The sequence below is a fragment of the Papaver somniferum genome, chromosome 1, assembly GCF_003573695.1.
Source record: "Papaver somniferum cultivar HN1 chromosome 1, ASM357369v1, whole genome shotgun sequence".
NCBI lineage: Eukaryota > Viridiplantae > Streptophyta > Magnoliopsida > Ranunculales > Papaveraceae > Papaver > Papaver somniferum.
In genome coordinates, this window is record NC_039358.1 from 240,238,282 (window position 1) to 240,290,605 (window position 52,324).

The 52,324-nt window shown below is 37.2% G+C and overlaps 3 protein-coding genes and 1 long non-coding RNA gene across 4 annotated transcripts; 2 read left to right on the forward strand and 2 right to left on the reverse strand.

The window, feature by feature from the left end:
* Positions 1–5,219: 5,219 nt before the first annotated feature.
* Positions 5,220–6,513, forward strand: LOC113321428 (tropinone reductase homolog At5g06060-like). Its single transcript, XM_026569334.1, has 3 exons — positions 5,220–5,531; positions 5,803–6,019; positions 6,114–6,513. Exons 1-3 carry the CDS (start codon positions 5,235–5,237, stop codon positions 6,407–6,409), a joined length of 810 nt encoding a protein of 269 aa, XP_026425119.1. The 5' UTR covers positions 5,220–5,234; the 3' UTR covers positions 6,410–6,513.
* Positions 6,514–6,517: 4 nt separating this feature from the next.
* On the reverse strand, positions 6,518–9,703 carry LOC113321418 (peptidyl-prolyl cis-trans isomerase FKBP20-2, chloroplastic). Its single transcript, XM_026569322.1, has 7 exons — positions 9,547–9,703; positions 9,359–9,464; positions 8,996–9,222; positions 8,288–8,397; positions 8,046–8,154; positions 7,857–7,933; positions 6,518–6,789 (listed from the first exon to the last, which is right to left on the reverse strand). The coding sequence occupies exons 1-7, from the start codon at positions 9,605–9,607 to the stop codon at positions 6,667–6,669; spliced, it is 813 nt and encodes a 270-aa protein (XP_026425107.1). The 5' UTR covers positions 9,608–9,703; the 3' UTR covers positions 6,518–6,666.
* A 21,182-nt stretch (positions 9,704–30,885) lies between these two features.
* Positions 30,886–32,593, reverse strand: LOC113339346. The gene is made up of 2 exons (XM_026584636.1): positions 31,421–32,593; positions 30,886–31,118 (listed from the first exon to the last, which is right to left on the reverse strand). Exon 1 carries the CDS (start codon positions 32,511–32,513, stop codon positions 31,437–31,439), a length of 1,077 nt encoding a protein of 358 aa, XP_026440421.1. The 5' UTR covers positions 32,514–32,593; the 3' UTR covers positions 30,886–31,118; positions 31,421–31,436.
* Positions 32,594–36,338: 3,745 nt separating this feature from the next.
* On the forward strand, positions 36,339–36,863 carry LOC113339354. Its single transcript, XR_003355048.1, has 3 exons — positions 36,339–36,355; positions 36,604–36,695; positions 36,797–36,863. It is a non-coding gene; the product is annotated as an uncharacterized LOC113339354 (long non-coding RNA).
* Positions 36,864–52,324: the final 15,461 nt, after the last annotated feature.

Below are 52,324 nucleotides of genomic sequence, written 5' to 3' on the forward strand. Positions count from 1 at the left end.
AAAGAATTACATACACATTAGAGTTTCCCAATCACTCCAAATTAGACTAGGATCAACATACTTGAAAGTATCTTTATCGCAAGACCATAAAACTACCAACTGCTTAACCAAGTCAATACTTTCTTGTACACATTTATGACGACCTCCAAAGATCCTGCCATTCCTTTCCTTCCAAAAAACCCAACAAATCACATAGATTGCACTGAAAAATGTTGATGGACCAACCCCATGCTCATATGTAGAAACAACTGTAAATAGTTAAAGATAATAATTTTAACTTAATAATGGATAAGTAGTATTACCTTAACTAGTTGGAAGCCTAATAAGCTAAGCTCCAACATCATACTATTACATTAATTGAACAGGATGCGGTACTAGTCTACCAGCGAGCCTCATGGATAGCCTAGCCAAGAAAGCCGAAGCGGATGGGGCCGAGATTGTGTCACAAGGGGGTAAACTAACACTGCTTTCCATGTTAAAGATTTTTTTTTTTTAGGTTATGGGAGTTACCTACATTGTAAATAGTTAAAGATGGGGAACCGCACAGTAAAAATTTGAAAACCTCATTGTGTTTCATCAACTTGAATTATCTAAGTGAAACTAAGCTCCATTTCCATATTATCGATTCCGGCTAACCCGAGCGAGTATTCAAATATCCATCTTACATACAGTCGTGAAGGTAATTCTCAGTTCGTAGTGGATTTTTTTCTTAAGCTAAATCCATAAGGAGAATTAATTAGAGTATGTCAATAGGAGTTGCATCTTGTAAATAGAGTATCTCATGCCTAGGAATTTTTTTGGAAACAATACCGTTCTCGATCGAGTTGGGTGAAACGAAGCTCTCAACATAATTCAGCGGTACGCTGTATCGCATATCATAATGATCCCTGGATTTTTAAGACTCTGAACTTATCATTCTTGGTATCATATAACCATGTGCCATAACCAGCATCGATTACAAGCCCACCATTTGGATATTACGCTGCTGAATTTAGATTATACACGTAGCTTACCAATATTAATTAACTAACATTAGAATGCTCAAGTTGTGAAAAGGGTTAAGTGACAAAATGCCCCAAAATGGATTCCATGGTTGTGAAAATGCCCCGGACGTTAGGCAAAAAATCAAAATGTCCCAAAATCTTATCAAAATGTCCCAATCCATTAGTTTAACCGTTAAAGAGAGTTAAATGGTCAAATTCCCACACATGTAACTCCCACGTGTGAAACATTTACATTTCTATCCTTCAGAACTGGATTGAACCAGTGTACTCCACGTGGCATTTTGATCCAACGGCTATGCTATGAAATTTGAGTCAAATGACTATCACGTGAGAGTGTATTTTTATTAACTCTAAAAGTCTTTTTCAGAAATGACCACCGTGTCCTAAATGGTTAGATTGCGACACGTGTCATGTGATTAAAAATGGACGGCCACATATCCAAGCCATTTACATTCCATTTTTCAATCAACATAATGCTAACAATTTAGAAATTTCAAATGAAATTAGAAAGAGATAACAAACCACTGCATTCTTACCAAAAAAAAAAAAACAAAAAAACAACACTACATAATTTTAATTGCTAAACTTTCTGCACTTACATAAGCAATGATTGTTTAAAACACCATCAGTACTTCAAACATAGAGTGATTAAGATGTCCGCCTACTGAAATTTTGAATTAGGCTTTCTAACCCTTTTAGATGATGGTTTGGCTAGAAATATTCACTGTTCCATTATAAGTCTGGAGATGGATGTGTCACCTTCCTTTCAGCACCAACATCAACCGCAGTAAAGGAGGATGGTGCAGTTGTCTTACCCTTTTTCTGCGTTCCAAACAACTTCGACTATCTACCTCTACTCCCAACCTGAACTTGTGGCATTGCTGGTGCTACATTTCAGCGTGCAAGAGGGGACTTCCCAACTGACACTGGACTGTTCCCCTTGCTGGAGTTGATCCGATCTTGAACGTGTATGGATGTCTGCGAACCACTATGTGTTGGTGATTCTAGTACTTGCACAGTTGTTATACGAAGTCGATGAAGTCTTGGCCTTATTTGGCCCAGCGTAAATATAAATACAGATACAAACACACTAGTCTCATATCAATTGGATAAATCAATTTTGTTAATCACCAACATTTAATCTTATAATGCACACCACCCACAAAAGATGGCAGAATGAATACTTAAAAGAACTAACTATCAATGCTAAATTTAGTATGCACAGAAGACGAGAACAACAATGACACATCGTGAATCTATAAAATTCAGATGACCCAATATATACTACCGCGCCACCATAAAATTGAGAATCCACTAATTTGATCCAAACAAATTCAGAATTGTTTTTGACAGCAACCGAACAAATATTTAATCAAGCCTGCAAGTGTTTGGACTATACCAAGCTAACCATCCGCAGAAATAGAAGGCAACTAAAAAGATTAGTCTAACATACCATAAAACGAACTGCAATAAGATTCTAAACAAGTTTATGCTCTGCAGTAGCGTGCAAAAAATCCTAGAATGATAAACGTATCCATTTCTATTCTATGTTGTTCATACTATGAGAATAAATATACATTATATATCAACGACACAAGGTAATTTGTTTAGGGAGATCCAGAATCAGGTGTGGATCGAGTCCATGTATACTCTTGAATATATAACAACTTAACAATCTTTAATCTTTGACCACATAGTAAAAAAATGCAACCATTAACTAATATGCAATCTTGAATAGGTAACATTATTGCTCAAACAGTAGAAGTATATCGGCTCTGCTACATAGCTGATTAGGAATCTGATGATAAAGTGCATGATGGCTCGTTAAAATTCAGTTGTACACAAAGTTGTTTAAATTTCGGCCAACCATCTAGATAAAAGCTTTGCAAAACGTTATAAAGGTTTGTCAGCTAATATATATTCAACGGTTTCAAATTATAATCCCTAATTTCGTTTCTTTCAAACCCTAATTAGAGTTCTTAAACCCCTAATTTTGTTTCCCTGAAACCCTGATTAGTTTCCCTGAAACCCTAATTACAACTCTGAAACATACCCCTTCATTTCAAGTCTATGAATCCCTAAGTTCGTAAATCGCAGATACTAGTATCACAAGGTTGGATTTCGAAAATCATAAATCGTAAATCAAATTTGGGTTCAAAGTAGAAATTACATGTTCTTCACTATGTTAAGAACTTAACAAATGCGACTTTTATCTTCTCCGTCTCATCTATCTTCATTGTTCTTCTCCCTCTCTCGATCTCTCTCTATCTCTTTCTCTATCTCAATCGGTCTGTTTTTTTTTCGATTTTATTTTCTGTGGCTCAAACACGACCAAAGCTGAAGATAACCCATGAAGCACTCGTGCGAACCCACACGCGTGGTGCAGACGTCAGTCATAGTCCACGTGTCAGTCACAGTCCACATGTTAATAGTTGACCAGTCAAAATATTTTTGTCGAAGGGCAAAAGAGACAATTCATAATACAGTTGACCAGTCAAAATTAGTCAAAATGCCCCATTTTTGCTATTATAGGTAAAAGTAACGGAATGAGGCTTTTGATCTTTTGCCTAACGTTCGGAGCATTTTCACAACCATGTGGTCCATTTTAGGGCATTTTACCAATTAACCCTTGTGAAAATTGATAGAGATGAGGACATACTTCCATTGCTCCGTTTAAACTTGGAACAGTAATAACAAATAACTATATATTTATTTAGTACTAACCCTAAAATTCAATAGGCCAGACGTCACGTCGCTTATTTTTGTCTGTGTTTTATTGCTTTAATTTTCTCCAACGTTCCAAGTTATGGACTACTTAAATCAGTATCAATATCCATTGTAATTAAGCTCGATAATTCGTTTTTTTTTTTTTTGCATGTGGTAAAAACTTTCACAAAAAAGTGAATTTATAACTTGTAATTTCGTAATATTTGAGGTGAAATGCATAATTGTGTGGTACTATATGGCATGAATAATTGTTTTTCTACGAAAGTAAGTAAACTAAAGAAGACATGAAAATACAAAAATGCAAATTTGATGTTCCACCAACATTTGTATTTCAAATTTTTTGTAAAAGCAGAAACAACCAATCTGCTTTCGTTTCACTATATAACCTTGCAACAAAAACACAACAACTGAGAAAATTGTGGAAGAGATAGTTATGACTTTATGATTATGAGTTGAATTATTGGGAGTTGAGACCATTTTCTTTCTTTTCAGCATAAATAATAGGACTGTTTTGTACATTTTCCTAAATAATAGCTAAGGTAAAACAATTGTTTGGTTACTATACGGCAGGAAATCGGTTTTTTCTATATTAAGAAAACATGAAATAACTTGTGTCTACACGCAAATGCAAATCCAATGTTTCACCAACATTTGTATTTCCAAAAATTTCTAGAAAGTTTTCTCTATAAACTATCATGAGTTTCTCTAAACAGCGAGAAAAGAAATAGACAAGCTGCTTTGATTGCAACAAAAACAACTGCCATAAATGTGAAAAGGAACTAAGCAATTTTTTTCTTGTTACATTGGGGCTTAAAGGATCGTCCATTCTCAAGTGCATGCGCACGAGATCAGAGTAAAACGCTAATATGGTTGTCCTTTCACAAGTTTGTATACTGAGCAACTCCACATCAAAACCTCGAACTGCTTGGCACTAGACAATGTTGATGGATCAACCTGATGTTCATTTGCAGAAGAGTGGTCAATTTCTTCTCAAATGAAGTTACGAGCTACAATTAAGAAATAGCTATTGGAAGATGGAGCTTAAGCAATTCCAAGCATCCACAGCAAAAGAACATTAAAAAAACAAATGAGTAGCAGTTTCACAATGGTTATATCTATGACATATTAGGCCATCATTGGCCGCATGGGAGGGTAGGGAAAATTTTAGGGGGAAAATCGATGAAAAAGTTGTAATTAGATCTTGAAAATTTAGTGATTGTTTTATCAGGAAAGAAAAATGGCCAAGTGATTAAAATATACAACCAGCCTGGTTAGATGGGATATGTTGTCCAACCAACAAATCGAAAGTGAAGTTAGTCCTGTGACTGACTAGTGATATACGTACACTTTTAACTTCTTCACATACCAAACGGTCAACTATCTTCAATTTTGTAAGCTTCACTAAGCGACTTTTTAATAGGTGATAATCAAATTGTATATAAACTCAGTGAGAATCAACGCAATGCAAATCTAACAGAGTTGCAGAGACAGTATACTGTAAACATGGATGATACACGAAGTAGTGATCGAAGTCTTAGATGGTCTCTTAAGGGAAAGACTGCCCTTGTCACCGGTGCAACCAAAGGGATTGGACACGCTATAGTGGAGGAGTTGGCTGGATTTGGTGCAGCTGTTCATATAACTGCTCGAAATGAAAATGATATCCAGCAGTGCTTGAAAAATTGGAGAGAAAAAGGTTACACAGTAACTGGTTCAGTTAGTGATGCCACGGTTCAAGCCGATAGAGAGAAGTTAATCAAGACTATTTCATCTGTTTTTGGGGACAAACTCAACATCCTTGTAAGTGTCTACAACTTCTTTTGTTGGCTAACCAAATATTTGAAACTACAACTGCATACTGATAGGGGAGAAATGGCAAATAGGGGTAATTGTCCTCATTTCCAAATTAGATCCTAAAACTAGTAGTGTACATTCACAAAAATCCCCAAAGTTTCCTAATTTTTATTCATTGTTTGTCTAATATTTTTTTTATTTTTTTTTGCCCCTGCTACCTTTAATCTTTGCTCAGTACCACTACTTAACTGATGAGACAGTCTATGTACTGGAATAGGTTAACAATGTTGGAGGAGCTGTGTACAAAGATACCGTGGATTATACAGATGAGGATCACGCAAAAGTTATGGCTACTAACTTCGAGTCTGGATACTATTTATCGAAACTAGCACACCCTCTCTTAAAAGCCTCTGGTTCAGGAAACGTTGTCTTCATTACATCTGTTAGTGGCATTGTTGCTGCACCGAAGGTGTCCAATTATGCGGCATGTAATGGTATATTTGAATTTTGATTTTTCAGATTTATATTTGAAGTTCTAATTGTGCGGCATGTAATGTTAAAAGATACTTCGTATTCTATTTGAATCAGGAGCTATTCATCAAATCACAAAGAACTTTTCTTGTGAATGGGCGAAAGATAAGATTCGGGTCAATAGTGTAGCACCATGGTTTATTAGAACCGGGCTTGCAGAACATAATCTGCTAGTAGAAAGGGTTGAAGGCTATATCATAGCTAGAACTCCTATGAGGCGTCTTGGGAACCCAAATGAGGTTTCATCTCTTGTGGCATTCTTAAGCCTCCCTAGTGCTTCATACATCACTGGGCAAGTCATTTGTGTCGATGGTGGATTTACAGTAAATGGTTTCTTTCCGACACAAGATTGATTAGAGCTTCCTGAATATTGCTTGTGATTTTCATCTCGGAGGGGATTTTGATGTAATTTTTATGATTTTGAATTTATGCACTCTTTTATGTGGAGCGAGATGTATTTGTTGCGTGAAGATGCGTCTTCTTCTGTCTTGAATTCCTTACAGAAGAGCCATAACAGAATAGCCGGTTCTTTACATTTCACTACAAAATTGTGAAAAAGAACTAAGCAAATTGATTTCTATTACATGAGGGCGAAAACGATGGTCTGTTCTCATTTGCACACGAGATCGGAGTAAAACGCTAATATCGTTCTCCTTTCACAAGTTTGTATACTGAGCAATTCCACATCAAAAACCTCGAACTGCTTGGCACTGAAAAATGTTGACGGACCAACCTGATGTTCATATGCAGAAACAAGTGTAAGCAGTTAAGATTCAAATTAGGAAGCATTTACAGCTTCAATAGGATGAATTATGCAAGATTATGTGTTGAAGTTGATACAGAATTACAGATTGCACTTTTCCAGCTGAGATTCCTTACAGAATTCACAATGAAAAGTTTGTGGTCCCATGGAAACCACCTCATGCTCACAATGTAAGAGTTTTGGTCACCCTAGTGGTAAGTGCAAACTTGCACCTAAGACTAGAACCATTTGGATACCAAAGAAAATCCCTAGTATCCCAGTAGATACTGCAGCTGCTGGAGTAAGGGAAGAGAATCAACTATCCAGCAAGGGACAATTTGTGAGCAACTAATAGGAGAGGCTGCTACCAGCAAATCAACACCCACTATTGTAGAAGGAATCGAAAGTGCTGAAGGGAATAGTGTTTTGGAGATGGTTTCTAATCCATCTGATGGAAAATGGTTAAACCCAAAGAAGAAGAAGAAATCTAGAAAAAAAAGGAGACAGGACATTTCAGAAGCCTACAGAATTATTGAATCCTTATAGCATTCTTGACTCTGAACTACCTTTTGCCAACGTAGAAAGGAAGAACCGTGGTGGAACAAATTGATGCCGACAAAGGTATGAACTCTTCAGGAGAAGAAATGAGTAAGGGGAATGCTTGGATTCTCAAGACTAGAGAACAAAGCTTAGTAAAACAAGTGCAAATGACTGCCTTGTTGTGAGTCTCTTACTCAGGTACAGATGATCAATTGAAAATCATGTACAAAGATTTGGAGGAGAAAGATGAGAAACCTCAGAAAACTGAAAAGGAGAGAGAGATAGAAAGATTAGTTTGGAAAGGAGATGCAAGCTCTGAAAAATGGGCAGGGGACATAGATCCGCAGGGAAGAAGAAATAGTTCGATCTTTTAGGAAGAGATGGAAGTTTCCTTGTTTGTTTTTTCTATTAGAGTTTGGCAGTCTTATACTCTTGGCTCCTTGTTTCCATCTAATACAATTAGCCTTTCAAGTCTAAACAAGAAAGAAAAAAAAGGAAGAGAAGGAGATGACACTCACCGGAGGTCCAAGATCTGGAGGAATGATTACTCTTCTTTTCCCTCCAGGTCTCATGTCCCTAATTCCTTGCTCAAATCCTACAGTAATACGTATATTAGTATAGCTACTGATGTAATGAAAAAGAACGGAAACAATGCACAGATAAAGGAACATGAGCAACGATTTTCGAGTCTAAGTCTAGGCTTTTACCTGGAACCAATGCGTTGGTGCCAACACGAATTTTGGCTGGAGCTCCCTGTAAATAGGTACTATCAATACGGCGACCTGATTCGTTATAACCAATATAGTGAAAAGTCACCTGCCACCAAAAAATGTATCTTCGTCAGTTAAAGGGTGATGAGTCTATTTTCGCGCTTGCAAAAGAGCGATAAAAATATACAGAATTATTTCCCAAAATATGAATGAAGCTTCCAAGACAATGAAAGAAAAACCTGCTGACCCTCCTGTGGGCAATCACCTTGACCAACTTTGATGTCCGAGTATATTAGTCCATTATCACACTTTACATAATTGTCTGATGTAACTACCTTAACCTCAAAACCTGTATTTTAATTCAAACAACTCAATGTCAAATTGTTTGGTTTGTAGCTCTGAAAGTTGTACCGTGTAAATATGAGCAAGTTCAAAGCAATTACCCAATTACTGATCTCAACATCACAATTTCTAAGAAAATTGCCGAGGATTAAACCAGGAACCCAATACTTTGTTTTACCATTACTATGGCACAGAACTTCCAGAGTCATAATGATATTACTAAGTTGAACTCAGCACATCAAATTCTTATAACTTGGGCAAAGGAGATTTTCGAGTGATAAATACGGACTCTTTATCAGTTGCAAAATTCCAAGTCTATAATGGCAGAATAGTTCCAAGTTCAAACAATAATATGGGTGTGACTTGAATCTCTCCTAATCCCCATAACATGGAATCAACTATACTAAGTTAAGCGACACAATGCTAGAATTGTGTCATCTAATCCTTGAGCTCATTTAATGACAGATGTAAAGGATAAAGGAACATAATGATAGTAAACAAGCTTATAGGATGGAGCTTTCAGGAAGTTGTCACAAATGTATGCTTGACAATTGCATATTGATATTTCTTATAACAAAAACAGCAAAGAAGGAACAAAAGAATACCTTCTCTAACAAAATTTGGGAAGTCTTCAGGGGCATTGTTTCCTGCTTGAACCCTTTTATTTTGTTCGAGCAGGCGGTTTTCATCATACGGGCTCTTACTCTTTGTCTTGGCAAAAACAGATGAATTGCTAGAAAGCAAACTTAATGACAAAGAAGAAAAGAACAATACAAAACCCCTCCTCTTCAAATTCTCTTCATAACACTCTTCTTCTTGTTGTTTACATAGACTGTTTTCAGAAAAACAAACAGAAATTCATTGAGACATTTCAACAAACACGCAATCATCAAAATAAAATAAAAAATGAAAAAAAGGGGTTGTTAAACTCAAAATTACAACCCAAACCATTACAATTGAACCTTTACCTTTCATCATTGATCAAGTTATGATTACTTGAAGAACAAAAAATCTGCAATTGCTTCTTTTGGAAACATAGAGTTCCAATTTTTATTGGATATGACAGAGTTTTACCTGCAACAAAAAAAAAAAAAAACTACAGATTCAGTTCAGAGTACTAAAATTGTGTGTCTGAATGAGAGTGGGAGAGATTTACATTGAAATGAAGACCAAGGTACAGAAGAATAAGAAGAAGAGGAGGTAAGGGGTAGCTGCATGGTGCTTGGGTTTTGTGAATTCTCAAGCTTCTTCTAGCATTTGGATTGCAGCCTTTTCTCCCAAGATGGATGGGATTTTGGTTTTGGATAGGGGGTTAAAGAGAGACAGAGTAAAGAACGCTCTTTACCAGAAGGGTAACCAATAAAAACAGCCCACGTTTACATCATAAAATAGATTTTTGTATAGCTAAATTATTTACCGCGGTAAAAAATCAAGTGTGTAACCCTAGAAGGATCTGAGCTATTGATTTGAAAATTTGGGGTCACATGCCAAGTCGTGCCTCAGGCTGGCTCTCCGGTAGAAAAATTTTGGTTTTTTGTCCGAGGCATTACTAAGATGCCTCAGGAGTTAATAGCAAATTTGTGTAATTAGGTCCTTTCCCAGCGCACTATATGAGGTATTGGAGTAAACTGGAGAAGCAATTTAGTTAGGATACCTGCCGAAGACAAAGTAAGGTAGCACGTCAAATGATATCAAATAATTTCTCTTAACTTCAATCATTAAGATGTTTATCGAGTTACAGACAGACATACAAGGTTTAAGGGATTATGTCATGATAATTTCCTTACGTTTTATATATTCAACTTTTAGTAAATTGGTGGGCATTTGATGTAACGGGCTTCCTTGATTAAAAACAACAAGTAGAAAATGTTACACGTCCTTCTGCCTTTTATGGTATTCCTATTTGCATTCGGTCTTCTGTTTGTATCCTCATCAGCTATGTTGCCTTTAATATCCGCCTTCCATTAATTGAAATCAAATCTCACAAGCCACATGTAAAGATTATTTTTACTTTTGCGATACATGATATTGGTCCAGGGTTGATTCCAAATGGATCTAAAAGAACCGTTTTTTTAGGGACTACTCAAAATTGGTGGGGAATTACTTTCCATTTTTTGGGTGGATATTAGAAGTAATAATTAGTTACCACTTATTTAAGTTTTTTTTAATACAAAACTTGTCCTTAGTAATTAAATTAATGTAATGATTAGTGAGATTAAATTAATAAGTTGATTTTTTCCAAAAGAAGAATTATTGAGAGGGAGAAGAAGAAGATGAAGATGAGCATTTTGGAAGAAAAAAGTTAAGATCTTTTTCTTTCAGAGGCACAACAAGAGTATGATGTTTTGGGTACTCACGGATACTTCAAATTTAGTTAATGGTGCTTGAATTGGCCAAAACGTTCCAAAAAATGAACAATTTACAAATTGATTTCGGTTTGGTTAAAAAAGTTCGGCTACGACATCTGAAGATCAGGTATTCGGCTAATATTTCTGAAAACACAGGTAGTCGAATTCAGCTTTAATTGAGTTTTTTCTTTCAGAGAAAAGTTCGGTTAGGAGAAGAAAATTGCGACGTAACCGAATTAGGAGTTCGTCTAGGAATAAATATTGCGACGTAACCGAACTCAATATGCAGTGTTTTCAGAGCAAATTTCGAATAGGAGAAAAAATTGCAATGTAACCGAACTTTTTGTGGCGTAACCGAACTTTTTACGACGTAACCGAACTATAAGTTCGGCTTGGACATTTTTTTTTCGACGTAACCGAATTTTTCTCTAAAAACAAAAACCTCCATTAAAGTTGAGTTCGGCTAGTTCGTCAAAATTTTTCACATAATTTCTAGCCGAACTTCTCTCTGTATTTCCATTTTCAACTCATTTTGATGATTACTTCTCATTTTTTCAACGGAAAACGAAAGAAAAGCATGGGTTTGTTATAATTTTGATTTCGATTTTGTTTTGTTAATGATTTAAATTAAGCTATATATAGAGGTGGCGGTGGTGGTGATTTGAGGTGGTCGTTGGTGGTGGTGGTCGGTGATGGAAGGTGGTGGTTGGTGGTGGTGGGCGGCGGTGGTGATGGTAGGAGGTGGTTATATATATATATGTGTGGTGGTGATGGGAGGAGGTTAATATATATATAGATGAAGGGTAGGTTAGTCATTTCCAAACTTTAGGATACCCTTATAAGTATAAGATAGACATTCCTGTCACAAAGTAGTCCTCCATCATTTTTGAGTAATCCCCAAAAAACGGTTCATCTAGAAGACTAGAACCACCTAGACTGCCGTTAGATTGGCCCAGCCTAATCCCCGTGAGATATTTCAAAACACGCCCGGTGGACCTCATCTTCCTATTCATAGGACGAGGGAATTATCATCGCGTCAAGTGCAGTTGGGGATTTGAAGTCCCGGATACATACTTGTAGGCGAGATGTTCAGCATCTGACTAGTAAAAGTATAAATTAGGCCATGCCAGCACAGCCCAGCACATCACCTTTAACATTTGAGCACAGACGAGCACAATACATGACCCAGCACGGCACAACCCAGCATGTTAGTTTCGTGGATTGTATTGGCGTACCCCAATCGACACTGTGACACAACACGCTGCACGAATAAGCACGTGACATAACAAAAAACATCATGTTAAGAAAGCATGTCATAATATGCATAAAAAGCTACGATATACATCATATTTTGTATATATTTCACTAGATAGTATTTATTCTTCCCAATCTTTGTCAAATAGACTTATTTTTACTTTGAAGAACACTAAATAAATGTACTCAACCCAGCGTAGCACGAAACATTTATTTTTTCAACACATCACAATAAAACACGTCATATAGCACAGCAGCACGACACTCCTTAATCTCCGATACATCACTTCACAATATGGCACACGACACGGGGCTTCGTGGGTTGGGTTGGGACGGCACGTTTTACACCTCTTTTTGCAGGCGATATATTTTTCTATTATTAATTGGTAATTTTGAAATTTTCAAGTTTTCAATCTAATTAAGATGAAAAATTATTTCTAAAGAATTTATCGACACTTTGTTTAGGCAAGAATGCTTGATGAATTCTGAAAAGAAACAACATTAAGAACTTCTCCAATGGTGTTGTGTGTGTTTCCTAGGTGGAATCACAAACAAGACATCCTTATTCCAATGTTAACTTAAATTTAGGGGAAAAAAAGAATGCATTTCCAACGGTGTTAGTTGTGGACTTTTTCTAATTAAACGTAAATTTTATTTTTCGTAATTTTAAGATTTTATTAGAACTAAAAGTGGTTATTTAATGTATTGAAATTAATTTTAGTTAAGTAAAAGCTTACTAGGATAGCTAGACATTGTCAAGGTGAATGTCTAAAACTTGCCATTTAACAAAAATTAAGCCATGTCATCTTTACATTGATTTAAGAAATTGGGTTGGAGAAGAATTTTAGGGAAAATTAATGTGTATCCTATGTGGACTTAAACATTTATCATCACGTACATTCCATTGGAGAAGCTCTAAACTACATATCACATGACTTTTTAGCCACATCCCATGACATTTAATTTGGGACCCACCACTCTCCAAAAAAAAAAGTTCATTTTTCTTCTATTTTAGTGTATATTTTGGGGAGTTTTAGTATTATTTGCTAAGCGGTTTGTTTAAAACCATCATAGTTTTTGTTGTGTATTTGGAACTCCTATGACCATCAAGAGATTGATGAATCTTAATATCTTATGTGGTTAATCTAACTACCTGTAGTGTGACCAACCTTGATAATTGAACGTGTATGCATTCCATGTTCGTTTATACATGTCTTTACCATGTTTTACGAAAATTTTCTTCATTGGAAAGTGGAAATAAACATTACATGAACCATCATCTATTTTCTGTATCCTATATGGAGTCTATAAATTCTAAAATCACTCGTTACAAAATATATCCCACTACCTTTTGTGTTTGCTTATACTTAAAAGCTTAAAGCATGTTATGAATAAGTATATTCAACATCATAAAACTTTAAGATCATCAAATTTGAGAAAAATGAAAGCATGCTTCCAATAGATACAACAGCGTGCTTTATTTTAAGATCGAATAACATATGTCATTCAAAGCTCTTGTGTGATTGGGAGGCATTGGAGTGAACTGAAGAAAAGGTATATTTCTTTCTTTTCCTAACTTTGTTGTTAAATCTTTTTCATACTAATCAAGCTTAACTAAATTGTTGTTATTTTCCTTGATTTAAAATGGTCAGGGAACGGTAGCTTCTTGCACCTAGCCTATCCAGCTATAAACCATCAGATTTAACAAAGATGTGGCCGGCTTTGTGGATGGAGCGTTAGCAGGATTCTTGGATGTATTTACCAAAACTGCTTCTAACCAGGGTGACAACAATACATCATATAAGTCCTTGCACCATTCGTTGTGTAACTGATATTCCTTCTTTTTTAATTTTGTTGCTGCTAATATATTCTTAGATTTACCCATTTGTGTCTCATATTTAACTAAACTGTGTGATAAACAAGGTTATACGAAGAAAAAAGTATCTCGGGAAATGTGGACTCTTTTTATCTAACGGGATTATAAAATTCAAAAATTTCGCCTTTGTAATAGGGCCGGAAGGAGCACTTACTTGTTCTAATTTTGTTGTTATTTGTCTTGATTAATTTATCATGTCAGGGAATTAACTCTTAAATGCCATGTAGCTTGACGAGAAAATACTGCAGAATTATTAAAGATATATGGTATTGGCATACCAAAAAAGAAAAAAATACGTCTGCATATGGAGATAATAATCCGAAAATGCTATATAACCGGCCATTTAATAGCTACTTGACGGACAGATGCTCCAATAACCTTCTCTTTTTCTCTCTCTCTTCTTTCACCCTTTTCAAGAGTCTAGAGAAAACCCATCATCTTCTTCCTTTGCTCGGATCTATTTTTTTTTGGGATTAGATCTGAACAAAGATTGTTTGTTTTTAAAAGTTATTTAGTTATTTTGAATAAATTTCTTCGCTATTAGAGCGATTCTTTTCTTCGCAATTAGGGCGATTATTCTCTTCGCTATTAGGGAAATTTTATCTGCACTTTTGATAGTGTTTCATTCTATAGATTTATTCGTGATTTGGGTTGTTGGATACAAGTACATCGGCGATTTGACGGAGGCAAGATCAAATTATTCTTCAACAGAATAATAAATCTAGGGTTTCTGGGCTTCTCGCTACACATGAGTTTTTGGACAAATCACTCCTCTCTCATAAAAGTATCTCTTTTTATTTGTCTTCTCGCTACGCATGTTTCATTCACAGACTCACTGTAATCACCTGATTCAATGGAAGGTTAAACGAAATATTTCTTTAAGAATACAATAAATGCAAATTTCTTCCAAATCTATTTGTCTTCTCTTTGATTGCGTGGTTAGGTGAATAATAGCTAATTTCTGCCACTTCAACTGCCATATCAGATCAGCTGTTCCCAGCTGTTCACCTAGCACGACTGACAATAATCTCCATTTTCTAAAAGAAAAACAAACAAAAAGAGAGTCGGTGTCTAAAAAACAACAAAAAGAAAATGTAAGTCCTAGCTGAATTGAATGTAATCGTCCTTAATTTGAGGCTTATAGGAATTATTTGAGGCCTATCATTTTTTTCACCCACCTACACTAAAGGAATAAGGGTGTGTAAACGAGGTAAATGTACTAAGTTACCCTCACTATTTAATTTAATCTTAATCCCTATCCTTGTAGATTTAAAAGTATTCAAATCCTTTCAAAATTAAAACCCATTCAAATTATTTCCCTCAAAAACTAAAATAAAAATTTAATTTCATCAGTCGATTCTAACTACATCGATCGTTTTAAAGGAAATTTCATATCTTTAAAAAAATAAAAATAATAATAATCAAACTAAACATCGTTGATTGCCACCCATTACCCTTAGTTATATTTGTGATTGATTTCTTCATTCAAAATTGAAAATTACAAACAATATTGGGATTTTGTGCTTGACTAAAATCGGTTGACGTCCATATCCATATTGACTGATTTCTGTAATAGTCGGTCTATGTTCATAACCACACTAACTGATTATTCTGTTTGTGTTTTCTGGTTGAAGAACATTTAACCAGAATTGGTTGATGTTCATGCCCACATCACCCGGTACTAGTATGGAAGAAATACCAAGTTCTCTGTATGTTTTTTTCACTAGATACGAACTATGTGATTGTTCACACACCGATTGTATAGCCTTTGATTTCGTATAAAGACCCGATTATGGTTAAACCATTTTTTTCAGTTACTACTCGATTGTAGAATTAGTATGATATCATAGTCATTGTAAAGCCGAGTGATGTACACTCGATTTCAGTTCGAATATAAATTTTTTACGGGAGATGAAAACAATTTTATACCCGAATTGATAATGTATGAGTATGATTTTAAACCCAATTTGAAAACAAGTATGATTTTATTCTCGAACTGAAAATGAGTATGTCTTGAATATGATTTCGTACTTGATTTGAAATGAGTACGAATGTGTTTCATATTTTTCAACACCAGCAGATAATTGGTTGATATGAAGGTTCATATCGATCGATTCTGGGTAAAAAGATAAAATTATATTTGTTTTTAAAGCTACAATCGGTCTATATAGTAATTAGTATTGACTGATTCTTGGGTTTTTCATGAATAATGAACATCAGATTAAACATTTGTTCGATGTTTTTTGGTCGATGATTTTACAAAATAAATCAAAAAAAAATATATAATTCATGTTTCGTAATCATTAACATTAGTTGATTTTTGAGTAATCAATCGAATTAATAATAATTAATCGGGGAAAAATTAGGAACGCGCAATTGGGGGATATGAATTACTAACCCCACCCAATAGTGTCCGCTAAGGGGTGTTTTTTTGGGGCGTAAATACTAAAATACCCCTCCATCTAAATTAAAATTTAAAACTAAACATCAAAATCAAATCCTAACAAGTTCTTAAAGATAGGTTAAATTGAATTGTTGTTGAGCAAGAAGAAGAAGAAGAAGAAATGACTTTATTGAGAAGGTACATGAAATCATATTTAAAGTGTTATTGTTGTTTTAAAACTTCGTTTGGGTTAGAATCATGATACCCTTTCAGTTTCCGTTTCAATTCACTCCGGGATTGTGTTCACGATGAATACCCTACTGTTTTTTGTACTGGAATGGTTTTTAGGATGAATACTATGACGATATCTGGTGCCGACATGGTTTTTAGGATGAATACCATGCCGATATCTGGTGCCGACATGGTTTTTAGGATGAATACCATGCTGATACTAGTGCAGGCATAGTTTTAAGGATGAATACTATGCCGATACTTGCTATTTCAGACATATTTTTCGTATGTATTTGTCCTCAAACCGGCACGGTACACTTGGAAATCGACCATGCCGGCACTACTACCGGCATGCTCGATAATGAACTTTCTATGCCGACAATGTACTTACAATTTCAAAATTGGGGGATCTTGTGTATCGTCATGGTGAAAATATGAATATCATGCCGATTTGGTCCCTGCCGGCGTGGTATTCATACTTTTACCATGCCGGCACTGAGTTTTTCAGACATAACAATGGCGGATTCAGTGAAAAAATAAATCAAATTTCAATACATTAATATATATATGACTAATTGAAGCACTTGTATAATTATCTTGTTTACTTTCCTGGGTTGGTTCTTCACCTAAACCTTCGTGATCATAAATATTTTGAACTAATCTATTAACTTACCTAATTATATTTAACCACTAAACATGATTGGTGAGGGGTAGATTAGGAATTAGTTAACATACATAGATAAAGAATGACTCTGATTTACTAATTATATCCCATTTTTGTCTTTTTCCTTTATCCCCAATTAATATGAGTATCCCCAATTAACTTGAAGTCTTGGTTCCGTCCCTGCCTAAAATATAGGCATCAAGCGCGACCCATGAATGTCTCATTCATAAATTAATCCTCACCACCTTTGTTACTAATTTGACAGTCTCCTATACCAGGTGAAGTTTCAGCAATCTAATCAGCTTAGACAGGCATTAAGACATGGACCATAACTATAACCTGTAGCTTTTAACACTTGCAAAAAGAAAAAAAAAATCGAAATAGATTACTGTTAGAAAATAAATATGAAATGAGTCGTACATCTGTTGTGACTTGTAAATTTCCATCAACACTATAAATTTGAGTTATGTAGTGGAAACCTATGAAGCCCTATATATCACCTTATATGCTTGTCCGATATGCTTAGACATGCACCTTTATATATCTGATATGCTTAGACATGCACCTCTACCCATCCTTGGTTAATTGAGAAGTGTCGTATTTTTTTTAAAACCAAATAGCGTTAAGTTTGTAACTTACATAATGTGTCAAATGGAAGCTCTAATTTTACGAGGTATTGGAGTAAACTGGAGACGTACAGGCGGCGTTGTATGTTATGTCAGGAAATATACGGCACCTTTGGGGCTCTTCCTCGTCGCATGTGCCACCAAAGTGTTTCGTTATTTCTTCTCTTGTATGTCTTTTCTTTTTTAATCTAGCCTGCTAATTTTGAGAGTTAATCTTGTTTCAAGTTTGTTTACTATTAAGTAGTGTTGTTAATCTAAAACTAGATTTTGTGCCCGTGCTACGTCCGGGCATTTTTTCTCTTTTAGCCATATTTTTGATTTGGTGTGATGTAGCTTCGCCTCTCCCTGTAGTGATGCATTTTTGATTTGGTGTTGCACGGCTTCGTCCCTCCCGTCGCAATACATTTTTATTAGGTGTTGCTCGGCTTCGGCTTCGCCTCGCCTCGCCCCGTCGTGATGCATTTTTGATTTGGTGTTGCACGGCTTCGTCCCGTCTGTCGCGATGCCTTTTTGATTAGGTGTGGCTCGGCTTCGGCTTCGCCTCGCCTCACCCCGTCCCAATGCATTTTTTATTTGGTGTTGCATGGCTTCCCCCCGCCCCGTCGTGTATTTTTTATTAGGCGTCGTGGGGCTTCGCCCTTACCCGTTGCGATGCATTTTTTATTAGGTGTGGCTCCGCTTCGCCTCGCCCCGCCCCGTCCGGACGCGTTTTTGATTTGCTGTTGCACGGTTCCGCCCCTCCCCGTCGCGATACATTTTTGATTGGGTGTGGCTCGGCCTGAGCTTCATCCCGCCCCGTCGCTATACCATTTTGATTTTGTGTGACTCGATTATTTAGTGTGATTCATATTTGCCTCACCCCGTTGTGCTCCGCTTCGTCTCGTTCTGTTCCCATAAATTTTTGATTTGGTGTAGCTCGGCTTCGCTTCACCCAGTCGCGATGCATTTTTAATTTGGTGTGGCTACGCTTCACCTCATCCCATCTCTATGCATTTTTCTGATTTGATCTGACTCGGCTTCGCCTCACCCCGTCCCGATGGACTTTTGGTTTGTACCGGTTAGAATTTGTCATCTCGATGCATTTTTGATTTGTGTCAGTGAGATTTTGTCACTTTTCGAAAGTCGATAATTGCATTTATCTTTCTGTTATACCCTCCAACCAAAAATCTTAACAAAACGACAATGAAAATCGATAATTGCGATACATTATTTTTTATTATTCATTTTTGTTCTATTTTTACAATGAAAACTGGCCGTTGCCCACACCTTTCCGTTGCCCGTATATTTCCGATATGACTGTTGCAAAGTTGAGTTTAGGGTTTGTATCTCATACAACTGTATGGATATATTCTGCATTGATATGTATATATATACTCGGTTACATCAGTGAAAAGATAAGGTTTACAATAGAACAGATGCAAAAGAATAGGTGCATCTAAGACTAAACTAATGTACTGAAGAATAGGCAAAGTAGAGTAGTTACAACAGAAGAATAGGATGACTAAGTTATAGTACACCATCCTTGTAAACATAACACATTGTACGTGTGAAGTTTAATACCCCCCCTCAAGTTGGAGCGGTAGAGACAGAACGGACGCCCAACTTGCCAACTAGTCGACCATATTGTGGAGCTCCCAAAGGTTTAGTGAAGACGTCTACCAGCTGATCAGAAGATGGTAGGTGTTTTGGTAGAATCAATCCACTTAATAACTTTTCACGATCAAAATAACAGTCAATCTCAATGTGTTTCGTGCGCTCGTGAAAGACAGGATTTTGAGCAATGTGAATTGCTACTTGACTATCACATGAAACAGTGATAGGTAGATGACATGAAAAATTCATGTCTTTTAAGAGATAAACTAACCATTGAAGCTCTGCGGTTAGATTAGCCAAAGCACGATATTCAGCTTCAGCAGAGGAACGAGCCACAGTGGGTTGTTTCTTAGATTTCCATGAAATCGGACTGTTACCTATAGTAACAAAATATCCAGTGGTAGAATGACGAGTCATAGGGCAATAATCCCAATCAAAGTCTGTGTAACCATGAATAGAATGGGAACTAGATGAGGACAAAAATATACCATGTCCAATTGTTCCCTTGAGATATCTCAGAATGCGATGAGCGGCATCCATATGAGCAGAGCGTGGATGTTGTAAGAATTGTCTCAGATAATTAACTGAATATGTAATATCTGGTCGTGTGACTGTGAGATATAGCAAACGACCTATTAAACGACGAAAGCAACTAAGATCAGTTAATTCCGTACTATCAGTAGGAAGCATCTTGAGTTTTGAATCCATTGGAAAAGCAGATGTACGTGATGAGTGCCAAATATTGTATATATTTATCCCTTTTTGTTGGCATTTAACTCATCCTTTGCGCATTAATTCTACATTTTATCCCATATTCTGTATTTTCATTGTTTTCAAGAATAAATATTTTTCTTACTTAATTTTGCATTTTTAGGTAATAAATAAAGTCTGGATGACTTGCGGAGCAAAAAGAGCAGAAAAGTAGTGAAAAGCCGGGAGAAATCACGCAAGGAAGCCGCGAAGAATGGTGCGCACAACCTCATTTTCTACACACAAAAACGCCTCCGTTCTCAGCCATCAGATCAGTTCTTAGAAGCATCCGATGGTCGCTCCTTCATAGATCATCAAAATCTGAAGTCTCTGCCAAGCACCACAGCGCTGAAATTCCAAGCCTTCAGATTAGATGGTAGTTGAATCCAACGGTTGCTCCCTTGCTGTGCATCGAAGTTTGATATCTCCGCCTTACACTACAGTACCTAACTCCATCAAGTACCGTTCGTTTCGTTGTATCCCTTCATCCGACGGTCGCTCCTCGCTTGCCTCCGCATCACCGTCCGATCTACCTACCAGCTCCACATCTCACGGCTTAGTTTCGCTGAACATCAAAAATCGATGAACTCGCCTCACACCAAAACAACCCTAGGATATATAACCCAAAAAAATGAAGAAACCCTAATATTTTCACTTCTCCTTCTCTTTCTTCCTCTCTGCCCGTACCACCTTCTCCACCGAACACCATGTCCGCCACCGTACACCACACCATTTCTCCCCTAAACCTACCTTCACATACCCTTTCCTTTCACTCTCTCTAGCCCTCTATTTTAATGATTTCACACCATAACCCTAGGTGATAAATCATTAAAACAGATGAGTCTAGAGAACAAAATAGAGCATGGGAATGGAGTAGGAGCAGAGAAGAAGCATGGGTCGACATTTTGAAGCTGATTTGTCACGTCAATTAGGTGAAGTTTCAAACCCTAGAAAAATTAGGGTTTTCAAAATTAGGGTTCTGCTTACATTTTTTTTATATAAATAGAAGAGATGGGTATGGTGTAGAAGGTGTTCTTGGGCTAGCCGAGATTCCCCCAAAATTGGGTTAGTTTAGGTTTAATTTCAGTTCTTAAATTTCAATTAGATTTCAATTTAGGGTTTCAATTTTAATTTCAAGTTCTGTTAAATTCTGTCACTTTTTATTGCAATTTGTGTTTTAATTTTAAGTTCCTGTTAATGTGCTTGTTTTAATTTCATGTTTTAATTTCCTGTTTTCATATCCTGTTAAATGTGCTCCTGTTAAAATTGTTGCTCCTGTTTAATCATGTGTTCTGTTAATGTGTGTTGTTACTGTTAGATGTTGTTTACATGTGTCCTGTTTAATGTTAATGCATGTTTAGTTCCATGTAATGTTAATATACCTGTTTTGTGATACATGTGAAGTGATAGAATGCTAGGCTAGAAACCTTTGAAGCACTGAATTGATTGAGTAATGGAAGAAATCAGTGCTCATAGCAAGCTGATTATCTTGCCATTCCATTTTTGTATGCTTAGGTTGCACTGATTTGATTGAGCATTGGGAGAAATTAGTGCTCATAGCAAGCTAATTCTCTTCCCATTCTTTTTGAATGCCTTAGCTTTGCTTTGTTACTTCTTCTCCACATCCCTGCCCTTGGCCTTAGGCCTTGGTTCATTTATCTTGTTCACACTGTTTTCTTCATTGTCATCTTTCTTTTGCTGTTTAGTTTTTAGTCTGTTTAATTTTTGCTGTTTTTGCCATTCTTTTGTTCTCTGGTTTGCTTCCATCTTTGGCCTAGAGCCACTGTTTACACTCCTCTTTTGCTACTAAGCCAGAAGCCCTTGTGCTGTTGCTTTTGCCCTGTTGTTGCTTCCCTACCCTGCTACTCAGTGCTTGTGCAGCTGCTTTCCTTGCACTGCTGCTGCTGTTGCTGCTGTTTTCTCCAGCTTTGCTGCTGCAGTACTGCTGCTTTCCTTCTTCTTTGCCTTGTGCTGCTGCTGCTGCAACCCTGTTGCTGCTGCTGCTCCCCTTCCCCTGCTGCTGCTGCTTCCTCTGCAAAGCCCAGTTTCAAATATAATCCATTAAAGCCCAATGTAATTTAATTCAAGACAAAAGCCCATTGTAAATTGTTGAAAGACCACAGGCCCAGCTCAAACCAAAGCCCAAACCATTCAACTGTGGGCTTAATCCAAAAGCCTGAACTCAACTCTGAGGCCCAGTTCAGCCCAAGCCTAAGTTTAAGACCAAAGCCTAGTGCACTTCAAGACCCTTTGGTATTCAAAGCCCATTAGCAAATTTAGAACCCAAAATAGCTAGAAACACTACAAAACACTCCCAATCTCTGTGGATCGACCCGTACTTGCACGAGCTACAACTGACAACCGTGCACTTGCGGTATTACTGTAGGCCCGCGTTTTGATCACGCTTCATTTTTATATACCCTCCTCGAGGCCTGCCAAGTTTTTGGCGCCGCTGCCGGGGAATTGGTGCTGTGTTTTTCGTGTGTTTTTATTAGCTATTTTTGCATTTCATTTCATAGCATTTGCATCTGCATCTGCTTCACTTCATTTGTTGTTGGACCTGCTGTTCTGAACCTGTTTTTCCTCTGCTGGGACGCCACCAAGGAAAAGAACCAAAACCCAACTGGGTTTTTGCAACAATATCAGAGCAGCTGGGCTGTGCTTAAAAGGTAATCCATTTAAGAGAACCCGAATTGTGGGCTTCCAATTTTTTAATTGTGGGCATGTAATATTAAAGCCAATTTTTGGGCTTCTCTTATTTTCTGTTGGGTTTGTAATAATTTATTTGTGGGCTTGTTTAAATTCTTTCATTTGACTTGTATTTTGGACTCTGGGTTTAAACCCAGCTGAGCTTGTAACTGATTGTGGACTTGTTTCCACTCAAGAGTGGACCTCGAAACCAAAGTTTTAAAACAAACGTCGGGCCTTAACCAACGGGGCCAAACCGAATTTTAAACTTTCAAAAAAAATAAAAAATTAAAACTTGGATTTTCGTAGGCCGCAGCCTTCATTTCATTAGAGGACCAACAGTGGGCTTGCTCCCAATTTTAAAAACCAAATTTTATTTTCTTTAAAAAAAAAAAAAAAAAAAAATTTACTTTTACCTTTTAAAAAAAAAAAAAAAAAAAAAAAAAAAAAAAAAAATTTGCTCCCAATTTTAAAACCAAATTTCTACTTTGCTCCCATTTTTAAACCAAATTTTCAAATGTCTCCCACCAAAACCAAATTTTTCCCAAAAATCCAAACCCTTTAAAAAACCAAATTTTGGGCTTTGTAACATAGTTACTTAGCTTTTGAGCCAATCATGTCTGGATTTTGGTCTGCTCCTGGGGATGGAAATAAAACTCTTAGAGAACTTGCTTATGGGAATGTGCCACGTTATGAACCTTCCACGGACCATGATGTCAATAGTCATAGGAATTATTATGGACATTTTCAAAGTCCCGAGCCGCAATACATGAACCCTAATGACTATTCATACATGCATCATTCGTCGCAACGTGAAAATGAACATTTTGCTAGTGCCTCACTCACACAATCATCACATATGGATCAAATAGAAGCTCGAATCACAGCTTTAGAAATGCAATCACATGAGGAATCTTTCACATCTAATTTTCTTAGGCAACCTGAAATCTATGCATGTCCCGCATGTGGTAGTTTAGACCACCGTGTTGAGCATTTTCATATTTTGCATAATTTTAGGCAATCTAGAGAAAATCCAATGTATGAAATGCCCATGAATTGTGAGAATGGTAGTCATTGGGACCATAATCAATCCTTTGAGGGTTGCGATCAATATTTTGTAAACCCTAATGACCATGCACACATGTACCATTCACCACAATTTGAACATGAAGAATTTTGTACTCCCATGAATTTAGACTCCACCACAGAAGCTTTAAGACTCTGTAAGCAAGACTATGATAGATCTACAACACGAATTCATGCACATTTAGATCAGATTTTGCTTCACCGACAAAAGGAGGAAATTCATGAGGAAATGTATGTTGTCCCTAATGAAGTGTCTAGTCCCATTCATGTAAATAATGTTGAATATGAACCTAATTTAGAGGAACATGAATCGACTAATGACACCACCACTGTTAATGAGGACCAATATGCATGCTACCATGATGATGATTATGATGATTATGATGATATGTTAGAAGAACATGAAAATATTGTGGAACCTATTGGTTAAATAACATATGGCTTCTCGCCCTCGACCTTCATGAATGCTGTTTTTTCTAATACTCATTGTAATTCATATGATTTTGATATTGACATGGGATTCGTACAATTATTCTGTGAAGATGAGCATGACATAGGAATAGTTGAATCTTCTGTAGACACCAATATGCATGAAAATATATTTGATGTGTCTGATTCTCTACCTAGGTCACATTGTGATATTTCTCCTGATTTGCCGATGCATGAGAATAAATTTGTTGATGATGTTGATGATTCTGAGTGTGAACTTGCTAAACTGATTGATGATTGTGAGCATGATGTGACATGTGTGGATGATTTAGGAGATTTTGATTTGATTAATAATGACGCACCTATTCTCCTACATGAGTCACAATCTGTTGGCCTTCCACCCAACCTAGATTTGGTTTGTACCAATATTGTAAAACCAATTTTTCTGAAAATTCCTAACCTAGGTTTGGAACTGTGTGCTTCCCAAGTACTTTTGGACTATTTTGCTTCTAAATATAATACATTTGAGGAACCACAGTTGGAAATTGCATGTTTGCCCGCCCCTAGCACAGTTCATTTCGAGCTAGACCTTTTGCATGATGAACCCCCAAAACTGCGCGATTTTGTTTTCAAAACTATATCTTCTGTAAAATCCAGGTTTGGGGGTAGCTCATTTTGTTTCACAGCTTCACTTGCATGCCTATCATATTATTATTGTGTGAAGCTGTTGAAACCTTTACACTTTGTCTTTTGGGTTGATCCTCAACTCTTTAGATTGTTAGTGTATGGTGAATTTTTTTGTATATAATCCAGTAGATACAATTTCTTAAAACCCTTTTGTTCCTTTTGTATATATTTTGCTAATCCATTATGATCTCGGCTGAAATATGTTGGATTTTTTGCCTTGAATAACGGAGTTTTAATTCTGCTTTCGCCGAAATCGGGTATTCTCTCTCCTTTTACTCTACTCAGCATGTCCCTTTCCATATGTTGCATTTTAATTCTTTCCATATTTTGAAACATTGAGGACAATGTTTAGTTTAGGTTTGGGGGTATAGAGTAGATACCACGATAATTTGCCATAATTGAAAACGAACTCCTTCTTCTTTGTGAAAAAAAATTGAAAAATTCCAAAAAAAAATTGAAAAAAAAAAATCATAAAAATGGAGCTCATTTACCTTGAAATGTTGACTCTTGTGCAAATATGTATTTTTATTAGGAGTCTTAGTCTAGATATTTAGGCACCCTGATTCTAGCACAATTCACATAGTGATAAGAAATTTGCACGCGCACGATCTACCAATACATGTATGGCCTCGATCTTCAAGGTGTTTGATAGGAAGTTACGATTGCCAATCACTTTAGAATACTGAACGAAACTTGACTAGCTTGTTCTTTGGTTGGTTGGGATAGAAGGTGGAGGTCACATTAAGAAAGACAACCATCGAATTTAACTGGGTGCATCAAAAAGGGCTACCTCTTGCAAAGTGTCATGTAATCTTTTGTTTCTTTTTGTTATGTAAAAAAAAAAAAAAAAAAAAAAAAAAAAAAAAAAAAAAAAAAAAAAAAAAAAAAAAAAATGATGTATATATTCAAAAAAAAAAAAAAAAAAAAAAAAAAAAAAGAGAAAAAAATATCAGAAAAATACAAAAAAATCAAGTATTTATCAATTCCATCATCTCTTGTTCCAAAAATTAAAAAGAAGTAGTAGTCAATGTAAAAAGAGTCATCGATGTAAAGAGTCATTTTGTTGTTTCATTGTAATAAGCAAGGAGGGTGTATGCCATTGAGTACAACGCGAGTAATTGTGAAATACCCTCCAACTCATTCACAATTCTCGTAAAGTCCGGACAGCTAGCTAGATTTCGACCTCAGTTCTTAGCCTGAGAAACTATCTATTGGTATTAGTAGTCATGACTTCAGATCTTTCTTACACATGTGTAGATACACTTTACACTCTTATCACATGTCTTTTTTTGTTATCAGTGCTAGGATTGTGCCTTCGATAGCTAGATTGACATCTCCCTTTTTGTTGGCATTTAACTCATCCTTTGCGCATTAATTCTACATTTTATCCCATATTTGTATTTTCATTGTTTTCAAGAATAAATATTTTCTTAACTTAATTTTGCATTTTTAGTAATAATAAAAAAGTCTGGATGACTTGCGAGCAAAAGAGCAGAGAAAAAGTAGTGAAAGCCGGGAGAAATCACGCAAGGAAGCCGCGAGAATGGTGGCACAACCTCATTTTCTACACACAAAAACGCCTCCGTTCTCAGCCATCAGATCAGTTCTCAGAAGCATCCGATGGTCGCTCCTTCATAGATCATCAAAATCTGAAGTCTCTGCCAAGGCACAGCGCTGAAATTCCAAGCCTTCAGATTAGATGGTAGTTGAATCCAACGGTTGCCCTTGCTGTGCATCGAAGTTGATATCTCCGCCTTACACTACAGTAATAACTCCATCAAGTACCGTTCGTTTCGTTGTATCCCTTCATCCGCGGTCGCTCCTCGCTTGCCTCCGCATCACCGTCCGATCTACCTACCAGCTCCAATCTCACGGCTTAGTTCGCTGAACATCAAAAATCGATGAACTCGCCTCACACCAAAAAACCCTAGGATATATAACCCAAAAAAATAAGAGAAGAAAACAGAAGAAACCCTAATATTTTCACTTCTCTTCTCTTTCTTCCTCTCTGCCCGTACCACCTTCTCCACCGAACACATGTCCGCCCACCGTACACCACACCATTTCTCCCCTAAACCTACCTTCACATACCCGTTTCCTTTCACTCTCTCTAGCCCTCTATTTAATGATTTCACACCATAACCCTAGGTGATAAATCATTTAAACAGATGAGTCTCTAGAGAACAAAAATAGAGCATGGGAATGGAGTAGGAGCAGAGAAGAAGCATGGGTCGACATTTTGAAGCTGTTTTGTCACGTCAATTAGGTGAAGTTTCAAACCCTAGAAAAATTAGGGTTTTTCAAAATTAGGGTTCTGCTTACATTTTTTTTATATAAATAGAAGAGATGGGTATGGTGTAGAAGGTGTTCTTGGGCTAGCCGAGATTCCCCCAAAATTGGGTTAGTTTAGGTTTAATTTCAGTTCTTAAATTTCAATTAGATTTCAATTTAGGGTTTCAATTTTAATTTCAAGTTCTGTTAAATTCTGTCACTTTTTATTGCAATTTGTGTTTTAATTTTAAGTTCCTGTTAATGTGCTTGTTTTAATTTCATGTTTTAATTTCCTGTTTTCATATCCTGTGTGTCTCCTGTTAAATGTGCTCCTGTTAAAATTGTTGCTCCTGTTTAATCATGTGTTCTGTTAATGTGTGTTGTTACTGTTAGATGTTGTTTACATGTGTCCTGTTTAATGTTAATGCATGTTTAGTTCCATGTAATGTTAATATACCTGTTTTGTGATACATGTGAAGTGATAGAATGCTAGGCTAGAAACCTTTGAAGCACTGAATTGATTGAGTAATGGAAGAAATCAGTGCTCATAGCAAGCTGATTATCTTGCCATTCCATTTTTGTATGCTTAGGTTGCACTGATTTGATTGAGCATTGGGAGAAATTAGTGCTCATAGCAAGCTAATTCTCTTCCCATTCTTTTTGAATGCCTTAGCTTTGCTTTGTTACTTCTTCTCCACATCCCTGCCCTTGGCCTTAGGCCTTGGTTCATTTATCTTGTTCACACTGTTTTCTTCATTGTCATCTTTCTTTTGCTGTTTAGTTTTTAGTCTGTTTAATCTTTGCTGTTTTTGCCATTCTTTTGTTCTCTGGTTTGCTTCCATCTTTGGCCTAGAGCCACTGTTTACACTCCTCTTTTGCTACTAAGCCAGAAGCCCTTGTGTTGTTGCTTTTGCCCTGTTGTTGCTTCCCTACCCTGCTACTCAGTGCTTGTGCAGCTGCTTTCCTTGCACTGCTGCTGCTGTTGCTGCTATTTTCTCCAGCTTTGCTGCTGCAGTACTGCTGCTTTCCTTCTTCTTTGCCTTGTGCTGCTGCTGCTGCAACCCTGTTGCTGCTGCTGCTCCCCTTCCCCTGCTGCTGCTGCTTCCTCTGCAAAGCCCAGTTTCAAATATAATCCATTAAAGCCCAATGTAATTTAATTCAAGACAAAAGCCCATTGTAAATTGTTGAAAGACCACAGGCCCAGCTCAAACCAAAGCCCAAACCATTCAACTGTGGGCTTAATCCAAAAGCCTGAACTCAACTCTGAGGCCCAGTTCAGCCCAAGCCTAAGTTTAAGGCCAAAGCCTAGTGCACTTCAAGACCCTTTGGTATTCAAAGCCCATTAGCAAATTTAGAACCCAAAATAGCTAGAAACACTACAAAACACTCCCAATCTCTGTGGATCGACCCGTACTTGCACGAGCTACAACTGACAACCGTGCACTTGCGGTATTACTGTAGGCCCGCGTTTTGATCACGCTTCATTTTTATATACCCTCCTCGAGGCCTGCCAGTACGCGCCCCTGTGAGGCCAGAATCCTTAAGGATATCAAGAATATACTTTCTTTGGCAAAGAAATATACCCTTGGATGAGCGAGAAACTTCAATGCCCAAAAAATATTTCAAACAGCCAAGATCCTTGATTGAAAAATGAGAAGCCAAACGTAATTTGAGAGCAGTAATGAAGGCAGCATCTGTGCCAATGATGATAATATCATCGACATAGACAAGAACAAAAATGGAGGTTGTACCTTGATGATATGTGAAGAGAGAATTGTCACATAATAACTTTTTAAAACCTTCAGATAATAAAACTGAAGAAAATTTTGCAAACCATTCACGAGAGGCTTGCTTTAAACCATAGAGAGATTTTTTTAGTTTGAAAACTTTAGACTCACCTGGTCGTGCCATACGTGGTGGAATTTTCATGTAAATTTCTTCCTCCAGATCCCCTTGAAGAAACGCATTGTTGACATCAAGTTGATGAAGAGCCCATCCCTTGATAGCGACAATAGATAATAAGACACGAACAGTAACCAACTTAGCTACTGGTGCAAATGTATCGTAATAGTCTATACCCTCTTGCTGAGTATAGCCTCTGGCTACTAGTCGAGCCTTGTAACGTTCAACAGTGCCATCAGCATTAAACTTAATTTTAAACACCCATTTGTATCCAATGGCTGTCTTACCAGGTGGTAAATCGACTAATATCCAAGTATTATTAGCTTCCAAATCCATGATTTCTTTGGCCATGGTTGCGCGCCATTTGGGGCATTTATTTGCCTGAGAGAATGATGTCGGTTCGTCAGTGAGAATGACTGAAGCTAAAAAAGCTTTGTGTGCAGGAGTAAATTTATCAAAGGACAAATAATTTGTCATTGGATACGGTGAGGGAGATGCATCCGTAGTGTTAAAGCAATGATAATCCTTTAGATAGGAGGGTGGATTACGAGTCCGAGTGGAACGAGACTGTGATGCTGGTATTGCAGAATCTAGGGAAGAAACTGTCGAAGTAGACTAAGGTAGGAAAGTTGGAGATGCAGAACTGTGTTCAGCGACAGATGATTATCGTGGAGATGCAATATCTATTTGTGGAAGCAAGGTACTCTGTGAATCACAGGAAATGTCAGGATGTTGTGCAACGGAAATATCAACAGGCCTGTCAGGATTCGATTGTTCAGAATGATGCATTGAACAAGGAGTAGGAGAATGAGTAGTGTTTGAATTATCACAGAGTGATTGTGTGAGTGGAATTGGATCAAGTAGAGAATCATACTTGGTTTAATCAGAATGAGGATCTGACATAGGAACTGACTTGGGAAGAAAATTAGATAAGTCATGGAAGGGGAATATATTCTCATGAAATACCACATCATGAGATACATACGTGGATTTGGATTCAAGATCATAAACTGTGTATCCTTTTTGGCCATAAGGATATCTAACAAAAATGCCTGGCTTGGCACGTTGATCAAATTTGTGAGACGGTCTAGTGTTACGACCAAAACAGAGACAACCAAAGACTCGAAGAGAAGAATAATCAGGAGGTGCATGAAGGAGAACTTCATGCGGAGATTTATGAGATAATACTGGCGTAGGAAGTTTATTTATGAGATAAGAATGCACTCACCCCAGAATTGTATAGGAAAATTCGCTTGGAATCTTAAGGCACGTGCCACATTGAGAAAATGACGATGTTTGCGCTCGACAATGTCATTTTTTTAGGAGTGTAGGCACAACTAGTTTGATGTAAAACACCATTTTGATGAAACCAAGACTGAAGTGCATTGGATTTGAATTCAGAGCCATTGTCATACCTAAAAGTCTGAAGTTGTGGAATAAGCAATGTGTTAATACCAGAGGATATGCTGGTGATTTTGTGTCCAAATTATTTGACAACAAAAGCAAAGAAATATTTGAGAAACTTTAAAGTTTCGGATTTGACTTTCATCAAAAATACCCAAGTACATCTAGAGTAGTCATCTACAATGGTAAGAAAGTACTTGGCATTAATTAAAGAGGAAGCAGAAAAAGGCCCCCAAATATCAACATGAACTAATTGGAAAGGATGCTTAGATAAAGAAACACTTTTATTAAATTGAAGTCGAGATTGTTTTACCCTGGGGCATACATCACACAAGTGTTTAAACGAAGAATGAATATAAGCAAAGTTGCGAGATAAAAAAATCAAAACAATCCGCATGGGGATGGCCTAAACGATAGTGCCATTTGTCGAAGGGCTTATTTGCAGCAGCTAGAGAAGAAACAGATGGTTGAAAAGTGTAATGGTAGACGCCAACGATTCGCCTACTCCATCCAATCTCCATTCTCGTGTGAAGGTCCTGAAAGACACAAGACTCATGTGAGAATGTTATACAGCAGTTGGCTGTGCTTGTTAGCTGACTGACTGAAATCAAGTTGAATTTAAAACTTGGAATGTGGAACACATTAAGCAACTGAATAGTTGGAGACAAATTAACAATCCCATTATGTGTTACTGAGATGTTAGAGCCATCATGCAACTTAACCGTGATTGGGTTCGTGACTGAAGTGTAAGATGTAAAACAAGAAAGACTAGAACAGATGTGGTGTGTTGCACCACTGTCTATAATCCAGGTAAGAGAAGCACAAGATAAAACCTTACATGTGAAGTTAGCAAATTATGTTATGTTGTTTCCTGTAGTGTCAGGTTCAAGAAGTGACATAAGCCTAGCATATTGTGCAACTGAGATGGTTGGAGCAGCTTGTATAGGTTCAACAGCAGTAGACGTTGGAGCAACAGCAACAGCGTATGGATAGGATGCTTGATCTCTCAGCTTTGGTGGGTTACTGGGATAACCATTCATCTTCCAGCATGTTTGGCGTGTATGGCCATGTTTAGTACAATGATCACAGAATGGACGAGGACGCTTGTTGTTATTGTTTCCATTGCCAGGATTGGATAAGGAGCGCTGTTGTGACCTTTGTGGATCGCTGCGAGAAACATTCAATGTAGCAGAATCAACCTGAGTAAGAGAGGATGAATTTATACCTTGCTGCTCTTCATCCTGGCGCACCAGATTGTAGAGCTTAGCAGCAGATGGCATCGGTTCCATGAGCATACATTGACTGCGCAGTGATGAAAATCTATCATGAAGCCCCTGAAGAAACTCCATTGATCGATCTTGATTGTGATGTTCCAAAAAGCTTTTGCCCGCTGCACAGATGCATGCTACTGGTGGCCGAAAAGAATCCATCTGATCCCATAGGGTCTTGAGATTGGTAAAATACATAGCAACATTCAGGTTGTCTTGTTTGAGGGTTGAAATAGATTGTTTCAAGGCATAAAGTTTTAGAGCATTGGTATGGAAAAAACGGTTCTTGATTTCTAACCATTGCTCTCTGGCAGATGGAAAAGACATGACACTATTTCTGATTACTGGATCGACTGAGTTAGCAACCCAGATACCAACTAGATCATCAGCACGAATCCAATGGGGAATATCATCTGAATTAGTTGGTTTCTTAACTGATACATCGATGTAGCCAAGTTTGGCTTTTGCACTGAAAGATTTCCTGATACCTCTTTCCCAGATGCAATAATTATCACTGGTTAAGAGAGAAGTAAAGATCACTGTAGTGGGGTTATCAGCGGAATGCACATAATAATGGCTAGATGGGGATAAACCGGAATCCTTATTAGGTGGAGGATTGCTGGGAGAAGCTGATGAAGGTGGGATTTGATCGTCAACAACCATGATGATTTGTTGTAGAGAAAAAAAATTTAACCTAACCTAGCTCTAGATTACCATGTTGCAAAGTTGGGTTTAGGGTTTTGTATCTCATACAACTGTATGGAGATATTCTGCATTGATATGTATATATACTCGGTTACATCAGTGAAAAGATAAGGTTTACAACAGAACAGATGCAAAAGAATGGGTGCATCTAAGACTAAACTAATGTACTGAAGAATAGGCAAAGTAGAGTAGTTACAGCAGAAGAATAGGATGACTAAGTTATAGTACAACAGCCTTGTAAACATAACAAACTGTACGTGTGAAGTTTAATAATTACCACCAATCAAGCTCTTCTGATTCCACCGGAGTTTCCCTTAAAAAAACACCAAGACGGACGAATACTTGGCAATGTAATTCGCTATAAGAGTCTAAGTTAATACAATACCACTCAATTATTTCAGCAGTTGAAAGATCAAAGAGAATTCCACGCCGGGTCTTTTCTCCATAACATTTCGTGCATAATATGTTTCTAGTTAAATGAAAAGACTACTGTTTTTTATTATCTTGTAGGTTATCTAATGAGGTCATTATCCTGCATAGGTGTATAATTTCTAATGATGGTTAATTTCTAGGATGGAATGCTCTTCACACAATTATTTAAAAATATGGTTTGTCCTTTTTTAGATGGGTCCATGTCTGTTTGGTCCTTTGGTCAAACGTCTTTACTGTTTGGTCCACAATTATTTAAAAATATTAAACTGACAAAAGTACCATTCCGTATTAATTTTTACATATTTTCTTGTAGCAGTTCATTTCAGAAATGAAGTCCATATAAAAACCTAAAAAAACAGACTTCATTCCTGAAATGAAGTCCATATAAAAACCTAGAAAAACAGACTTCATTCCCGAAATGAAGTCCATATAAAAACCTAAGAAAAACAGACTTCATTCCAGAAATGAAGTCCATATAAAAACCTAGAAAAACATACTTCATTCCCGAAATGAAGTCCATATAAAAACCTAAAAAAACAGACTTCATTACAGAAATGAAGTCCATATAAAAACCTAAAAAAAACAGACTTCATTTCAGAAATGAAGTCCATATAAAAACCTAAAAAAAACAGACTTCATTCCAGAAATGAAGTCCATACAAAAACCTAAAAAAACAGACTTCATTCCAGAAATGAAGTCCATATAAAAACAGACTTCATTTCTAGAATGAAGTCCATATAAAAACATCACCAACATCATCTTCATCTTCTTCGACGTCTTCAACAGAAGCAGCAACATCGTCGTCTTCAAAAACACCAGCAGCAACATCATCTTCCATCGACTTCATCAAAACAGATCGGGTTCATCTTCATTGTCGTCGTCGTCTTCATCAAAACAGATCGTCGTTGTCTTCATAAAATAGATCAGGTTCAGCGTCGTCTTCGTCGTCAACAACAGCAACAACAGATCTTTATCTTCTTCATCTTCTTCATCATCATCAGCAGTGACAAAAACATTCAAAATCAAGATCGTAATCAATAAAATAGATCAGGTTCATCGTCGTCTTCATCGTCAACAGCAGCAGCAGCAACAAATCTTTATCTTCTTCATCTTCTTCATCATCAACAGCAGAGACAAAAACATTCAAAATCAAGATCGTAATCAATAACAACAACAACAAACACCGTCTTCAACAACATCATCAACATCATCTTTATCATCTTCAACTACAACACATCATCATCTTCAACAAAACAGCAAAAAAAAAAAAACATCATCTCGTCTTGGTTGCGTTCAACGGGAGCAGAGAAAAAAGATTCGAGAGGGAAAAAAAACTAGAAAAGAAGAGAGAGAATGTGAATACGAAAAATAAGATATTTTGCATATTTTTGTATATATGTGGTCCCCTAGGACCAAACCATTATTTTCTAGGACCAAACAATAATATAAGGGTATTTCTGCCACTACAGGATAACATTTACATCATTTATGACATCACCGTAGGACCAAACTATAATTTTTATGACCAAACTATAATTTATATTACCAAATAGGACCAAACAGACAATTGACTGGGTCAATTGGACTAGACTCTCTCTAATATATTATTTCTAGGACCTAATGGTATTTCCTACAAAATTTAAACCAATAGGAAATAAGAGCTTTTGGCCCCAAAACCTTTACTAAAAGAAAATTATACCTTAAAATAAAAAATCTTACCGGCTCAACCAGAAAATTATTTTCTTAAGTACAAAAAAAAAAACAATAACTTAAGCAAATCACGGATAAAAGAAAAAATATAATTTATGGGTGAATTTTCTTAAACTCTTTCTAGCTATTTATTAATTTGTTCCCTTAAACATCGCCAATAGTAAAAACAAAAAGTATTTCACGGATTATTTTTTCTTTTTATATTTATCTCTGTTTATTAATTTGGTTCCTTAAGTATATCCTAAATTCGAAGCCCTTTTTCCAGTAGCAAGTACCAGGTAGGGCAGAGATAATATCTTGTGAAGATCTTATCTCCAAAATATGGTTAAGTTTTTCCCTTAAGTATATATCATATAATAAAAGAAAATAAGTAAAAAAAAATCACCGACAAAAATAATATTTATCTTGAGTTGCAAAAAAAGTACTTCTCAGGTAAAAATATATATCCTGGATGAAAAAAATAATTTACGAGTAAAAAAGAATCTATCTTTGTTTTACGGGTCGAAAAGAATTTAAAAAAAGGTCTAACCCTGAACTCTGCAAAACACTTAAGACCGTGCAACGCATAGGTGCAACAACTATATACATACCAAATTTCAATTTTGTACCGAAAAATTACACCCACAAAACATAATTATTTTCTGCAAAATATCTATGTCCATGCAGAGCACGGGTGTCCCAACTAGCCTATTTTTTTTTTTTTTTCTTTTTTGGATGGTTCTTCATGAGGCTCGCTGGTAAGCAAGCACAACAACATGTTCAATTTATGTAGTACGTTGTTGGAATTCAGCATGCTGGCATTCAAAACTAGTTTCTTATTATTCTTATAATATTCTTTATCTAATAATAAAAAGTAAATAAATTATAATACTATTTGAGACCATATCCGAGAGCTCTACTTTTCCGCCTCCACCATCCTTCTCATCGATGATCTTGTTATTCTGCAATTTCCAGAACTTCGACCAGTTTGGACACTATAGCAAGGAGATGTAGTCTTTTGGTAGTGGGTACTTGAAAAGGTAGTAAGCAATAAACACTAATATGAATTACACCCAAAGCACAACCAATGTCGTTGCTTAAAATAATATACACCAATAGGGAGCAACCCATAAACTAAAAAAAAACCACCATTCACAAAACAGAATAACGAAAGCCAAAATAGCATTGTACTCGAGACTCTTTGTCTTGTAAACCCTGTAAATCGCGGCACATGGCATTCCAATTACCACTTTGGACTCGTCACCCAATTACCGTACCCCTTTGGTTTACTCCAATGCCTCGTGAAAGAACTTTCGGTTTGGTTATTATAATAATATGATTTCAGATGAATTTCTTTTGTTGTGGTTAAAAGCTGAATCAAGCTTTCTTCTTAGAGCTTCTGGCCCCATCATAAAAATATTGACCAATAGAAATCTCAGGATTTCTCACACCACTAATATTTATTAGGGAACACCACCGAGTCTATATTAGGATATTAAGTATCACCGAATATCAAACCTAAAAAAACCCGAGACTTGCGTCTCTATCAACAGAGTTTATAATCCCTCTGCTACTATGCACAAGCACTAATCACCGAACTCTGTTACTACAAACTAAACCCTAATCACCAATGGTATACCGGTGGTAGGAGAGATAGTGCAAATCTCAATCTTACGCAGGTTTTAGTAATCCGTATTTTCATATTTTTAGTTATTCTCTCGCCGGTTCTTCTTCATTCATTGTATTTGCTTTGATAATTTATTTTCTTTTATTTTGAACGTTTTTTACTGTAAATCATAAACCCTAACCATAATCTCTTTTGGTAAACCTAAACCCTATTCTCCAACGATCTATTTTGATTTGTATTGATTATTGATTTTGCTTGATAACTAAAACCCGTAGTTTATTTTGTATGTGCGATTTATAGACCAAAAAAGATGGAATACCATTGGAATCCATCTCTGATATCAAGTGATCAAGATGAGATGTTCGAGGAACCTGATGTTGAGAATTCTATACGTAAGACGAATTATATTTTCCATTTTATGTATACCACCATAGTTTACTACCGTTGCTTTATTCATTATTAATTTGCATAGGATTGGGTATGTGAAAATCAGATTTTGGTGCACCAGCTCATGCATGGCGATATTATGGTACAACCGATTGGTATCAAGAGAGGACTAAAATATCTCAGAGTGTAGTCAATTGTGAGTTTAGCGTATGTTGTTCCAGAGGTAATATTACTCTCTACCTCTTCTTAAAGATTGACCAGATGCTCTGATGAGGTTGTTAGATTTTAATGGTCAAATAAGTTTAGAAAAAATATATGGACATACGACTATATGCTTCCTTTTACTTCAACGGGAGTTCGATTTGATAACAATAGTATGGAATACAAGGTCAGAGCTGTCAAGCATTGGTTCGCTGGTGCCTCCAGAAGATAAAGAACAGGGCTACAACCAGCTTTACATGTCTGATACGCCATAGGAATAACATATTTTCAAACGGGTACAACAAAATGGTTCACGAGAAATTGTTTATAGCCTAGAAAAGGATATCTTTGAACTGTCCATTTTTTTCTTTCTTTTAAGGTTTTGTATAGCATAATTACGTAGATAAGAAGGGTGTGTAGTAACAGTTTTGTAACCATTATTATACCGAGGAAAGCTTATTAGTCGTCCTAGAGTGGCTATCTGGATGTCTTTAGTAGAGTGTGTATCAGTAGTTTTTTCTTAACATACCACCCCATTAGATTTTGTTTTGTGTTTCATATGCTATTGAGTACATCTCTCTCGGGTCTAGCAAAACTCTAGGTTGGGACTAAGAGGAGGAAAATCAAGGTTGGAAAAGCTAAGAGTTTTGTGGAGATATTGGCCGAAGGTTTGATGTCTTCGTCGTAAAATACTGAAAACAAGGTAATACATGCGGTAGTTGTGCATACCATTATGTAATTCACTATGTAATGTGGTAGTTATTGTGGCCAATCATATGGATGAAGTGAACCTGTTGTAATTGCTGCAATGGTTGCCTATATAATATAAGTAAGAGTTTCAGTAGTATTTTGTAGCATTGCATTTTATTAATTTATTTTTGATGGAAGGACTTGGCATACAATTTTCTTGATTTTGTAAGATCAATAATTTCTCATTTATCAATTCTAGAAGAAGAAAACCATCACAAGGAGAGGCCTGAAATATTCATTAAAGGGGAATGTGTAAGTTATGACAAGGCAATAAAAAAAATTATTTGAAAGTGATTGGAATAGGCGGTTGCCATCTTCATAATCTTAGTTATCCAATTGTTCTCTTTTCTTTTTCTGTTGGAAATTTATTTTGAACTATCGTTTATGTTCTTGCCACTGTATGCAGGAGTTTGGATTTTCATATTATTGGCACTACAAATTTTCTACAGAGAATATGTGTAACAATTGGGGTGTATGTGCTAATGGCTGCGGCAACGGGAGCTGGTATACTGATTAGGTCCAAGAGAAGTGATTGCTACAGGTTCTGTAGATACCATAATCTGTATGGACACATGGAGGATGATTAGAAGCTGCAGCTGGACACAAGAATACAGCAGCACACACCATATCAACCCCAACACAGCTTCAATCCTAAGCTAAGGATAGAAGAGTAATTCTCCGGAAGATATTTTCCCTTTATAAACCAAAACGATTAGGTCTAGAGGGGGAGGCGGGGTCGCAGAAGAGAGAGGAGGGTTCTGTTTCTATTTCTTTTCTCTTTTCTATTCTTGCTATGGATTACTCATAGAGAGATTGACGAAGCTCCTTCAATGTAACCCAACAATCTTAATAAACACCTTAACTCTTTTTCACCCGTGGATGTAGACACTCCGTTGTCGAACCACGTATATGCTTGTGTTGATTTCTATTTCATTTCATTGCACTTAATTTCGTTCATGATTTGAGTCTATATCTTGTTATAGACAGTACTTTATCATGTGTTTCAATTGGTTGTGCTACCAAATTAATGGTGTTCACAATTTGGCGCTAGAATCAGGTTATGAGGAAAGAATTTATTCTACCTTCTCAAAATGTATTTTCTTTTAAATATGATAAGAATTTCTGAAATTTGTTTTCAGTTTTCTATCTCTTTCGACTCAGATTTCTGTCAATTTGTTATTCTTACATAGAGAATCTGCTGGGATGCCACCCAAAATCGAACGAATCCCATGTGAAAAGCCAGATCTGGAATGCCTGTTAACTGTTTGCCAAAATAATCCAATGAAAGACAAGTTTTAACTTTTTAACTTATTTTAGTCTTACACGAACTTGTGCAAGTGCTTATAGTTCGTATCTTGTTTAAAAATGTTTAGTGAACCTTTATTCTTATACTTGTTTTTTGACCGACTCTGAGATTTGTCTCAGCCAGCTCTGTTGGGTTACAAACCAATGTCGTTTGTTTTCATGAGATCCTTATGGTTGTCATATTTGGACGACCAAAGTTTCTCTTCGGGTTTTGAATTGTAGTCCATGTTCTAGTCCTGTACCTTACAACCAGTATGTTTCCCAAGAATTTTTTGATGTGCAGGGACTACACACCGAAGATGCAATTCATACCCAGGCAACGATGCTGCAAAGGATGGTGGTACAAAGTGTTGCCGATGCTCCAAATGAACCCGTAGTCTTAAATACAAAGACGATGACACCAACCGAAGTGCAAACCCACTGATCAGGTCCTCATGCCAATGACGATGAAGTACAAAGTTCACCCAAGTGAGCGATGAAGTACAAAGTTCACCCAGAGGACTAGTCAAATTCTGATGCCGACAATACAAAGCCATGCAGCGATGAGCAGAGTCCGATGCCAAAGCTCTGCTAAAGAAAACCTGCGACGATGATGTTTTTGGACCAATCAAAAGTGGCAATGCAACCGCATAGCCACCTCAAATCGTAAAGACGGAGAAGTAAGAAACCCACTACCTCTAGAAAGAGGAATAATAACTGGGTAATATTACTACCTTCGTTCCCCCACACAACCAATATAATACTCCTCAGATGATGTACCTTCGTTCCCCCACTCCAGCGATGGTGTACCTTCGTTTTCTCCGATCCAGCTTCGATCTCATTCCGATGATGCCAAGCTTCTGTAAACCCAGCTGCTTAATAATGGCACAGTCTTTCCACGCGGGGTAGCATTACTAGATACCACCGTTGTTGCTGCCATGATGCGGTTAATCGCACTCATTAATACTTGGGTTCTTTAGTGATCTAAAGCCCGAAGATGATCTAAAGCCCGAAGATGATGAGCCAAAGCCTTGCTACGATGCCAAAAGTCCGAAGAGTTCAAGCTGAAGATCAAAGCAACAGAGTTACACGAAAGTTCCAAGTATTAATACTTGGAACATTACCAATGAGATCCGATAATAGAGGCATATCTTCATGAATAAAGAGATCGAGATATGAAGATATCTCTTTCAGATTCATGAAGATATTCCTTACCAATGAGATGAAGACATCTCTTTCTCTCTCCGTTCCCTATCTCCGCTCACTCAGGGGCAGAGTCCAAATACCGTTGATGCTTCGTTCTCTTTAGCATGGAGTACGTAAAGAGCAATATCAAATAACCAGTAAAAGTAGTTCTGCCGATGATGTCAAAGACAAAGCCCTAGATACTCCTTGTTACTGTCAACTGATCTTGTCGCTACGAACGTAAAGCTGCTGCTGGCTGATCGTATAGACTTCTTCCAGTATATAGCATACATGGGGAAAATAGCTTATGAATATATCAGACGGGAATGCAATGCCTTGCAACGACCATAATGAGCGGTTGTCTGACGTCGACGATGGCATGAAGATACCAAGTCTGATGTCGATGAAGCTAAAAGAGTTTAGCCATGCCAAGTCTGATATCGATGACGATGAGTTAACCCACCTCTGATGTCGACGCGCGATAAAACCGGAAACTCAGTACTCCCAACAGTATTGGCTCCGGAGTTCTTATATTATACTCCTATTATTCAGCGACCGTTGTCTCCAGTGCTATCAGTTGGCAAGCTTCGCGAAAATATATCAAAAACACGAAGAGTACATTGTTTCTGGGTTAATACCATGCATTAAAACCGATGCAGCACCAAAAACGAAGATCTAATGCCCGAAGGCTGGAGTGCGATGACAATGAAGAGCCGAAGTCTTGCTACGAAGAGTTTTTTTTCATGATGTTAATTAGTATTCTTCTTTATTCATAATATTAATTTCAACGTGCTGTGGAAGACTATCACCAAGGAAAAACACGGAAAGATTTTTCTTCTTGGTATTCTAAGGACAGTTTTTGTGATCCTTAATGTCCGTCTTTGGGAGGACGGACGGGTGTTAAATGAACCACTTTGCCAACATTTTCCATCCTTGCGTGCTGTTGCACGCTCCAAAAATAAGCCGATAGATGATGCTTCCTCGCATACTTGCAACCGCTGCAAACAGAGAATTAAATTGGTTAAAAAGTGCTTACAACCGGTGCAGTTCAACCTGTTGTGTATATGCCATAATAGGCTATCTTCCAAAATGACTTGTTAAGACAAAGGAACGAAGGCTCTCCACACAGCGATGACTTGTTTACACGAAGCATTCGTGTTTACACGAAGCTTTAACGATGACTTGTTAAGATAACTTGTTAACACGAAGCATAGTTTACTCGAAGATATGACTTCACTTCACACAACGATGATATAACTTCGGTCACACACTACAGCGACGCATCTCCTATCTTCACCCCAAGATTGATGTAGATCCATCTTCTTTATAACCGACGACGATGCCGCGTAGCAAGATCGTGAGCTGTTAACCAATCGTATAACCAAATTTCAAACGGCGTTACACGAAGACACCAAGAACCAAACAATGTGTCAGCAAACTCAACAAAACCTACATGACTCGAAGCAGGGGCAAAATAATGGTACGACCATCGACGACACTGCCTACCCAAAGCTTTCCAAACAGTAGATAAAGCTTTGGTCCAAAATCCGATACTCGAGCAGGACGATCAATGTTCACGAAGCAATCTCACTGAACTTCATATCTTCATGAATGAAGAGATACCTTACAAAAGAGATATGAAGATATCTCTTTCGGATCTTCATGAATGAAGATATCTCTTTCATATTTTCATGAATAAAATTCCAGTCTTCCCATAAGGAACAACAACAAGGATGATCAACCAATGTTTACGAAGTACAATGGGCCAACTTGATACAATCCTGATACCGACGATATAACGCTCCACGAAGACCCGCTCATAGCAAAGTTCTGGCACAATGGACCAGACTCCAACGACGGTGATCCAACGTTCCAAGACGATGATGGTGAAGATGCCAAGTTGATGTCGACGATGGCATGGCGATGCCTAGTCTGCTGTCGACGACGGCATAAAGATGCCTAATCGATAATATATCTTCGGTCCTATAATTTAAACTAGAGTTCAAGCAATGATGTTATACGAAGACTCCCAAGTATCAATTTTGGCAGCATCAGAAATACAACGATAGTGCAAACCCGAGGGCTGCAACAGTATAAATCCAAGGGCGATGATCTAAGGCCCAAAGATGATGACCCAAAGTCTTGGTACGACGATACAAATCCCAGTGATGATGATCTCCCAAGGCTGTCACAAAATTCCTAATAACAATGCTGATCTCCAACAACGAAGGCTCTGTTGACGAAGGCTCCAACAACGAAGCTTCTGCTATTCATCGAAGACTCAGGTGAGGAAGGTCCAAACAACAAAGGCTTTGCTCCAGCAACGAAGGCCCTGTTGACGAGGACTCCAACAACGAAGGCTCTGTTGACGAAAGTCCCAACAACAAAGGCTTTGCTCCAACAACGAAGGCCCTGTTGACGAGGGCTCCAACAACGAAGGCTCTGTTGACGAAGGCTCCAACAACGAAGGCTCTGTTGACGAAGGCTCCAACAACGAAGCTTCTGCTATTCATCGAAGACTCAGGTGAGGAAGGTCCAAACAACAAAGGCTTTGCTCCAGCAACGAAGGCCCTGTTGACGAGGACTCCAACAACGAAGGCTCTGTTGACGAAAGTCCCAACAACAAAGGCTTTGCTCCAACAACGAAGGCCCTGTTGACGAGGGATCCAACAACGAAGGCTCTGTTGACGAAGGCTCCAACAACGAAGGTTCTGTTGACGAAGGCTCCAACAACGAAGGCTCTGTTGACAAAGGCTCCAACGAAGGTTCTGCTGTTCATAACTATGATCCAGAATATGATGGTCGAGCAGGACGGTCAATGTTTACGGAGCAATCTCCCTGAACTTCATATCTTCATGAATGAAGATATCCCTTAAAAAAGGGATATGATCTTCGTGAATGAAGATATCCCTTACCACAGAGATAGGAAGATATCTCTTTCGCATTCACAACGATGATCCAAAATGCGGTGGGGATGCTCCAAAGACATCAACGATGCATAACCCAATGGAGAGTGCAAAGCTTTGCAAGGACGATTCAAAGACGAAGGCGTCTGTACAATAAATGAGAAGTAGCGCATACATGATGCTTTCTGAAGACGACGATTATTGCTCCAGACACCGCACTAGTTAACTACTGAGAAGCATAAGAAGCTTGGCCAATATGGTGTCGGCCCCACTCCGAAAATATAGCTTCGGTGAAATTCCGATGATGCATGATGATGACAATACGATTCCCTACAAGCTCCTAAAGTGTCCTTGGGGTTTAATAATTTTAACCCAATCAATAAACAAAAGTCAATCTCGAGGTCTTTTTGGCGGTTTTCAAGTTGCTAATTGAAATTAAATAATTTCATAATGTTGGTATTACTAACGAGTATCTTGAAGCACAAGAAATAAAATAATTTATTGTCCTGGACCGATCCTAAAACGAGCGGGTAATACAATATGAGATTAAATATCTCACGTGGATACCAAGTAAACAAGCCTTCTACTGTAACCTCGAAACTTTTTTCACTCAAAGATGCCCGACGGCAATACACACAGAAGCATGTGCTGGTTGTTACAGATCTCCAGCAAATCATGATTTTTGGCAACTGCAATAGAGAAAAAGTGACAGCAACGGAGAAGTTAATAAATTCTTCATCGGGGCAATCATTTCAAAAGCACAGTTCAAGGGGCAGCTCAAATTCGACAGCCTAAGCATCCTACGTTAGAGCAGATACTTTTGCTTTCGCAAGCTTCAAGAACCACCTTCCGAAACCAAAAGGGGGCATACACACAACTAAAGAGTTTGCAAATATTCAGACTCCTTGCATCTTGTTTATATTAGTATACATTGTTATATGCATTTGATACATTTCAATTCGGAATAATGCATACATTTCCATAAATTGGATACGTTTTTGAATACTAATGCATATAATGGAGAACCGGGGAAAGCACCACCGGTCTCATATCTTCATACTGGGTAAAGCATTCACACGCAATCTCTCCGGACTCCCCCATAAGCGTCTATGAGTGTACGACCAGGGGGAAGGCTTCCATAAGAAAGAGATGCCCAACATGACATGCCTTTGGCAGCTCAGCGGAACGGGTGTTTGCAAAACATTCAGTTTTACACCACGTCTCCGGGAGATTTTCAACCCCCACCGTTCGGTAATCTCCTGGCCCGAGATTGGCCAACGGGGTGACAGGTTCAAACACTCATCTTACCTCAGCAACAATCGATTTACGATTCCCCACAATGCAGGGGCAAGATCAAACCATACAAATACTTAATAAATTTGTTACTGCTCATAAGATGAATTTACCTTATTTATTATAATACAAAAAACTGATACGAAATGTCGTCCACTTACATTTTTGTGCCAGATAAATTTGAGTAATCCTACGAGGTCCTGTGACCCCAAATAATATGGTGTTGTGAAGTAAAAGTTGTCGACGCTACGATGTATAGGTTGTTGCTGCTCAACCGGCCTTACAAAGCATGTTCAACTTGAAGCATGCAACGGACAAGCACCAAGCCGGGTATTGAAAATGTCAATGCCAAATACCAACAAAGAACAAGCCACGAAGAGTGCTTGTACCAGTACGATAAAAATGCAGAACCTTTCGACAAGGAGCGGCCGAAGGAAACAACAACCGAAGCATGAACGATTATGGTGAGAGGAATTTTTCTTAAGGATCGCTTATCATCGACCCTCAAGAAAAGGGGAAAATTGTAGATACCATAATCTGTATGGACACATGGAGGATGATTAGAAGCTGCAGCTGGACACAAGAATACAGCAGCACACACCATATCAACCCCAACACAGCTTCAATCCTAAGCTAAGGATAGAAGAGTAATTCTCCGGAAGATATTTTCCCTTTATAAACCAAAACGATTAGGTCTAGAGGGGGAGGCGGGGTCGGCAGAAGAGAGAGGAGGGTTCTGTTTCTATTTCTTTTCTCTTTTCTATTCTTGCTATGGATTACTCACAGAGAGATTGACGAAGCTCCTTCAATGTAACCAAACAATATTAATAAACACCTTAACTCTTTTTCACCTGTGGATGTAGACACTGTTAAGGATCGAGCAAGAGAGAGGAGAGCATAAACGCGGAAGCTTAAAAGACTACATTGATAATAATTTTGGTGTATTAATTTTTATGGCTTAATAACCTATTTATATTGTTCACAAACTTGACGACCACTCAAGGTACTTTCCTAACTAAGATCAAACTCTAAACATAGACACTTTCCTAATATAACTCTCACAACTTAATGTGCATATCTCCTAAATATAGACTCCTATATTATTTCCTAATACCCTCCCTCAAGATGGAGCATGTAGATCACGAATGCCCATCTTGGACAAAAGAAATTTTACTTCGGTTTTCTTCTTTCTTCTTCTTTTTTTTCAACGCTTTTGCGAAAAAAAAAATCTTCAGACCGTAGTTTAAGGACGTTTCGGTCCCCCTTCATAGTTTAAGGACATTACGGTCCCATTTTCGGAAGTTTAAGGACATTACGGTCCCATTTTCGTAGTTTTAGGACATCTCGGTCCTCTTCGGAAGTTTAAGGACGTTACAGTCCCATCTTTGTAGTTTTAGGACATTACGGTCCCATCTTCGTAGTTTTAGGACATTACGGTCCCATCTTCGTAGTTTTAGGACATTACGGTCCCCTTCGGAAGTTTTAGGACATTACGGTCCCAATCATAGTTTTTGGACATTACGGTCCTCTTCGTAGTTTAAGGACGTTTCGGTCCCCTTCGTAGTTTAAGGACGTTTCGGTCCTCTTCGGAAGTTTAGGGACATTACGGTCCTCTTCGTAGTTTAGGGACATTTCGGTCCTCTTCGACAACTCATAGGATTTCAGCCTATTATTGTTGTTCTTTTCTCATCACCTCTTGGTGATTGTTTTCTTCTCTCTTTTTTTTTTTTCTTTCTTCACAACATGAATGTTGTTTCTTCTTTTCTTGTTCCAGTCACGCTATTTTTGCGAAACCTTCACACTTCTTTGTTCTTCAAGATTCTCTCACAATCTTGTCGTCTTTACAAAGTCTGCCACACTTTGTAGGATCTCCAAGTTTCTACCACAAACTCTTCAACCACACTTCACTTCTTCCAACATGTTTAACAGCTTTCTGCAATACCTCTGACAGAACTGTCACACTTGCTTCTGTTACGCTTCTGTAACGATTCTTCTTTGTAACATCTCTTCTCTAACAATTCTGTAACTGTTACTGACTTTCAGTAACACCTCTGACAGAACTGTCACACTTGCTTCTGTTACGCTTCTGTAACGATTCTTCTTTGTAACATCTCTTCTCTAACAATTCTGTACTGTTACTGACTTTCAATAACACTTCCTCACAAACCCTAAACATCACGTACTGTGATTTTTTTTTTTTTTTTTTTTTTTAGAGCATCATCTAATTTTCTTGCTCCAAACTTCACCAATTACCACTGCATCATATTCTTCCCTGATTTTCTCGGTGGGGAAATCTCTGCTCAATCTTCTCATAATTCAATGGCAAAAGCTTTTTTTTTTTTTTTTTTACGGTAGGTAACCATAGCAGCAGCCATCGAACCCTACAGTTGCCATCAATGTTTCCTCTCGAACTCCAGCAGCAACTTAACCAATTTCTTTTCATCGTCCTTCACAGCCCAAACAACACAACGTCTTCTTCTTAACCACCGGCAGCATCATTAATTCTTCTCGGTTTCAAACTCCAAAACGAACCCAATCAATCACAATAGCTAACCCTAATTCTTTCCTTCTTCAATTGCCTATAGCATGGACGACATCAGTTTCTCCACCTTCACAGCCAATCAATCCAGATTTAACAACATCAGATGCTGCATTTTTTTTCCTTCTTTCTTAGCTTAAACACACAACAACTACAGAACCCATCTCTCGGCATCAGGATCACTCTTTTGTGCTGGTAATCAGAGTTATTAAGTAATTCAAATTCCCATATTAACCACCTATTTCCTTGTTTATCTCCACTTCTAAAAAAAACAAGTTCTGACTTTTTCTTTTTCTTTTTAAACACGATCACACCCCAACACACGCCTCCACCTAGTATTATCACCGAGCTACTTGTTTTACTGGTTTCTCGGCTCAAATAACCTGACCAAGACCACCGTAAACTTGTACCAAAAACTTACCTCTTGACCCTTGGTGAACAACTTCCAACACCATGCAAACGTACGTACTGTTCAACCCACATAGCCGCAGCAACACTTGAACCTTCTTAACAGCACGCGAACAAACCCACACGAACGGACTTTGATAGGCAACAAGTTTTGGATCAGCATCTACCGGCTACACCTTCTTCTTAGCTCACAATTATCATCAGAACTTTAAGCAGCCGTTTTTTTTTTTTTTTTTTTCTTCTTCTTAAACGTGGAACTCTATACCAAAACATCTAACTTCTCTTCCTCTCCTCTCTCCCTCTCACCTTGCTCTGATACCATGTTAAGGATCGAGCAAGAGAGAGGAGAGCATAAACGCGGAAGCTTAAAAGACTACATTGATAATAATTTTGGTGTATTAATTTTCATGGCTTAATAACCTATTTATATTGTTCACAAACTTGACGACCACTCAAGGTACTTTCCTAACTAAGATCAAACTCTAAACATAGACACTTTCCTAATATAACTCTCACAACTTAATGTGCATATCTCCTAAATATAGACTCCTATATTATTTCCTAATACACTCCGTTGTCGAACCACGTATATGCTTGTGTTGATTTCTATTTCATTTCATTGCACTTAATTTCGTTCATGATTTGAGTCTATATCTTGTTATAGACAGTACTTTATCATGTGTTTCAATTGGTTGTGCTACCAAATTAATGGTGTTTACAGGTTCTAAAGTATGTTTGGTACCTTTCGGTTGTATTTATTTATATATATGGGACACCGGAATTTCGAACCATGAACAATTCGCATGTGTATCGTTTTTATACATGTCTGTTTCAATGATTTAGTTTAATTATATGCTGGGGAATCGAGACACTTCATTTTCTTCTTCAAAGAAAAGAGGTATGTGCCTGTTTAAATGGTGTGAGTGGTATGCTTGGTGATCAGACTGAAAATATATAAGGTGTTGTTAGGGAAAAATTCAAGATAGAGATTTCAAGGCTCAAGCTGAGAAAGATAGAAAAAAAAGGATTACTATTTTTACCGAATATCTGCAAAGCATGTGATGAATTGCAAGTCCGTGTGTAAATTCAAGACCAAGGCCTAACAACTTATCAATATACCATAGCTTAGGGTGGCCTGGAGCGAAGTTCATTAGGAATATTTAGCTAATGCTTTGTTTGTAAATGCATGTAAGGTGAAGAAAACGGTGTGAGGTTATCATAATTAGCCAACTTACCATGTTACCATGAGTTTGGTGGCGTAAACCTTCCGGACAACCAATCTGATCCCGTGCAACGCACGGGCGCACAACTAGTCGGGTCTAAAAACAAACAAAACCTCTTAGCTAACTCGCAGATGGAGAGTAAGAAAATTAAACAAGCATATATGCTGATATTAGAGCTCAACTGATGTTGATACTCAGTTTTATGGTCGTAAAACGAACGTAAAAACTCATAACACATGCATGGATCATGTCTGCTCCATTTTTCTAAAAACATCAAAAAGAAAAAGGTCATCAAAAACATATATCTATTTTTTGGTTGAAAAATCAAAAAAACGTATCGAGTAATTTTCCTTTTTAATTCTTTAGTTAGATGCTGAATCACTGATACACCGTTATTATCATTTATATATAAGCAACCAGGTAACAAAAAATCGATTAATCCAACTGGTCAAATTTTTTAGTGTTCTAATAATAGGTTAATTCAAATGTTAGTGGTGAAAACCAATCCTACTGGATGCATAACTTTTATAGTCAATCTGATGTCTCGTCCCAAAAAAAATATACCATAAAAATACCTCAACTGTTTCTAGACTAGTAGACATTGTAGATGGAATAGGCCAGTGACTAAACTGCTGGGTTCGGTGGATTAAACTTATGAGCTTGGTGGGCTAAACTAGTAATTTTTAGTTGGAAAAAAAACGGTTCAATCCAAAACCCCACATAATAAAACAGTTTAGTCCAGACCTACTTGACTAGGTACAGTTTAATCCAAAAATTGTATAAAGACGCTGCTGACCTCCACACGTGTTTCATAAAGCACACGTGCAGCGAGTTGGGACGGTTTTGTAACTGACGTACTCAACCTGGGAATGACACGTCAGCAATTTTAAATAATATAAAAAATAATTAAAAATAATTTATCTGTTAAACCGCTCGTCCCAAATCGACAAACTTTATATATTTGGAAAGCATTTTCCGAGAGCTACAAAAAGAGTACCCATGTGACTATATAATTTTCATTTTTTTAAAATTTTAATTTACATTTGTGTGTACAATTATGTACACCGCTGTAAAGATCCAAAAAAATCCAAAATCCATGATAACCAGACTGCCACCCTAGTCCGCACTGACTGAGAAAAATATCAACCATGCCAAGCTCCAGTTGGATAACATCCATAATAGCCGGACTGCATTGAGGACGAAACAATGAACATAAGAAAATCGCAGCTTGAAAATAAAGTGATTATCCTTTCACCAACATCCACATAAGAAAACAAAGCAAAAAAAAAAACGATCAAAATAAAAACTTAGTTTATGGTCAGAGACACGATCCATGTGGGCATTGCTACACAAACTTAATATGGCTTCGAAATATCCCAGTACATTGATTCATTGCACTTTACTGAAAAGGAGATTACTAACACGCACAACAGATCAATCATACTCACACCCAGACCTACTTTTTCATGAGAAGCACATTGGTGCGTCAATGTATTCATCCATGTGAAACATTCCTAAAACCAATCCTTCATAGCCACAAACAAACCTACTTTTTCACTAAAAATATACTAGTGCACCAATGTATACACCCCTGCAAAACATGCATAAAATCGATAATTCATATTCACACTCGGGCACGCTTTTCCATGGGAATTATACAGGTGCAGCAATGTGTACACCCATGCAAAACATGTAGAAAAACAATCATTCATAACCTCACACAAACCTACTTTTACATGGGAATGATAGAGGTGCACCAATACGTACATCGCTTCAAAACATGCATAAAGATGATCATTCACAACCACACAAAAACCTATTTTTTCATGGGAATTACTTCCTACAGGTGCACCAATATGTACACCCTTATAAAACAAGGGAAACCTACTTTTTCATAAGATTTACACAGGTGCACCAATATGTACACCCCTGTAAAACATGCACAACACCAATTATTCATATTAACAATCAACAAGTGTACAACTATACACAAGTATACATACTACTATTACTCACCATTGTTCTCTTCCCTGACTTACCTATTGTTTTTTTACTTGAGTAATAATGATGAGCTTAAATCATTTCAATATTTGAAGAGAGAAATTTAATGTAAAAAGGAGACAAGGTTGTGAAATTTACCGGAGAGACACAACACAGATGAAACATGTAACCAGAAATGAAGGACAATAGGTAATGAAGATATGATCCCTTTTTACTTGCATCACACGGTTATATGACAATATTATGCGGGGTATATATATTTGGAACCATAATTCTGCTAGATGCGTCATTTGATAACCTCAGATAAAAATATATGCTCAAGAAAATGGATTGACACGATGAACTACATCTAATCCATCATCTCAGTTCCTACAATAGGATTATTTTTAGGATGAAAATGGCAGTGAAATCCACCTGCACTCATCTTGTTAAAGGTGCATCAATATGTACACTTGTATTACAGGTGCACCAATTTGTACACTTGTTTTACATGTTTACAATTATGTACATATTATCAATCAACAAGTGTAAAACAATGTACGCATTAACAACAGGTGTATAATTATGTACACATTAAGAATCAATATGAAATTACCAAAGTCTCACTGGAAGCCCTATGTACAGTGTCCTTCAGTAAACTATGAACCTGTGATCATAACACAATGTGTAAAATGAAAGATGAATTCCAAAGATACGATCTTATCACACAGTAAAGCACAGCAAAAAAGAGATAATCAGCCACTTGTAAACAAACAAATACTTCTCTATGTTTGTCAGTTAGGGTGGGGAGATCGATATGGATTTGAGAGACGTGCAAAGTGAACAATGATCCAGATAGTACTGAAGCATGCTTCACTATGTACATAAAGATGCGTATACTTAACAAGTGGTTTTACTTGGTGTGATTTATATGTTGATATGGCATAACAATGGAACCTCTTTAGATCTCATAAATAATAGTAATGACACTAAAATGAATTACGCATGCACGCCAAATGGTTATCTATCACTTGCAGTTCTATCTAGAGGGAAGTAAATTTTTGTTCTATTGAAATAATATGGTTAGTCATTAACCTTAATTCTCTTGAGTTGATTGTTCCTAGCCTTTTCTCCCTCCCAGCTCCTTCTTAGTGTTGCCAGTTCCGATTACACGTACAAATTGTTATGATCCAAACAGTAGCTAAATCCAGGGAGAAAATTGGTACGTATAAAGCAACAAAAACAAAAGGTATGAATCCACTAGATTCATACAAAAATAATACGAACAGTTGAAAATACGGAAGGAAAAGGGAAATGCGGACATTTGTCTTACTTTCTCCACCAAATCGAACTCAACTATTATCTACTGAAACTAAATTTAAGTTTTAATGTCAATCAACCTCAACTATTTCTTAGCCACAAAAATGCAAAGAAGTTCAGAATAATAAACAATATGATTGGATTATGAATGTACATACCTAACTTCAGTAACAATAGTCTCAGTTATAGCTTTCTTATTGCATTTCCTTTTCCCACGAGTAAACTTCAACGATTTATACAGTCTCCTCAATCATGTTGTACCGTATCTCCTGCATCCAACAAAACACCAACCAACTAAATTCCACCAACTTAAAAGTCAAATGTTAATCTAATCTCACAATCACAAACTTCATTAGACAATAAAAAACATATTAACCAATCCAAAGTTAGATTCCAAATAGGTAGATCTATAAGATCTCATAATCCAAGATAAACACGAAAATGAATCATATATTCATACAATTGTTCAATACCTCATATTTTACAAAGAAAAATTAACAAAATAAATTGAAATCTAAAAAGAATTTAATCGACAAATCCATTCT

Coding starts and splice junctions, on each gene's coding strand:
- LOC113339346 (XM_026584636.1), bottom strand. CDS start 32,513: ATGGTTGTTGACGATCAAATCCCACCTTCATCAGCTTCTCCCAGCAAT.
- LOC113321428 (XM_026569334.1), top strand. CDS start 5,235: ATGGATGATACACGAAGTAGTGATCGAAGTCTTAGATGGTCTCTTAAG. Junction 5,532..5,802: donor GGGACAAACTCAACATCCTT/GTAAGTGTCTAC, acceptor GTACTGGAATAG/GTTAACAATGTTGGAGGAGC. Junction 6,020..6,113: donor CAATTATGCGGCATGTAATG/GTATATTTGAAT, acceptor TATTTGAATCAG/GAGCTATTCATCAAATCACA.
- LOC113321418 (XM_026569322.1), bottom strand. CDS start 9,607: ATGCAGCTACCCCTTACCTCCTCTTCTTCTTATTCTTCTGTACCTTGG. Junction 9,223..9,358: donor AACTTGATCAATGATGAAAG/GTAAAGGTTCAA, acceptor TTCTGAAAACAG/TCTATGTAAACAACAAGAAG. Junction 6,790..7,856: donor CTCCAGATCTTGGACCTCCG/GTGAGTGTCATC, acceptor TATGAACATCAG/GTTGGTCCGTCAACATTTTT.